At 41.2% G+C, this 72,089-nt stretch overlaps 1 protein-coding gene and 1 long non-coding RNA gene across 3 annotated transcripts in view; one reads left to right on the top strand and one right to left on the bottom strand.

Annotated features, from left to right (window-relative positions):
- Positions 1–5,111, bottom strand: part of LOC123754131 (chromatin target of PRMT1 protein) — a 23,210-nt gene extending 18,099 nt beyond the window's left edge. The window contains exons 1-2 of one of the 2 annotated variants that reach the window (XM_045736332.2): positions 4,982–5,111; positions 2,163–2,218 (exon numbers count right to left, since the gene is read on the bottom strand). In XM_045736332.2, the coding sequence (XP_045592288.2) occupies positions 2,163–2,218 (56 nt within the window). In that variant the 5' untranslated portion in view covers positions 4,982–5,111. Of the gene's footprint in view, positions 2,219–4,981 lie in introns of both variants that reach the window. The other variant, XM_069308783.1, reaches the window with a different exon arrangement.
- A 22,821-nt stretch (positions 5,112–27,932) lies between these two features.
- Positions 27,933–62,728, top strand: LOC138355056 (uncharacterized). Its single transcript, XR_011223806.1, has 5 exons — positions 27,933–28,063; positions 49,063–49,369; positions 58,736–58,879; positions 60,242–60,348; positions 60,711–62,728. It is a non-coding gene; the product is annotated as an uncharacterized lncRNA (long non-coding RNA).
- The last annotated feature ends 9,361 nt before the right edge of the window (positions 62,729–72,089 follow it).

Raw genomic sequence — 72,089 nt, 5'->3', positions numbered from 1 at the left:
GTCAGTCATACCTGGATGATTTGCCTAGCGTCTCATCCAAAATACAATATATTAAATGCTTACACGAGCCTTGCATCTAAATTTGTATATGAAAGTCTATGTCTATTTTAAGTTCAATAATCAGGAAATTCTCAAATGTTGCATTGTGGTTACTTTGCATTGATTCCGGGGATCACGGTCCTTGCAGCCCGGTCTCTTAACCTGGTTGACCAGATCAACCAGGCTGTTGCACACACAGCTGCTCACAGACTGATGTATGAATCACAGCCTGGTTGACCAGATCAACCAGGCTGTTGCACACACAGCTGCTCACAGACTGATGTATGAATCACAGCCTGGTTGACCAGATCAACCAGGCTGTTGCACACACAGCTGCTCACAGACTGATGTATGAATCACAGCCTGGTTGCAATTCACACACAGTTAATATGGAGAAGCAATTTTATAAACAAAATTAACACTTTTAATTATGTATTATGTAATACTTATGTAAGAACATCAAGACCCCAATGCAAACATATTTAACCCTTAAATGACTCGGCTAATTAAAAGTCCTACATTGTGTTATGAACAAAAGAGATCACAACACTAACAATAAAAATAAAATTTGGAAATTTGAGAACAGGAGACAATAGACAGAATACCTTAAAGTACCTGAAACTAAGTGACATGATGGAAGGCCCTCATGTTTTATAACTAAAATGAATCTAGTTTCAGTCTTTTGAAACTTCATCCAGAATTGTGCTTTTTATCAGTACATTCCAATCATACAAATCATTCATAAAAAATGTGAACCTTTACTATACCTAAATAAAAAAAGTATACATGTTTACCTTTCAAAACATCTGTAAAATAAAAAAAATTAAGTCTTTGAAAAACCCTCAAAATAAAATAATTTGTATGTCACATTTAATAATTTAAATTAGATGCAGTACTTGGAACATTGCTCCTTGGTAAATCTTGAAGGAATCCTGAAGTCTTCAATAATACTTCCTCTTCCATGGCATTTGCTGCTGCAGAATCTTGTTGTTACAAAGTCGTCTTATTAACTGTCCATGTTAATTCTGTTTATTTTAAGCTCCATTTTGTTTTTGTAGCCTTATTTAAACCTTCTATGTTAGGTTTGCTACCATATTCAGTTTTCTGAAGCTCTATTTAAGGCTCAAAAAAACCATCTGCAGTTTATGCCAAAAATTAAATATCTTGCAATTTTGAAAGGGCTCCCATCTGGATAAAATATATCTGGGTACTTAATGGTACCTGGTTAACTAGCAAACCCAATACACGATGCAGCTAGTATCCAACTCGACTGAATACAATCCACCGGCTCCCCAACAGAGCCCTGATGGTGGAGGGGTGTAAACTCTCCTCCCTGGATGCCTTGCGCCCCGACGCACACCCAGGAGAGAACGAGATAGTCTCTTCACTAACTCTTGAGAGCCCTGCACCAAAATCACTGCCAGTGTCTAGGGTGTTTATGCTAATAATATGAAATCCCATTTTGCCATGAGCAAAATCACATCTGGGATTCTTCAAATTAAATTTATTGAATTCCATTCAAATTAACTTTGAATAACTGAATTACTGTCACGTAATGTCACCTAGTAACTTTTTTGATAGCTCAGTCTTGAGTAAATAATCCATACCAATGTATAATGTGAACTGTAGTAGCACTTTCCCCATTACTGTGGCTATATGCAGTTTCAAAACTAGTATTGTCCATATACAAAAATAAGGCAAAGGGACCTTCAGCTTTCTTTTATAAGCATGACAAGGACCCACTGCACAAATCAAATTTCCTTTCAGCAATCTGCTATGCTGCACACTTTCTTTCATAAGTAGTGCAGTAAAACAGGCCTATTACAACTACATAAAACTACAATAATAACAGGCTTTTATAATTTTATAACAGGCCTATAGGAAATAAAGTATGAGTAATTAAAAAGAGTATAATAAAGCTTATTGACTGGGCCATTTGTGTACTCTGGTAAAATTCTCTTGCCATTAGCTTTCTTTTATAAGCTGATTGGCTAGTGAATTATGGGTTTGAGGAAAATTGGAGGAATGGGGTCCTGAAATTCACTTCTAAGTTGTACAGAACTGCCACTTGAGTTAAGGAGGGGCCAATAACCAAATGCTTTAGCCACGACTCATAGGCTCACCGGTCATTCAGGGACATCCTTGTTGTCGATTTCAGAATAATCTTGCCGACAGACATCTGAAAAAGAAAAGTCATTGTAATAATCGTTGCCCAAAAATACAGAAGCCAAGACCGTCAGTAGTTTCAAAGCGTTATATGACAAAGAGTACTGGGGAGACGGGGCACCACGAGCGTAGCTCTCATCCTGTAACTACGCTTAGGTAATTACTAAGACGAGGGTCAGAGAATTCAACATTCTATGGTAAAATTTACAAGCCCGCCTATCTAAAGACAAAAAAAAAAAATGAACTTTTAAGGAGTAAAAATGTTAAATTGCAATTACATAAACTCTAGTTAGAAAATTCAGTTAACTAAAACTAAGGCTAATGAAATGTTTCTCAAAATATGTTCAAAATCAAACACTTTTCAATCAAAACATTGTCATGATAAAGAAATTACAGGTCTATAGTTTTCATCTATTGAACAGCTGATAAATGAATAATCTATTGAATAACCTGATATGAAATGATGTACAAGTTATAAAAAATATAACATGTTGAATTTGTACATGAATAAAGGAATAGAGGATTAGACAGTACACTTTCTTTTTACGCCAGTACAAGACCAGGCAACTCCTGTTAACAGGAGTTAGGCTTCTCAAAAAGCCTTCCCTTTCCAGAGCTCAAAGGAAAGAAAAACATAGCTCATAGGAAAACCTAATTGTCCCTGGACAATTTAAATGTCCCAATTGAAATATCCCGTTGAACACGACCTGTCAACTAGTTAGCCAGGTACCCAATTAACACGATGGCACGGGCAAGACACAGTATGGCATTAATTTATTAGATTAATGTGCAGGAATGACGCATGGGTGCATCATAAATTAGAAAAGTTCAGCCTGCTTTCGGCTTGGCTGCAGGTGGGGAGCACCATGGTTTTGGACTTTATATGCATATACTATGCAATTATACTATATTATATACAATTAGGCAAGTGTTGACAGTTGCACCTTAGGGTCACTAATGCTCCAACTGTACACACAGGCCCTACAACAAAAGCTGCTTTTTTAAGGCAAAACTATACAGAAATACTGCCTAAAATGCTGTTTGTTAGTGTAGTATGGTATGCAAAAATTCCATTCTTATGTCATCTCACGAACCCATTGTACTTTCTTGTAAACAATAAAATGGCACCAAAATAATGGTTGCACAGCACCAGCCAGGTAGTGAAGCATGTATCAAAAGGCACTAAGACGAGGCCATGACAATGATGTGGCACCATCCCCATCACAATCGCAGATCCTGGGTTTGGCCAAGCGCTTTTAGTTTCGCCAATTGCCACCTAGCAGTTAATAGGAAGCTAGGGAACTTATGGGGGAGTTGGATCCTCCTTAGGATCAGCTAGATGTATGCAGCCTAATGTATAGCAGTTCCATGTGGCGTAGTGGTAAGACACTACGAGCTGGGGAGTCGGTCAGCCGAGCGGATAGGACCTGTGATCCTGTGGTCCCGGGTTCGATCCCGGGCGCCGGCGAGAAACAAAGGGCAGAGTTTCTTTCACCCTATGCCCCTGTTACCTAACAGTAAAATAGGTACCTGGGTGTTAGTCAGCTGTCACGGGCTGCTTCCTGGGGGTGGAGGCCTGGTCGAGGACCGGGCCGCGGGGACACTAAAGCCTCGAAATCATCTCAAGATAACTCAAGAATCAAGACAGTATAGCCTAGCATTTTGCGAGCGCTTTGTCCTGGCTTCGTACCCAGGCCGGGGAGGATTAAAATCCTTAACTGTAGCCTCAGTTCACACAACAGTAAAATGGGTACACGGTTGTTAAAACCATTTGGCGGGTCGTATTCCGGGGAAGGATTAAGGACAGAAACTCTACATTTGCTATAGTGGCTGTACAAAATTGTAGGAATTATTGTATAAATAAAAATAAATATATACAACGTTGTTGTTGTTTTAGATTCAGCTTCTTAGAACGAAATGTCCAAGTAGCACGGGCTATGGTGAGCCCGTAATTGAGTTCAGGATATATACATGACTATATATTCAATATATATACGTGGCTATATATTCAAGATATATACGTGGCCATATATTCAAGATATATACGTGGCCATATATTCAGGATATATACGTGGCTATATATTCAGGATATATACGTGGCCATATATTCAAGATATATACGTGGCTATATATTCAGGATATATACGTGGCTATATATTCAGGATATATACGTGGCCATATATTCAAGATATATACGTGGCTATATATTCAGGATATATACGTGGCTATATATTCAAGATATATACGTGGCCATATATTCAAGATATATACGTGGCCATATATTCAAGATATATACGTGGCCATATATTCAAGATATATACGTGGCCATATATTCAGGATATATACGTGGCTATATATTCAGGATATATACGTGGCCATATATTCAAGATATATACGTGGCTATATATTCAGGATATATACGTGGCTATATATACACCATCGACCAAAACATTTAATAAAATACACACACACACGTCCTGTCCCGGCTAACAGGAAGTATGAGATCCGAGCCTCGTGTAACTCATCCACCAGTGATGTAGCCAGCTGAAGACATCACCCCCAACACCCCCGCGGCCTCAGACATCAGATAATCCAGACATTTAAAGCTAAATCTTTCAAACATGCGGCCATCAATGGCGTCCCTCCTGCCTCACAGGGCCCAGCCCTCGCCCTCATAACAACCCTCATTTACCTGTCTTCCTGTCCCCCAGCCTCCCTCCCCTCACGCACACCAGCACCCACGGCCACCCCTTGGGCTCCCACACGCCGTCTTTACCTTGAGATGTGGCTTGTAAAGCGGAGAATTGGGTTTAAGGGTGAAATTTGTTATGGCGCCCCTTGTGCGTCTCCCGGGTCAGTGCTGCCAACCTCGCCGCCGCCACGCTCGGCACCCACGTGTACCAACCTCCTCTACCACAAATCTTATTTTATTATTTATTTATTTTATTTATATACAATAAGGTACATTGGGTTTGTGAGAATACATAGCATAGTATTTACAATCTTGTAAAGCCTCTAGTACGCGCAGCGTTTCGGGCAGAAATCTTTCTTTCAAATCTTTCTTTTCTCTAAATAATATAAATAATTGGTATATATTTATTTGTATGGTAGGTGGGTAATGTTAATGTATATCGTGGTATTGAATGCGTAAATAGGGAAATTATTATATTGTTTTTTAACAGAATCCCAAAGGTGCAAATTTCCGGAGCAAAGGTGACAAAAATTTGTCCTGGGCGTTACAAAAAAAATCCTAAATATTTATTCTTATTAACTGCTTTGCAGTTAATTAAAATATTATTAACATAGTAATCTTTAAGACAATTATTATTATTATAAAATCTAAAATAGTTTTTCGTTCAAATTTGTAGCAAATGTATTAGTTATTTATAATAATTATTGTTGCTCTACAGTTCTCAGAAGTTTCATATCAGGCATTTATGTTTATCTCTCAGAATGTTCGGTAATATGTTTATTGTTTGTGATGTGTGTCTATGTATGTATGTAGTCTATGTAGGTTAGTTTAACACTAGAGGCATAACGCCACTTCCGTGGTATATGTACCCTGGAGAGTATGCATTAACACGATGTACTGAATGGGGTGAGAATAGCTTGAGCTACCTCATCCCTTTGTGTGTATTTTACCTCAATAAACTTATTTCAATTCATATCAAGCAATAAGATGAACACTAATTACAACTTTAACCAGTAGCTTTACAAGAATGTAAATTCAACTAAAATTTCCATGTTCTCTGTTAACCCACTTCAATGTACCTTCTAGTATATAAATAAATAAATAAATAAATTGATACTTCTTCCTAGAAACCACTCTCCAAATGTACTCAATAGAAAGAAGACAAGAGAGATACCAAATAATATACACATGGAAGATACTGTTAAAGGGACAGGTCCCAAATCTACACAGTAAAATAACAACATACTGGAGTGAACGATATGGAAGAAAATGCAGAATAGAACCAGTGAAGAGCAGAGGTGCCATAGGCACAATCAGAGAACACTGTATAAACATCAGAGGTCCAGTGAAGAGCAGAGGTGCCATAGGCACAATCAGAGAACACTGTATAAACATCAGAGGTCCTCGGTTGTTCAACGTCCAGCGAGCATAAGAAATATTGCCGGAACAACCGTGGACATCTTCAAGAGGAAACTCGATAGTTTCCTCCAAGGAGTGCCGGACCAACCAGGCTGTGGTGGGTATGTGGGCCTGCGGGCCGCTCCAAGCAACAGCCTAGTGGACCAAACTCTCATAAAGTTCGAACCCTCAACAAGTATTGTTTGAAGTTCGAACCCTCAACACGGCCCTTGTGGATTTGCACTTGAGAATTGACTTGTGACGGACCGAAACGGACCGAAACGTCGTCGTCCCTTCACTTTCTAGTGTGTGGTCTGGCCAATATACCTCAGCCACGTTATTGTGACTCATCGCCTGCATATGTTGTCGTTTCAGATTTAGCTACACAGAACGAAGTGTCCATGTAGCACGGGCTATGGTGAGCCCGTAAACAATTCGCCTGCATAGAACAACCCACCATAAATACTCAAATTACGGGTAGCCTTGAACTCATCTTACCTGGATATCGTTGAAGTAAAGACCGCCGCAGTCAGTAAAGAAAGTCAAATGGAGCCTTCACTGCGGTAAACCTGTTCACACCTCTGTAAATCTGTTTTCTAAGGACAGGTTAGTTTAACACTAGAGGCATAACGCCACTTCCGTGGTATATGTACCCTGGAGAGTGAGGCGCAACGCTCCTTCATGCTCAAGTAAGATGATTAATGAAGATAAAGCCACCCAAGAGGCGGCACGGGCATGAGTAACCCGTAATTCAAGTAAGAAAATAAAGGGCATCTTATATCATGACTTTAGTGCATCATTGGCTAATGTGATACCAGTTTTTAAGAAAGGAGATAGATCACTTGCGTCTAACTATCGACCAATTAGCCTAACGTCTATTGTGGGAAAGTTACTCGAATCTATAATAGCAAATAAAATTCGTCTTCATCTTGAAAAACATAAATTAATAATTGAGTCTCAACATGGTTTTATAAATGGCCGTTCATGTTTAACAAATTTGTTATCTTTTTATTCTAGCATTGTTGAGGCAGTTGATAGTGGTAAGGATTGCGATGTTGTATACCTTGACTTTAGCAAAGCTTTTGATACAGTGCCACATGAAAGACTGATTAAAAAGATAGAGTCTCATGGTATTGGGGGTGCTATATTAAGCTGGATTAGGGCATGCATGGCTATACCAAAGGAAACAGAGAGTTAGTATAAATGGAGTCAAGTCAGAGTGGGGAAATGTTGTAAGTGGAGTACCTCAAGGCTCTGTCCTGGGACCTCTGTTGTTTATAATATATATAAATGATTTAGATTCAGGTTTGAGTAGCAACATTTGCAAATTTGCCGATGATACGAAAATCGGTAGGGAAATTAATTCGGAGGAGGACTCACTATCACTTCAAGTTGATCTAGATAGGGTTTTGAAATGGTCAAAGGATTGGCAGATGCAGTTTAATGCTGATAAATGTAAAGTTCTGAGGTTAGGTAATGATGATAGAGTTACAAGATACGAGCTAGATGGTGTTGTGATTGCGAAGTCGGATTGCGAAAGGGATCTGGGAGTTATGATTAGTAAGAATTTAAAACAAAAGGATCAATGCATAAATGTTCGTAATAAGGCAAATCGGACACTTGGATTTATTAATCGCAGCGTTAGTAACAAGACACCTGGTGTGGTTCTCAAGCTATATCTTGCTCTAGTTAGGCCCCATTTAGATTATGCAGTTCAGTTTTGGTCGCCATATTATAGAATGGATATAAATTCACTTGAACGTGTCCAGCGTAGGATGACTAAGTTAATTCCCCAAATTAGAAATCTTTCATATGAAGAAAGATTAACAAAGCTTAAGTTGCATTCACTGGAAAGGCGAAGAGTTAGGGGCGACATGATAGAGGTTTACAAGTGGGTGAATGGACATAACAAGGGGGATATTAATAGGGTATTAAAAGTATCAACACAGGACAGAACACGAAACAATGGGTATAAATTGGATAAGTTTAGATTTAGGAAAGACTTGGGTAAATACTGGTTCAGTAACAGGGTTGTTGATTTGTGGAACCAATTGCCGCATAACGTGGTGGAGGCGGGGTCCCTCGATTGTTTCAAGCGCGGATTGGACAAGTATATGAGTGGGATTGGGTGGTTATAGAATAGGAGCTGCCTCGAATGGGCCAATAGGCCTTCTGCAGTTACCTTTGTTCTTATGTTCTTATGAGATATATTCTATCTCATGATAGAATTCTGTGATTTATTCTATCACAGTAACAAGGATATCGCGAATAACCAACCTCAATTACGGGCATACTATAGCCCGTGCTAAATGGACATTTTATTCTGAGTAGCTATATCTACAACAACATGAGATAATACAGGCGAGGAGTCACAATAACGTGGCTGAAATATGTTGACCAAACCACACTAGAAAGTGAAGGGACGACGACGTTTCGGTCTGGCCTGGACCATCCTCACAATCGACTTTTGAATGGTCCAGGACGGGCCGAAACGTCGTCGTCCCTTCACTTTCTGGTGTGTGGTTATTATCTGGTGTGTGATAATAAAGTACATCCCCGAAAAGGATAGAGTGGCTGTTTCATAATAGAAGTAGGATCTCTTGATTGTTTCAAGCTTAGGTTAGACATATATGGAGGAGATTGAGCGGATGTAAATAGGAGCTGCTTCGTATGGGCCAGTAGGACTTCTGAGGTTATCTTCATAAGAACATAGGTAACTGCAGAAGGCCTATTGGCCCATACGAGGCAGCTTCTATCTATAACTACCCAATCCCACTCATATACTTGTCCAACCCGCGCTTGAAACAATCGAGGAACCCCACCTCCACCACGTTACGCGGTAATTGGTCCCACAAATCAACAACCCTGTTACCGAACCAGTATTTACCCAAGTCTTTCCTAAATCTAAACTTATCCAATTTATACCCATTGTTTCGTGTTCTGTCTTGTGTTGATACTTTTAATACCCTATTAATATCCCCTTTGTTGTGTCCATTCATCCACTTGTAAACCTCTATCATGTCACCCCTAACTCTTCGCCTTTCCAGTGAATGCAACTTAAGCTTTGTTAATCTTTCTTCATATGAAAGATTTCTAATTTGGGGAATTAACTTAGTCATCCTACGCTGGACACGTTCAAGTGAATTTATATCCATTCTATAATATGGCGACCAAAACTGAACTGCATAATCTAAATGGGGCCTAACTAGAGCAAGATATAGCTTAAGAACCACACAAGGTGTCTTGTTAGAACATAAATAAGAACATAAGAACAAGGCAACTGCAGAAGGCCTATTGGCCCATACGAGGCAGCTCCTAGTTATAACCACCCAATCCCACTCATATACATGTCCAACCCGCGCTTGAAACAATCGAGGGTTGAGATTGCGAAGGCGGATTGCGAAAGGGATCTGGATGTTATGATTAGTAAGAATTTAAAACCAAAGGATCAATGCCTGAATGTTCGTAATAAGGCAAAAAGGACACTGAGATTTATTAATCGAAGCGTAAGTAATGGGCCAATAGGCCTTCTGCAGCTACCTTTTTTCTTATGTTTTTCTTATGTTCAACCTTCCACGACTCTGGCACTCTGCCTGACTCTAATAATTTATTAAATATATTAGACAGTGGCTCGGAAAGCTCCTCTTTGCATTCTTTAAGCACCCTGGCAAACACTTCATCCGGCCCTGGGGATTTGTTTGGTTTGAGTTTTAATCTTTGTTTAATAACATCCTCCCTGGTAACTGCTAAACTAGTCAACCTGTCCTCTATAACTTATTTAAAATTATTCCAAGCAAAGCACAGGAACGTTGTATACCATACAAATTGAATAGATTGAATACTAATATTAGGGCATAGCAATACCAAAGGAAACAGAGAGTTAGTATAAATGGGGTCAAGTCAGAGTGGGAAAATGTTGTAAGTGGAGTGCCTCAAGGCTCTGTCCTGGGACCTCTGTTGTTTATAATATACATAAATGATTTAGATTCAGGTTTGAGTAGCAACATTTGCAAATTTAGACTTTACACAGAGACTTTACACTAGTCTCCGTGGTGTAGTGGTAAGACACTCGCCTGGCGTTCCGAGAGCGCTTTGTCATTGGTTCGTATCCTGGCCGGAGAGGACTTACTGGGCGCAAATCATTAACTGTAGCCTCTGTTTAATTCAACAGTAAAATGGGTTGTAAAAACCATTCTTCACGGGGTGTCGTATTCCAGGGAACATAGGATTAACGACTTGCCCGAAATGCTTCGCATACTAGTGGCTGTACAAAAATGTAACAACTGTGATAGACTCTCTGGTATGTAAATGTCTACATTTCAACTATATAGTTGCAAGTTTTGCAGCTTCGTCTGCAATGTCATTTCCTATTATTCCCACATGACTTGGCACCCAGTTGATAAGTACCCGTCGGTCTTGTCGTTTGAGTGTTTGCATTAATGATATAACATTTGTGATCAGATGGATGTTATCACATATGTGTTCTTATTGCAAGGTTTCAATGGCGGTTCTCGAATCTGTATGTATGATAACATGTTGTCGGTGTTCAGCAAGAGCATGTTCCAAAGCCTTTTGAATGGCTAGCATCTCTGTTTGTAAAGTCGAACACCCATTTGAGAGCCTCCAACTATTTACAGAGTTTCCTGCTTTAACTGCAGCTCTGGTTTCTTGTCCCTGCTGGTCTACTGATCCATCTGTGAAGTATGTGAAGCTGTCGGATGCCATGTTTGCTTCTATATGCATCTGTGCAATCAATCGACTTGAGAATGGTTCAGGACGGACCGAAACCATACAAATTGAACCAATTGCCGCGTAACATTGTGGAGGTGGGGTCCCTCGATTGTTTCAAGCACGGGTTGGACAAGTATATGAGTGGGATTGGGTGGTTATAGAATAGGAGCTGCCTCGTATGGGCCAATAGGCCTTCTGCAGTTACCTTTGTTCTTATGTTCTTATGTTCTTATGAAACGTCGTCGTCCCTTCAATTTCTAGTGTGTGGTCTGGTCAACATACTTCAGCCACGTTATTGTGACTCATCGCCTGCATCTGTGCAATGTTACGTAGCAGATGAGGATTAGTCTGGTTCTTTTTTCCTTCAAGACCCATAATCTTAAAGTCTGCTGGCGGAGATTCCTAAGGGGCTTGCATAACAAAGTCTGCATGTATTTCGTCAACACCCCTCTCAGTGACTGTGTTTGTTATATCGAATGTATAACGTATCGTTATGCATGCCAAACCCTGAGGCTTCTTGCTGATATACCTAATAATCCGCTGCTAGAACTGTATAGACAAAGTCTACTGAAATCACATGAAGTCTGGAGGTGCCTACTGAAGGAAGGGGGCGATCAGGGGAAAGCGCCAAGCCATTACGTCTATATAGCACTGGGAAGGGGTCAGGATAAGGGGGAGACATCTCCCGTCACGCAGGGTGCAGTCGCACCTCCACAGATCTCCAGTATCATCTATTAATACTGGTAATGGCTCTAAAGGGCCACCACTTACGGGCTATTTATGCCCGTGCCACCTTTTAGGTGGCTTAATCTTCATCAATCAATCAATCAGGATAAGGATTTAGGATGGGACGGGGGGAAGGAATGGTACCCAACCACTTAGACGGTCAGCGATTGAACGCCGACCTGCATGACGCCAGACCGTCTAGCCCAAGTCAGTTGTGATTGGACTGATTGATTGATGAAGATTAAGCCACCCAAAAGGTGGCACGGGCATGAATAGCCCGTAAGTGGTGGCCCTTTTGAGCCATTACCAGTATCAAGAGCTGATACTGGAGATCTGTGGAGGTGCGAATGCACCCTGCATGACGGGAGATGTCTCCTTTGTGAATGTGTTAAGATGAAGATGAAGCCACCCAAAAGGTGGCACGGGCATGAATAGCCCGTAAGTGGTGGCCCTTTTGAGCCATTACCAGTATCAAGAGCTGATACTGGAGATCTGTGGAGGTGCGACTGCACCCTGCGTGACGGGAGATGTTTCCCGTAGTATGTGTGATAGGACTGCACGGGAGACATCTCCCGTCACGCAGGGTGTAGTCGCACCTCCACAGATCTCCAGTATCAGCTCTTGATACTGGTAATGGCTCAAAAGGGCCACCACTTACAGGCTATTCATGCCCGTGCCACCTTTTGGGTGGCTTAATCTTCATCAATCAATCAATCGATCGGACTGGAATCGTGTGTGGTCGCAGGGTTGGCGCTCTTGGCGTCCGCTGCTTGGTGGGAGGTGGAGTATTGCCCCCACACTCTTCGTCTTTGCACGTGGTGATACAGGATATTGTGAATTTGTTATCGATTGTTGACAGTGCCTTTGAGTGTCGAGGAAATGGCTGAAGCGGTATGCCTAAGTGGCAGTGAGGAGGACAGACAAGATAATAACAGGCCGTTTGAAGTAGTAGTGAACAGAAATAAACGGTGAAATAATAACATACAGCGAGACAGTGAAAGTGACGATGAAATAAAGAGACCAAAGAATGAGACCCTACTCAGCAGGACGCAAGAAAAGCAATTTAACAGAAGGAAGAGGCTGTTGTTCCCTACAACATGCCAATTGAATTTCCACCAAAAGCTAGAGTGGACGGTACGTCTAGCTAAACAATGTTTGGAATACGAACCACTCTTCAAGGAGGGCCTTCACCGGCCCTACATAACAGTTGGGACAGAACAGGCCGTGGAACGCCTCACGACGGTTAAGAACATAAGAACAAAGGTAACTGCAGAAGGCCTATTGGCCCATACGAGGCAGCTCCTATTCTATAACCACCCAATCCCACTCATATACTTGTCCAACCCGTGCTTGAAACAATCGAGGGACCCCACCTCCACAATGTTACGCGGCAATTGGTTCCACAAATCAACAACCCTGTTACTGAACCAGTATTTACCCAAGTCTTTCCTAAATCTAAACTTATCCAATTTATATCCATTGTTTCGTGTTCTGTCCTGTGTTGATACTTTTAATACCCTATTAATATCCCCCCGGTTATGTCCATTCATCCACTTGTAAACCTCTATCATGTCACCCCTAACTCTTCGCCTTTCCAGTGAATGCAACTTAAGCTTTGTTAATCTTTCTTCATATGAAAGATTTCTAATTTGGGGAATTAACTTAGTCATCCTACGCTGGACACGTTGAAGTGAATTTATATCCATTCTATAATATGGCGACCAAAACTGAACTGCATAATCTAAATGGGGCCTAACTAGAGCAAGATATAGCTTGAGAACCACACCAGGTGTCTTGTTACTAACGCTGCGATTAATAAATCCAAGTGTCCGATTTGCCTTATTACGAACATTTATGCATTGATCCTTTTGTTTTAAATTCTTACTAATCATAACTCCCAGATCCCTTTCGCAATCCGACTTCGCAATCACAACACCATCTAGCTCGTATCTTGTAACTCTATCATCATTACCTAACCTCAGAACTTTACATTTATCAGCATTAAACTGCATCTGCCAATCCTTTGACCATTTCAAAACCCTATCTAGATCAACTTGAAGTGATAGTGAGTCCTCCTCCGAATTAATTTCCCTACCGATTTTCGTATCATCGGCAAATTTGCAAATGTTGCTACTCAAACCTGAATCTAAATCATTTATATATATTATAAACAACAGAGGTCCCAGGACAGAGCCTTGAGGCACTCCACTTACAACATTTTCCCACTCTGACTTGATTCCATTTATACTAACTCTCTGTTTCCTTTGGTATAGCCATGCCCTAATCCAGCTTAATATAGCACCCCCAATACCATGAGACTCTATTTTTTTAATCAGTCTTTCATGTGGCACTGTATCAAAAGCTTTGCTAAAGTCAAGGTATACAACATCGCAATCCTTACCACTATCAACTGCCTCAACAATGCTAGAATAAAAAGATAACAAATTTGTTAAACATGAACGGCCATTTATAAAACCATGTTGCGACTCAATTATTAATTTATGTTTTTCAAGATGAAGACGAATTTTATTTGCTATTATAGATTCGAGTAACTTTCCCACAATAGACGTTAGGCTAATTGGTCGATAGTTAGACGCAAGTGATCTATCTCCTTTCTTAAAAACTGGTATCACATTAGCAACTTTCCAAAACTCTGGCACTCTGCCTGACTCTATTGATTTATTAAATATGGTTGACAGTGGGTCACAAAGCTCCTCTTTGCATTCTTTAAGCACCCTAGCAAACACTTCATCCGGCCCTGGGGATTTGTTTGGTTTGAGTTTTACTATTTGTTTAAGAACATCCTCCCTGGTAACTGCTAAACTCGTCAACCTGTCCTCGTCCCCACCCACATAGACTTGTTCGGCTGAAGGCATATTGTTAAGTTCCTCTTTAGTAAATACAGATACAAAATATTTATTAAAAATACTACTCATCTCTTCATCACTATCTGTTATTTGACCTGTCTCAGTTTTTAATGGACCTATCCTTTCCCTAGTCTTAGTACGATATAACTGAAAAAACCCTTTAGGATTTGTCTTTGCTTGCCCTGCTATGCGAACTTCATAGTTTCTTTTTGCTTTCCTTATCTCTTTTTTAACATTTCTAACCAGTTGTACGAATTCCTGTTCTAAAGTGACCTCCCCATTTTTAATCCTTTTGTACCAAGCTCTCTTTTTACCTATAAGGTTCTTCAAATTCTTTGTTATCCACTTTGGGTCATTAGTATACGATCTATTCAATTTGTATGGTATACTACGTTCCTGTGCTTTGTTTAGAATATTCTTAAATAAGTTATATATTGAATCCACATCGAAATCCCCATTTAAGTCACCTATCGCTGGGTTCATGTCTCGCTCCAAGACCGGCCCACACCCCATACCCAAGCCTTTCCAATCAATTTGACCCAAAAAATTTCTTAGGCTATTAAAATCAGCTTTTCGAAAATCTGGCACTTTAACAGAATTTTCTCCTACTGGTCTATTCCATTCTATGCTAAATCTGATTTCTTTGTGATCACTGCTCCCTAGCTCACTCCCTATTTCGATGTCATTAATTTGCGTTTCCCTGTTAGTTAACACTAAATCTAAAATATTATTTTCCCGTGTTGGTTCCTTAATGTGTTGCAATCAAAGAAAGCAATCGTCAATTAATTCTAGAAAATCTTCTGCTTCACTATTCCCTGTTTTGTTCAACCAGTTTATTCCGCTAAAATTAAAGTCACCCATGACATAAATACTGTTAGATCTAGATGCTCTAGATATTTCATCCCATAGATGCTTTGCTTCCATTCTGTCTAAATTTGGTGGCCTATATATTACTCCTATTATAATATTATTAGCTTTTTCGTTTAATTCAATCCAAATAGTTTCTGTGTGTGGCTCTGTTTTGATTCCCTCTTTGAGACTACATTTCAAATTGTCCCTAACATATATGGCTACTCCACCTCCTCGTCTAATATATCTATCTGTGTGAAATAGTTTAAATCCATATATTTGATATTCAGCTAATAGTTCTCTATTTTCTACATTCATCCACGTTTCGGTAAGTGCAATAATATCTATTTTTTCTGTGCAGACAAGAGCATTTAATTCGTTAATTTTATTTCTTAGACTTCTACTGTTAGTGTAATATACCCTAAGTGAATTGTTATTTTGCGGACCTTCTCTTTCCCTGATCGTTTTGCCAATTCCTTTCTCCCACAAACACATACTTTTATTACCTCCTTCCTCCAAATCAATTCCCATACCTCTATCTACTAACAGTTTAAACCCAAACAAACACCTCTAACCACTTCTTCTAGCGAGTTCGCAACAGCAACAACCCCAGCTCTCGATAGATGCACCCCATCACGAGCATACATTTCATTTCTTCCATAGAAGTGTTCCCAGTTGTCTATGAAAGATATTGCATTTGATTTGCAATATCTTTCCAGCCGGCAATTGACACCAAGTGCCCTCGATATCCATTCATTTCCCACTCCCTTTCTTGGAAGAATGCCACATATGATCGGGATTCCTCCCTTGCTCCTAACTAACTCTATGGCTGTTTTATACCTCTGAATCAGTTCCTCACTCCTAACTCGACCAACATCATTTCCTCCCACGCTAATGCAAATAATGGGATTGTTCCCATTACCAGCCATAATATCATTCATGTTGTTTATAATATCACCAATGCCAGCTCCGGGATAGCAAACCCTTAACCTGTTCCCCCTATCTCTAGCACAAAACGTTCTATCCAAATACCTTATCTGGGAATCTCCCACAACTAATGTTTGCTTAGGTACTTCCTTTACTTTCTGAGGGGCCTGCGCTTCCTTTCTCTTCGTTGCTTTCCCTTTTGCGCGATCCACAGTCTCTCCACAGCACTCGTCCTCCAAAACGTCAAATGAATTTGAAGTTGCTATGGCGTTTGAAGGCGGCTTTATCAAAGTCTTCTTAAGGCCCCTGTCTTTCGCAACTCTCCAAGACGAGGTCCCTTTACTGCTGGTCTCCTCCTTCGTTACTTCTCGTTGTTTTTTAAGCTGACGCACCTCCTCCCGCAGAGAGTCCAACTCTGTCCTCAGGGCTCCCACTAGAGTCACCAGGTCCTTCACTACAACTTCCATATTGCTATGATAATATAACAACACTCAGGAGCTCCGGTTAACACAACCTCTCACTGTGACTTCACCTGACCGACTGTCCTTTTTGATTAGGAAAAAGAGATTAGGAAAGCAAAAAGAAACTATGAAGTTCGCATAGCAGGGCAAGCAAAGACAAATCCTAAAGGGTTTTTTCAGTTATATCCTACTAAGACTAGGGAAAGGATAGGTCCATTAAAAACTGAGACAGGTCAAATAACAGATAGTGATGAAGAGATGAGTAGTATTTTTAATAAATATTTTGTATCTGTATTTACTAAAGAGGAACTTAACAATATGCCTTCAGCCGAACAAGTCTATGTGGGTGGGGACGAGGACAGGTTGACTAGTTTAGCAGTTACCAGGGAGGATGTTCTTAAACAAATAGTAAAACTCAAACCAAACAAATCCCCAGGGCCGGATGAAGTGTTTGCCAGGGTGCTTAAAGAATGCAAAGAGGAGCTTTGTGACCCACTGTCAACCATATTTAATAAATCAATAGAGTCAGGCAGAGTGCCAGAGTTTTGGAAAGTTGCTAATGTGATACCAGTTTTTAAGAAAGGAGATAGATCACTTGCGTCGAACTATAGACCAATTAGCCTAACGTCTATTGTGGGAAAGTTACTCGAATCTATAATAGCAAATAAAATTCGTCTTCATCTTGAAAAACATAAATTAATAATTGAGTCGCAACATGGTTTTATAAATGGCCGTTCATGTTTAACAAATTTGTTATCTTTTTATTCTAGCATAGTTGAGGCAGTTGATAGTGGTAAGATTTGTGATGTTGTGTACCTTGACTTTAGCAAAGCTTTTGATACAGTGCCACATGAAAGACTGATTAAAAAGATAGAGTCTCATGGTATTGGGGGTGCTATATTAAGCTGGATTAGGGCATGGCTATACCAAAGGAAACAGAGAGTTAGTACAAATGGAGTCAAGTCAGAGTGGGAAAATGTTGTAAGTGGAGTACCTCAAGGCTCTGTCCTGGGACCTCTGTTGTTTATAATATATATAAATGATTTAGATTCAGGTTTGAGTAGCAACATTTGCAAATTTGCCGATGATACGAAAATCGGTAGGGAAATTAATTCGGAGGAGGACTCACTATCACTTCAAGTTGATCTAAATAGGGTTTTGAAATGGTCAAAGGATTGGCAGATGCAGTTTAATGCTGATAAATGTAAAGTTCTGAGGTTAGGTAATGATGATAGAGTTACAAGATACGAGCTAGATGATGTTGAGATTACGAAGTCGGATTGCGAAAGGGATCTGGGAGTTATGATTAGTAAGAATTTAAAACAAAAGGATCAATGCATAAATGTTCGTAATAAGGCAAATCGGACACTTGGATTTATTAATCGCAGCGTTAGTAACAAGACACCTGGTGTGGTTCTCAAGCTATATCTTGCTCTAGTTAGGCCCCATTTAGATTATGCAGTTCAGTTTTGGTCGCCATATTATAGAATGGATATAAATTCACTTGAACGTGTCCAGCGTAGGATGACTAAGTTAATTCCCCAAATTAGAAATCTTTAATATGAAGAAAGATTAACAAAGCTTAAGTTGCATTCACTGGAAAGGCGAAGAGTTAGGGGTGACATGATAGAGGTTTACAAGTGGATGAATGGACATAACAAAGGGGATATTAATAGGGTATTAAAAATATCAACACAAGACAGAACACGAAACAATGGGTATAAATTGGATAAGTTTAGATTTAGGAAAGACTTGGGTAAATACTGGTTCAGTAACAAGGTTGTTGATTTGTGGAACCAATTACCGCGTAACATTGTGGAGGTGGGGTCCCTCGATTGTTTCAAGCATGGGTTGGACAAGTATATGAGTGGGATTGGGGGGTTATAAATAGGAACTGCCTCGTATGGGCCAATAGGCCTTCTGCAGTTGCCTTTGTTCTTATGTTCTTAGTTGAATCTGCAGAGTATTGGGATAGAATTTCAGAGATAAATGTAGCCTCTGCCATTAGATTAATGAGAGGTGGGGGAGCTAATGAATTAATCCTCTCGGTTCAAAAGGTGGGAAGTAGTGAACAGTGTATGATGAAGAAGATAGTATATATGAATAAATTATGTTATAATGTTATAAAGTATGATGTTATTACAGAGTGTATTAATGTGCCCAAGAGAAAATTCACACCACCATGGGAGGATTGTAATATAGATGTAGTAATTACTCCCTTGCAAAAGAAAGTATGAAATAGGAGAGCTGAGGGCAACATATGATTGTATAATTAGAAAACTGCCTACAGAAAACACTCTACATGTATATTGTGATGGGTCAGTAGCTAGGGATGGGAAGGCAGGATGTGGAGTCTTGATCAGGGAGTACACTGACATCGGCACTGAAGATACTGTTATTGGACGCCGCTTAACTGACAATGTCTCTTCAACGCAGGCTGAACTCCAAGGAGTATTAGCAGGATTACAGGAAGTAGTCAAATGTGGTAAAAATGCTTGCTTCTTTATTGACAGCAGAGGAGCGTTAGAGTCTTTAAATAGCAGACGCCCAGTATACCAGAATGTTGTGATAGAGTGTAGAGAGAATGTTAAGAGACTAGAAAAAACTGGGTATAAAGTAAGATTCATGTGGATCCCTTCACATGTGGGAATACTGTTGAATGAGGTAGTTGATGACATAGCGAAGAGAGCCACTGAAAAAACTCTTGTTGATAGGGTATTAAAAGTATCAACACAGGACAGAACACGAAACAATGGATATAAATTGGATAAGTGTAGATTTAGGAAAGACTTGGGTAAATACTGGTTCAGTAACAGGGTTGTTGATTTGTGGAACCAATTGCCGCGTAACATTGTGGAGGTGGGGTCCCTCGATTGTTTCAAGCACGGGTTGGACAAGTATATGAGTGGGATTGGGTGGTTATAGAATAGGAGCTGCCTCGTATGGGCCAATAGGCCTTCTGCAGTTACCTTTGTTCTTATGTTCTTATGTTCTTATGTTCTTATGATGTTGTATGTCAGTTAACCTTGAAACAAATAAAAACAAGACTCAAGGTGATTCAGGAGGGTGAAGAAATGATAAAGAGAATGGCAATGGTGGACAGTAGTAACACACTTAAGAATTATTCAATAATAAATACAAATTCGTCCTTCACTTATGGTAAAGGAAAGTCTACTTGGAAGGATTCAATTTACATGAGATTAAGATTAGGATATAAATATATCTGGCAATACGGTGTTGATGTCAGTGAAAAAGATAAGGAGTGTAAATTATGCAGTATGCCGCACGCCCACACCTTAGAACATTATGTATTAGAGTGTCACCTTATTGATAACTATAGAAATAAGGAAATAAATAGTGTACCACATCAAATTGTTTGGATGTGTGATAATGGTATAATAGACAGTATACTTAGGAGCTACAAGAATTTTGCCCCGAGAGTGTAACAATTATATGCTGTACTTACTATATTAACCTGCAATGTTAAATGGGATTCTTGTAATGTTATTTGTCTATTTGTACTCACTGCATTTGTGCGCCCCTTGAGGGACTTGAAGTAGAGGGAGGTAGAAATAGCCTAAGCTACTCTATCCCTTTGAGATGTATTTATTGCTTATCTCAATAAACATACTTGAACTTGAACTTGATCCAGCCCAAGTGGTTGGTCAGGTACTTCTACAGCCAGTACAAGTTTTTACGTGACTCACAAGCACTGGGGGGGGGGCTACACCTGACGCTACAATTTCAGAAACACAAATATCACATTAACATGAATACATATCAATGATAAAATCCTCTCAGTCCACAACTGGTGATGGAAAGTGTCCAGCAGTTGGACACCTTCATAAATACTGTCAAACAGTATCCTCCAACACACATCAGCGCTCCTGTGCCAGGTAAGTTACGGGCTCACCACAGCCCGTGCTAATTGCCCCACTCCTGTGCCAGGTAAGTTACGGGCTCACCACAGCCCCTGCTAATTGCCCCACTCCTGTGCCAGGTAAGTTACGGGCTCACCACAGCCCGTGCTAATTGCCCCACTCCTGTGCCAGATAAGTTACGGGCTCACCACAGCCCGTGCTAATTGCCCCACTCCTGTGCCAGGTAAGTTACGGGCTCACCACAGCCCGTGCTAATTGCCCCACTCCTGTGCCAGATAAGTTACGGGCTCACCACAGCCCGTGCTAATTAAGAACATAAGAACATAAGAACAAAGGTAACTGCAGAAGGCCTATTGGCCCATACGAGGCAGCTCCTATTCTATAACCACCCAATCCCACTCATATACTTGTCCAACCCGTGCTTGAAACAATCGAGGGACCCCACCTCCACAATGTTACGCGGCAATTGGTTCCACAAATCAACAACCCTGTTACTGAACCAGTATTTACCCAAGTCTTTCCTAAATCTAAACTTATCCAATTTATATCCATTGTTTCGTGTTCTGTCCTGTGTTGATACTTTTAATACCCTATTAATATCCCCCCGGTTATGTCCATTCATCCACTTGTAAACCTCTATCATGTCACCCCTAACTCTTCGCCTTTCCAGTGAATGCAACTTAAGCTTTGTTAATCTTTCTTCATATGAAAGATTTCTAATTTGGGGAATTAACTTAGTCATCCTACGCTGGACACGTTCAAGTGAATTTATATCCATTCTATAATATGGCGACCAAAACTGAACTGCATAATCTAAATGGGGCCTAACTAGAGCAAGATATAGCTTGAGAACCACACCAGGTGTCTTGTTACTAACGCTGCGATTAATAAATCCAAGTGTCCGATTTGCCTTATTACGAACATTTATGCATTGATCCTTTTGTTTTAAATTCTTACTAATCATAACTCCCAGATCCCTTTCGCAATCCGACTTCGCAATCACAACACCATCTAGCTCGTATCTTGTAACTCTATCATCATTACCTAACCTCAGAACTTTACATTTATCAGCATTAAACTGCATCTGCCAATCCTTTGACCATTTCAAAACCCTATCTAGATCAACTTGAAGTGATAGTGAGTCCTCCTCCGAATTAATTTCCCTACCGATTTTCGTATCATCGGCAAATTTGCAAATGTTGCTACTCACACCTGAATCTAAATCATTTATATATATTATAAACAATAGAGGTCCCAGGACAGAGCCTTGAGGCACTCCACTTACAACATTTTCCCACTCTGACTTGATTCCATTTATACTAACTCTCTGTTTCCTTTGGTATAGCCATGCCCTAATCCAGCTTAATATAGCACCCCCAATACCATGAGACTCTATTTTTTTAATCAGTCTTTCATGTGGCACTGTATCCAAAGCTTTGCTAAAGTCAAGGTATACAACATCGCAATCCTTACCACTATCAACTGCCTCAACAATGCTAGAATAAAAAGATAACAAATTTGTTAAACATGAACGGCCATTTATAAAACCATGTTGCAACTCAATTATTAATTTATGTTTTTCAAGATGAAGACGAATTTTATTTGCTATTATAGATTCGAGTAACTTTCCCACAATAGACGTTAGGCTAATTGGTCGATAGTTAGACGCAAGTGATCTATCTCCTTTCTTAAAAACTGGTATCACATTAGCAACTTTCCAAAACTCTGGCACTCTGCCTGACTCTATTGATTTATTAAATATGGTTGACAGTGGGTCACAAAGCTCCTCTTTGCATTCTTTAAGCACCCTGGCAAACACTTCATCCGGCCCTGGGGATTTGTTTGGTTTGAGTTTTACTATTTGTTTAAGAACATCCTCCCTGGTAACTGCTAAACTCGTCAACCTGTCCTCGTCCCCACCCACATAGACTTGTTCGGCTGAAGGCATATTGTTAAGTTCCTCTTTAGTAAATACAGATACAAAATATTTATTAAAAATACTACTCATCTCTTCATCACTATCTGTTATTTGACCTGTCTCAGTTTTTAATGGACCTATCCTTTCCCTAGTCTTAGTACGGTATAACTGAAAAAACCCTTTAGGATTTGTCTTTGCTTGCCCTGCTATGCGAACTTCATAGTTTCTTTTTGCTTTCCTTATCTCTTTTTTAACATTTCTAACCAGTTGTACGAATTCCTGTTCTAAAGTGACCTCCCCATTTTTAATCCTTTTGTACCAAGCTCTCTTTTTACCTATAAGGTTCTTCAAATTCTTTGTTATCCACTTTGGGTCATTAGTATACGATCTATTCAATTTGTATGGTATACTACGTTCCTGTGCTTTGTTTAGAATATTCTTAAATAAGTTATATATTGAATCCACATCGAAATCCCCATTTAAGTCACCTATCGCTGGGTTCATGTCTCGCTCCAAGACCGGCCCACACCCCATACCCAAGCCTTTCCAATCAATTTGACCCAAAAAATTTCTTAGGCTATTAAAATCAGCTTTTCGAAAATCTGGCACTTTAACAGAATTTTCTCCTACTGGTCTATTCCATTCTATGCTAAATCTGATTTCTTTGTGATCACTGCTCCCTAGCTCACTCCCTATTTCGATGTCATTAATTTGCGTTTCCCTGTTAGTTAACACTAAATCTAAAATATTATTTTCCCGTGTTGGTTCCTTAATGTGTTGCGTAAGAAAGCAATCGTCAATTAATTCTAGAAAATCTTCTGCTTCACTATTCCCTGTTTTGTTCAACCAGTTTATTCCGCTAAAATTAAAGTCACCCATGACATAAATACTGTTAGATCTAGATGCTCAAGATATTTCATCCCATAGATGCTTTGCTTCCATTCTGTCTAAATTTGGTGGCCTATATATTACTCCTATTATAATATTATTAGCTTTTTCGTTTAATTCAATCCAAATAGTTTCTGTGTGTGGCTCTGTTTTGATTCCCTCTTTGAGACTACATTTCAAATTGTCCCTAACATATATGGCTACTCCACCTCCTCGTCTAATATATCTATCTGTGTGAAATAGTTTAAATCCATATATTTGATATTCAGCTAATAGTTCTCTATTTTCTACATTCATCCACGTTTCGGTAAGTGCAATAATATCTATTTTTTCTGTGCAGACAAGAGCATTTAATTCGTTAATTTTATTTCTTAGACTTCTACTGTTAGTGTAATATACCCTAAGTGAATTGTTATTTTGCGGACCTTCTCTTTCCCTGATCGTTTTGCCAATTCCTTTCTCCCACAAACACATACTTTTATTACCTCCTTCCTCCAAATCAATTCCCATACCTCTATCTACTAACAGTTTAAACCCAAACAAACACCTCTAACCACTTCTTCTAGCGAGTTCGCAACAGCAACAACCCCAGCTCTCGATAGATGCACCCCATCACGAGCATACATTTCATTTCTTCCATAGAAGTGTTCCCAGTTGTCTATGAAAGATATTGCATTTGATTTGCAATATCTTTCCAGCCGGCAATTGACACCAAGTGCCCTCGATATCCATTCATTTCCCACTCCCTTTCTTGGAAGAATGCCACATATGATCGGGATTCCTCCCTTGCTCCTAACTAACTCTATGGCTGTTTTATACCTCTGAATCAGTTCCTCACTCCTGACTCGACCAACATCATTTCCTCCCACGCTAATGCAAATAATGGGATTGTTCCCATTACCAGCCATAATATCATTCATGTTGTTTATAATATCACCAATGCCAGCTCCGGGATAGCAAACCCTTAACCTGTTCCCCCTATCTCTAGCACAAAACGTTCTATCCAAATACCTTATCTGGGAATCTCCCACAACTAATGTTTGCTTAGGTACTTCCTTTACTTTCTGAGGGGCCTGCGCTTCCTTTCTCTTCGTTGCTTTCCCTTTTGCGCGATCCACAGTCTCTCCACAGCACTCGTCCTCCAAAACGTCAAATGAATTTGAAGTTGCTATGGCGTTTGAAGGCGGCTTTATCAAAGTCTTCTTAAGGCCCCTGTCTTTCGCAACTCTCCAAGACGAGGTCCCTTTACTGCTGGTCTCCTCCTTCGTTACTTCTCGTTGTTTTTTAAGCTGACGCACCTCCTCCCGCAGAGAGTCCAACTCTGTCCTCAGGGCTCCCACTAGAGTCACCAGGTCCTTCACTACAACTTCCATATTGCTATGATAATATAACAACACTCAGGAGCTCCGGTTAACACAACCTCTCACTGTGACTTCACCTGACCGACTAACTGTGCCAGGTAAGTTACGGGCTCACCACAGCCCGTGCTACTTGGAACTTGTTTCGAGTAGCTGAATCTATAACAACAACAACAGTATCCTCCACCGCGATAGCGGCTACATAGTAAGGACTGATGATGTAAATACAAGCATAGCACTCACTATATATCCTTTCACGACCAAAAATCATTCGCTCAAAAAAAAAAAAATACCACTTATGGGCTATTCATGCCCGTGCCACCTCTTGGGTGGCTTCATCTTCATCAATCAGCAAAGCTTATTGGAACCACCGCCAGAATGTCAATCAACAGATGGCTTCACAGAAACCATCAATATAGAACAAGCACATGGACGGATAATCTGGTCAAGATTCTAGAGAAAGTTATTATTATTATTAACATCTTTATTGACAAAATTAATTACAATTTTGCCTAATCTGAGGATTTTGATAGTCTTATTAAAGTGAGGATAATGCTGGTATTCACTGTCACGCAGGACAGAGGGTCATACACAAGACAATAGGTCTAAACTGTAGGCTGAAGCACATATATATCATGGTTACAATCAATGTTTTAATGTATGGATATGTGAAAACAACTTTCTACTGTGCACTGCCACACAAGGGCAGGGATGGGTTCATAAGTGATACAGCTTAGAAGTAATATAAATAAAAATTGTTCTTCATTCTTTAAAATGGACAAGCAAATTTTGAATAAATTGTTAGGATGTCGTCCAGAACACCTGAGTCAATAAAATAGTTACACAGTTGGTGGTACAAGAGGCCAGGAGGTCTAAAGTCCTTTACGGTTTCACATTCATCAATATAGTGTTCTAGTGAATGCATTAAAGGTTTATCACAGAGTTTACAATCTGAGTATTCTGGTAGTGGCTCAGCCTCACTAACCTGCCAGATGTGTCTATAGCCAAGGCGAATTCGCGCAATGACTACATCACATTGCCTGGTCCGGTTACTGTGCTGACCATACAAATACCTATTATTACAAAACTTGTCATAACTTTTAATACTGCAGCTTTCAGGTCTCTGGGCATTTCTTAGTTCTTCTAAATCTGAATTAATTTCTTTAATTTGTATGTTTCTAATAACTGCATTAAATAGTCCAAAGTCATAATCAATGTTTTCTTTCCTGCAAGCCTCATTGGTCAATCGATCTACAAAGTCATGTTTTCCAACTCCAACATGGGATGGGATCCACACAAATTTTATACAAGAGTTATTATCGTTATTTTACAATTCCACTCAGTAAAACATCTAAACTATTGGGACCGACTAAAGAGCCTAAATCTGTACTCCCTTGAGCGCAGGCGGGAGAGATACATAATAATTTACACGTGGAAAATAGTAGAGGGGCTGGTCCCAAACCTGCACACAGAAATAACATCACATGAGACCAGAAGTCATGGCAGGATGTGCAGAATACCCCCGTTGAAAAGCAGAGGTGCAACAGGTAGTCTGAGAGAGAACTATCAACATCAGAGGCCCGAGACTGTTCAACACGCTTCCACTACACATAAGGGACATAACTGGCCGACCCCTCACAGTGTTCAAGAGAGAACTATCAACATCAGAGGCCCGAGACTGTTCAACACGCTTCCACTACACATAAGGGGCATAACTGGCCGACCCCTCACAGTGTTCAAGAGAGAACTATCAACATCAGAGGCCCGAGACTGTTCAACACGCTTCCACTACACATAAGGGACATAACTGGCCGACCCCTCACAGTGTTCAAGAGAGAACTATCAACATCAGAGGCCCGAGACTGTTCAACACGCTTCCACTACACATAAGGGACATAACTGGCCGACCCCTCACAGTGTTCAAGAGAGAACTATCAACATCAGAGGCCCGAGACTGTTCAACACGCTTCCACTACACATAAGGGACATAACTGGCCGACCCCTCACAGTGTTCAAGAGAGAACTGGATAAGCACCTCCAAAGGATACCTGATCAACCAGGCTGTGACTCATACATCAGGCTGCGAGCACCCGCGTCCAACAGCCTGGATGATCAGTCTAGCAACCAGGAGGCCTGGTCGACGACCGGGCCGCGGGGACGCTAAGCCCCGGAAGCACCTCAAGGTAACCTCAAGGTATCACTGGCAAAAGTTACATTCCTGGACTTGAAACGGACCATTAGAAACAAAGGGGAAGATAGACCATATCACCACTTTCGGCAGCCTCCTCCATGGGAAGACTCGAGTCTAAAGATAATCATTGAAGGATTACCAGTTAAAAAATCAGCATGTGACTCGCAGAGGCTCAAAGCAGTCATAGAACAACAAATGGAAACCCTCTCAAAACCGACCACTCATCTTAGCAGATGGATCAGGTGATCAAGAAAGAGGTTCTGCTGGAGCAGCAGCTTACACTAACAACCATGTAGCTTACTGGAGCATGAATAGTGGGTGCTCAACATTGCAAACACAATTATATGGTGATAACCCTCAAATTTTACTTTAATGTACTTACTAAAATGTCATTTTTTTTTTACAATGTACCTGTTAACATTTTTTTCACTTTTGCTAGAAATTACCTACTTAAAAATATCTGTTATATTAAGGTCGTGCCCGAAACGCTATATGCGTGCTAGTGGCTTTACAAGAATGTAAAAATATTAATGCTATGTACTCTCATAAACTCAATGTACCTTCTTGTATATAAATAAATAAATAAATAAATATGCCCTGAATGAGGCCTGGTTTTTAACAGATTTTACCTGAATACAAATTTGAATTTGAATTTGAATTTGGTATATAAAGTTTATCTTTCGTGGTTGTTAATATAAATTTTTCTCCTAGTTTCAATACCCGTTTTATTATTTGTTTTAATATATATATTTTATTTGTATTTGAGAGTATGTATTAGTAAATAAGTATGATTCTTTGTGTAAAAGTTATCCCGCGCGTTCTGGTGAGGGGAGCGTCCCATGAGGGAGCCTCAGTAAGGTCCAGGACGCCGTACACGCAGGACGTGTGTCGTGTGTGCTCCTGAGGTGCCCTCCACCTCACACACTGTATGAGGTTATTCACCTCTTGTTTATGTCAGGAACTGTGATCGGGTGAGTGAGAAATGATTCCTGGTTGGTACATTAACCCATTGCCTGTGTTTTCAATCACTGTAATGCACGCACTTTTGCTTGAGTCCCGTGAGTGGAAACATTTGGGCTCGGCTCCACGTGGTCACTGGTGTTTTGAAGTGTTTAGAAATGCAGATGGGTTTATTTTTTTAATGATTAGGGGTAAAGCGCCAAGCCATTGCGACTATATAGCACTGGGAAGGGATCAGGATAAGGATTTGCGATGATGGGAAGGAATGGTGCCCCAACCACGTGTTGGGACGGTCGGGGATCGAACGCGGGCCTGCATGATGCCAGACCTTCGCTCTACCGGCCACCCCCAATTGGCTGGGTTTAAAGTACATAGCTATAATGTAAGCAAGTGAGAACGGGTTTCGTGAGTTTGTATGTTGCTATTAACCCGGTCGGCCGAGTGGACAGCACGCTGGACTTGTGATCCTGTGGTCCTGGGTTCGATCCCAGGCGCCGGCGAGAAACAATGGGCAGAGTTTCTTTCACCCTATGCCCCTGTTACCTAGCAGTAAAATAGGTACCTGGGTGTTAGTCAGCTGTCACGGGCTGCTTCCTGGGGGTGGAGGTCTGGTCGAGGACCGGGCCGCGGGGACACTAAAGCCCCGAAATCATCTCAAGATAACCTCAAGGTATACAATATGCCGCTTTGAATTTTTTTTAAATTTTGCCCCGAGGGGCGAGTTTATTGGGCAGCGCCACTAATCTTGTGAGTGGACATAACGCCATAGCAGCATGTCTTGCTTGAATTTCACAATTCATCTTGGCACATAATTCTTGGATCACGATGAAAGCAGAGTCCTCTCCGTCAGTTTCTTTAGGGAAATTACATATGATTATAACAACATTAAGGAGCTTTTGTTGGTCAGATCTGGCTTGTGTGTGTGTGTGTTGATGGTGTTAAAATTTGTGCTCTATTGGTTAAATAATGTTCTGCCTTGTATGGGTCAATAGGCCTTCTGCAGTTACCTTTATGTTCTCTCGTCCATAAAAGTTGCTAACTTCAGTAAAGTCTCCATGTACTTGTGTAAGCACTCTACTGATCTTGAGTAAAGTCTCCATGTACTTGTGTAAGCACTCTACTGATCTTGAGTAAAGTCTCCATGTACTTGTGTAAGCACTCTACTGATCTTGAGTAAAGTCTCCATGTACTTGTGTAAGCACTCTACTGATCTTGAGTAAAGTCTCCATGTACTTGTGTAAGCACTCTACTGATCTTGAGTAAAGTCTCCATGTACTTGTGTAAGCACTCTACTGATCTTGAGTAAAGTCTCCATGTACTTGTGTAAGCACTCTACTGATCTTGAGTAAAGTCTCCATGTACTTGTGTAAGCACTCTACTGATCTTCAGTAAAGTCTCCATGTACTTGTGTAAGCACTCTACTGATCTTGAGTAAAGTCTCCATGTACTTGTGTAAGCACTCTACTGATCTTGAGTAAAGTCTCCATGTACTTGTGTAAGCACTCTACTGATCTTGAGTAAAGTCTCCATGTACTTGTGTAAGCACTCTACTGATCTTGAGTAAAGTCTCCATGTACTTGTGTAAGCACTCTACTGATCTTGAGTAAAGTCTCCATGTACTTGTGTAAGCACTCTACTGATCTTGAGTAAAGTCTCCATGTACTTGTGTAAGCACTCTACTGATCTTGAGTAAAGTCTCCATGTACTTGTGTAAGCACTCTACTGATCTTGAGTAAAGTCTCCATGTACTTGTGTAAGCACTCTACTGATCTTGAGTAAAGTCTCCATGTACTTGTGTAAGCACTCTACTGATCTTGAGTAAAGTCTCCATGTACTTGTGTAAGCACTCTACTGATCTTGAGTAAAGTCTCCATGTACTTGTGTAAGCACTCTACTGATCTTGAGTAAAGTCTCCATGTACTTGTGTAAGCACTCTACTGATCTTGAGTAAAGTCTCCATGTACTTGTGTAAGCACTCTACTGATCTTGAGTAAAGTCTCCATGTACTTGTGTAAGCACTCTACTGATCTTCAGTAAAGTCTCCATGTACTTGTGTAAGCACTCTACTGATCTTCAGTAAAGTCTCCATGTACTTGTGTAAGCACTCTACTGATCTTCAGTAAAGTCTCCATGTACTTGTGTAAGCACTCTACTGATCTTCAGTAAAGTCTCCATGTACTTGTGTAAGCACTCTACTGATCTTGAGTAAAGTCTCCATGTACTTGTGTAAGCACTCTACTGATCTTGAGTAAAGTCTCCATGTACTTGTGTAAGCACTCTACTGATCTTCAGTAAAGTCTCCATGTACTTGTGTAAGCACTCTACTGATCTTGAGTAAAGTCTCCATGTACTTGTGTAAGCACTCTACTGATCTTGAGTAAAGTCTCCATGTACTTGTGTAAGCACTCTACTGATCTTGAGTAAAGTCTCCATGTACTTGTGTAAGCACTCTACTGATCTTGAGTAAAGTCTCCATGTACTTGTGTAAGCACTCTACTGATCTTGAGTAAAGTCTCCATGTACTTGTGTAAGCACTCTACTGATCTTCAGTAAAGTCTCCATGTACTTGTGTAAGCACTCTACTGATCTTGAGTAAAGTCTCCATGTACTTGTGTAAGCACTCTACTGATCTTGAGTAAAGTCTCCATGTACTTGTGTAAGCACTCTACTGATCTTGAGTAAAGTCTCCATGTACTTGTGTAAGCACTCTACTGATCTTGAGTAAAGTCTCCATGTACTTGTGTAAGCACTCTACTGATCTTGAGTAAAGTCTCCATGTACTTGTGTAAGCACTCTACTGATCTTGAGTAAAGTCTCCATGTACTTGTGTAAGCACTCTACTGATCTTGAGTAAAGTCTCCATGTACTTGTGTAAGCACTCTACTGATCTTGGTAAAATCTTGTACTTTTATGTATTATTTTACTCTTATCTTTAAATTTAGTGGAAATTTGATTTATTACTCATTGGAATTAAGTTATTTTTCTTAAGTTCATATTATGTATAGGATCATAACTAAGCTAATTATAGTTAATTATCATATAAGATTACTGTACACTGTAATACTTTAAGAGTATTTAAGTCAGTATTAGTTTAGATTAACCTTGTAATTTTGTTGTCTTCGTTAATTCCATAATCTTATTGAATATTATTCTTAACAATCTTTATTGATTCTTTATTTTTTACTTGACCTTTGTATCCTTGTCTTTTTTTTTATTTATTGACAAGCTTAGGTATACACATTTTTATTTATTGACAAGCTTAGGTAAGCTTAGGGAGCTTACAAGCTTAGGGAGCCGGTCGGCTGAGCAGAAAGCACGCTGGACTTGTGATCCTGTGGTCCTGGGTTCGATCTCAGGCGCTGGCGAGAAACAATGGGCAGTTTTTCACCTTGTGCCCCTGTTACCTAGCAGTAAAATAGGTACCTGGGTGTTAGTCAGCTGTCACGGGCTGCTTCCTGGGGGTGGAGGCCTGGTCGAGGACCGGGCCGCGGGGACACTAAAAAGCCCCGAAATCATCTCAAGATAACCTCAAGATATACACAGCAATGTGCTGCTACCCTATTCCATATGAAAGATTACAAAGTGTAGATCAAAAACTAGCTAAAAGTTCATCTAATATTTCCTTCTTGTCTAATTAGTGATCTTTATTCTTACTTTTTTCTATTGTGTACTGTATTTGCTTTTTTTCTTTTTTTTTTTTGCTATAGTTATTTTATATTTACAGCATTCAGTATTTTACTGTTCTATACTTGCTTATCTTATTGTATCTTACTCCATTGCATCTACATGCAAGCTGATATTGATCCTGAACTTAATCTGCTATTACAACTCTACAATAACCAGCATATTGATCATCACTACTGCAGGTATTACACAGCAAACCTTGCAAGACACAAACTCCAAAATAACACTTGCCTGTCAATGTTCAGCCAATTTCAGATCACTTTGGGAAACATTTTGATGATATAAATGCACTTACAGCATTAGGTATTTATTATTTTTTATTTTATATATATATATTTATATACAGTATAAGAAGGTACATTGGGTTTGAGAGTACATATCATTGATGTTTTTACATTCTTGTAAAGCTTCTAGCACGCATATTGTTTTGGTCCTTAATCTAACAGATAATTTTAAGTAGGCAATTTCTAGCAGAATTGAAGAAATGTTAACAGGTACATCTTGGCACAGGTAAGAAAATTTGACGAAGATTAGTAGGTACATTAAAGTAATATTTGAGGGTTATCAGCAGGTACATTGTAGCATAATTTGAGGATTATTTCAAGATATAATGTAGTAAAATATGTATTCAATATAACAACAAAGATATAAGATGATAGCAATGCTTACAATGGCAAAGTTGTATGGTTTAGGTACATATATTGGAAGATTGGGCAGCACAAGATACAATGTGAGGTTTAAAGCACTAGGTAGGAAACTGGAGATAAAATTAGGTACTTTTTTATTTTATTTTTGAATAAGGCAAAAGATTGACAGCTTTTCAATTTGTTAGGGAGTTCCATGGACTGTCCCTTTATTGGCATTGTGTTTACACAGATTAAGTTTGACTCTGGGGATATCAGATATTTATTTCTAGTGTAGTGATTATGGGTACTATTACATCTGTCCAGGAAGAGTTTCAGATCAGGATTTGCATTTAAGAACAAGGTTTTGTAAATGTAATTGACACAAGAAAATTCGTAGAGTGAGATTGTTTAGCATGTTTAAGGATTTAAATACAGATAGACAACATTAACATCAGTAATAAAATTGCTGGAAAGTTTCTTTGCCTATTCCTAGACAAAACTCAACTTCAGCACCCACATTCAACACATAACTAAGAGTCTCTTAAACAGTTGGTATACTCTGCAAAATCAGATTGTTCCTAACTCTGCTCTCCTTTCTATTATGCACTAATCTATTCCTATCTTAATTATGGTATCTGTGCATGGGGTTCAACCACTGTACACCACCTAAAGTCCATCACCACCCAGCAAAAATCTGCTATTTGAATAACAAGCTCTGCTTTCAGACAACACTCAGCCCTCTTGTTTAAATCCCTTAACATGCTAAACATGAACTCAACACATTCTCTTGTGGCAACTACATTTACAAAACCCTGTTCTTAAATGCAAACCATGCTCTGAAACTCTCCCTGGACAGATGTAATAGGACCCATTATCACCACACAAGAAATAAATACTGTATCTCTGATATCCCCAGGGTCAAACTTAATCTGTGTAAACACTATGCAAATAAAGGGACCTTGGGCCAGATTCACAAAAGCACTTACACAAACACTTACGAACCTGTACATCTTTTCTCAATCTTTGGCGGCTTTGTTTCCAATTATTAAACAGTTAATGAGCTCTGAAGCACCAGGAGGCTGTTTATAACAATAACAGTTGAATGGGAAGTTTTCATGCTTGTGAACTGTTTAATTTAATAAATGTAATCAAAGCCGTCAAAGATTGAAGAAAGATGTACACGTTTGCAAGTGCTTGTGTAAGTGCTTTCGTGAATCTGGTCCCTAGTCCATGGAACTCGCTCCCTAATGAATTGAAAAGCTGTCAAACTTTTACCTCATTCAAAAGCAAAACCAAAAAGTACCTAATTTCAATTTCATAGTTTCCTACACTGCTTTAAATTTGCTCTGTATCTAGTGTTACCCAATTTCCCAATCTTTATGCACTTAATCCAAATATCTTTACCATTGTGATCATTGCTCTTTTATGTGCTAGCTATATGCTGTATTGTGCCTATTAATTTTTGTTAAAATGCCATTCAAGCTGTCATTACAATCATTCTGAGCAACCTATGTGCTTTAATATACCTACAAATTTCTCATCTTTTTTTTCTTGCAATGTACCTGCATCATTTTTATATATTTTACTAGTATTTACCTACTTAAAATTTTCTTAGATTAAGTACCTGCCCAAAACACTGCGCTTACTACTGTGGCTTTACAAGAATGTAATTACTATGCTATGTATCCTCAATCTGAATGTACCGTCTTGTAGTATGTATATAAATAAATAACAGGGCTGAATGTTGTCTGAAAGCAGTTTAGTGTTTTGATAGCAGATTTTTGCTGGGTGATGATGGGCTTGAGGTAATTTGCAGTGGTTGATCCCCATGCACAGATACCATATGTAAGAAAGGGATAGATTAGTGCATAGTATATTGATAGGAGAGTAGAATAGTTTGAAACATAATACCCAATTTTTAGAGTATACCAACTGTTTTTGTGATTTTTTTTTTTTTTTTTGTAGTGTTGTGGGTTGTGAAGTTGTCTCTTGTCTAGGTATAGGCCAAGGAACTTAACATCATTTTTATTGCTGATATTAACATTGTCTATCTGAAGCTGAATTGCATTTGCTGATTTGCTTCCAAATAGGATGTAGGTCCTTTCTATGTTTAGTTCTGAATCTAAATCATTTATATATATTATGAATAACAGAGGTCCCAAGACAGCCTTGAGGCACTCCACTTACATTTTCCCACTCTTACTTAACCCCATTTATACTAATTGTTTCCTTTGGTATAGCCATGCCCTAATCCAACTTAGTACCCCCAATACCGTGAGCCTCTTATCTTTTTAATCAGTCTTTCATGTGGCACTGTGTCAAAAGCTTTGCTAGTCAAGGTACACAATGTCATAAACCTTACCACTATCAACTGCCTCAACTATGCTGGGATAGTGATAGCAAATTTGGTAAATATGAACGGCCATTTGTAAAACCATTTTGTGAATCGTTTATTATTTTATGTTTTTCGAGATCGACAAATGGTATTTGCAATTATTCATTCAAGTAACTTTCCCGCAAGAGACGAGCTAATTGGCCAATAGTTTGACACAAGTGATCTATCTCCTTTCTTGAAAATTGGTACCACATTAGCAACCTTCCACGACTCTGGCACTGCCTGATTTTAATGATTTATTAAATATGGTAGACTGGCTCGCAAAGCTCCTCTTTGCTTTCCTTAAGCACCCTGGCAAACACTGTCTGGCCCTGGGGATTTGTTTGGCATAGTGCTCAGTTCTGAACAAGGCATAATGTTCAGTTATTCTTTAGTAAATAGATAAAATATTTATTAAATATTACACCTCTTCGTCATTATCAGTTATCTGACCTGTCTGTTTTTAATGGACTTATCCTTTTTTCTAATCTTTGATCTATATAACTGTAAAAACCCTTAGGATTTATCTGCTTGCCCTGCTATGCGAGGTTCATAGTTTCTTTTTTGCCCTCCTTATCTCTCTTTTTTTAACATTTCTAACCAGTTGGATGAATTCTTATTCTAAACAGACTTCCCCATTCCTAATCCTTTTGTACAAAGTTCTTTCTACCTATAAGGTTCTTCAGATCCTGTATCCATTTTGGGTCATTATTATTCAATCTATTCAATTTGTGAGATATACCAGTACTACGTCCCTGTCACTTAGAATATTTTTAAATAAGTTATTTTGAATTCACATTGAAATCCCCTTTTTACATTACTCATTGCTGGGTTCATGTCTTGCTCCAAGACCGGCCCACCCCCTCTGCCCAAGACTTTCCAATCTATTTCGCCCCCAAAAATTTCTTAGATCAATAGACTCGTCAATAGGAGCTGCCTCGCATGGGCCAATAGGCCCTCTGCAGTTCGTTTACCTTAGTCTTGATGTCAACTCTGTTCACTAATGTTCCGCTCGAAGACGTTCTCTTAGACAGAATGCATCGGAGGGCCTTCTTCCTCTCCTGCTTCCCACTGACGTTTTCCTCGAACTCATTAGACTCTGTGTTGACTCTTAACACTTTCGCGCTTTCGGCGCTCAAAAAAAAAACAATACCCCAGATGCTTTCGGCACTTCGCGCGCCTACGCGGTAAGACCGAAAAAGTGTACACTCTTTTGACTGTCCTGACAATAATTGAAGGCGCACGTATTTAAATTTGGTATCACTGTGTTCGCAATGGAATTGTCTATAAGAGCATACCTATAAAATGCCGCCCAAGCATAAGGAGTATCAACACCAAATAAAAAACTATGCAGATCACTCGCCGAGAGCGCCAAACAGCAACAAAATGTTTCCACTCTCTTAATGGTTGCGAAGCCTACAGTTGTCCTACATCGCTAATTTTGGTATCATTGGAATCACAATAAACTTCTCTATACGGACATATGCATATGAATGTTTAATATAGGTAATTGCCCACCCGCAAGAGTGTGTGAAGTGGAGAGTAGTTAGCCGCGAGCGCACTGGCGAAAACACGGGGGAAATCATGCTTGGAAAGTTTATACGTTTCCTGACCCTACTTTTCTATGTACGTATTTCTTTTTTATACCAATGTGTTCGCAATAAAATTTTCTATAAGATGAACTGTATAACATTTGTACAAAGCATGTGTAAGAGAAGCGCCAAATATAGAACCACGTCGCTCAGTATGCGTTCGTGGCAGAAACGAACGCATTGTTTTCGTTCGTTTGATGTTTGTCATGTTTATACTTGTTGAAACATTTTATAATTTGTATGACAGTGATCACAGTAAAATTCCCTACACAGACATATACATAACACATACAAATATTTCCCACGTGTTGGATATATCAACGGCTAAAGGGAACCCACTGCCACACGCTCGCCACACCCCCAAACATACTTTGTGTATTTTTTTTTTTAATCATAGAAGTTTATGTGATATAATATTCATTCTGGTACCAAAAAATTCGCAAATAAATTCTCTACAAAACAAAAGTATCCCCATCCATTTCAGTTAAAAAATGGAATTTATAGAAATATTTTTTCGATGGACGAGAAAAGTAGGCTGTTATGCGGAATCGTAAGAAAAACCGGCGACGAGTTATCTCTAATCTAAATCCCGAAAGTGTTAACTCTTTCTCTTTCAACGGTAAATATTACTTAAACTTTCGGTGTCGCTATGGGTTCCCCTCTTTCCCCTGTTCTTGCTAATTTCTACATGGAATACTTCGAAACTGTTCTTCTTTCTTCTATTGATACTCGTCCCTCTCTCTGGCTTCGCTATGTTGATGACATTTTTGCTTTAAGGCCTCATGCCCTTAGTCTTTTCCAGCCTTCCCTCTCCTCTCTTAACAATCTGGCTCCTATCCATTTCAAAGTGGAGTGGGAATCTAATTCTCTCCTTCCTTTTCTTGATGTTCACGTTCACAGCTCTGTGTCCGGGTTCTCTTTCTGTCTACTGCAAACCCATGCATAGTGGCATGTACATTCACTTTTTTTCCTACCATCCTCCTTCTGTTAAGTGTCCTCGTCTCTCTTCCTCCGCACTCTACGCCTCAGCGATCTTCAGTTTCTTGATTCTGAAATTGCCTTTATCTACAAATCATTCTCTCGCCTTGGTTACCCTTTGCATTTCATCAGCTGTGCCTACTCTCAGGCGAAACAAAATTTTTCATCCTAAACCTGCTTCCAACACTAGTAGCACTGTACTATGCCTTCCCTTCATATCTGAACTCAAAACTTTTACCAATACCTTTCGTCCTCTTGACATTAAACTCTCCTTTCGACAAACTAACACATCGTAGCAATCTAGTTCACACTGCTCCTCCTGCTTCTAATGCTGCTGGTGTCTACTCCATTTCCTGTTAGTCTTGTCCTCTCCAATACTGTCTCCACTCGATCATCCGGACTATATGGGAAGGACCCCCAGCCGGATTATCACATTTTTCGGATAATGGTACTTTTTCACCTACGAGTCCAAAAGTGACCATTTCCAACTATTTTTATACTACAAACAACATAATTTGAATTGCCTTGCCACATACAATTATTAAATATTCAACTAGAAACCTCAACTTACCTTGTTGGTGTTCGTCTTCTTGATTGATGCCACACATCTTGAAGTTAAAAATTCTTAAACAATTTACGTAACCTATACTAACACAACACTAAAATTAACACTTAAAATTACTGTACAGTTCATTAAGCTAAGTTAGTTTTGACTGCCAGCTGCTGAAGCCTCACTGGTTGAGGGCATTTGGGTTGCCTGTGAGGCCTCACTTGTTGAAAGCGCTTGGCTTGCCTGTGGCGCGTCACTTGTTGAAAGCGCTTGGCTTGCCTGTGGCGCGTCACTTGTTGAAAGCGCTTGGCTTGCCTGTAATGCCTCACTTGTTGAAGGAGCTTGGCTTGCCTGTGGCGCCTCACTTGTTGAAGGAGCTTGGCTTGCCTGTGGCGCCTCACTTGTTGAAGGCGCTTGGCTGCCTGTGACGCCTCACTGGTTGAACAACACGTAGCTTGTCTTTAATTGCTAGGACAATCTTCTTCCTCTTAACACTTCCAGAACGATAGATGCTGCTACCAGACATATTCTTGGCCAAAAATGTTCAAAATTACTATGAAAATTAAGAAAGTTATTTAAAAAAATATTTCGCTAATGGCGCAGCACTGTGTATAACACGAGGGACGGACGCACATGGGTTGACCAGTGTTGGACGGGTCCACTTGGGGTGGGGCAGCTATAGCACGTTAAGTAGGCCGCCAGGAGGAAAAAAATTCACAATATTTTTTAAGGAAACTTCAGCCTGTGCACAATGCTTTTAGGAAACTTATTTATTTGTTATTACATAATTACTAGTACTTATTTCATTTGTTTTTGGCTATGATTAATTGTTCTAAAATTAATGGTAATTCCTGTACCCAGGTGGTCCCTCCTGACGCACCCCTCCCACCCTCCCAACACCACTCACCCACCCCACCCCCCTCCTCCACCATGCGTCTAGAGCCACAGACGGGATTAATACGGTATGGCCGTATTTTCATCCGGCCAAACTAGCTTTTATCCGGTTCCTGTGGCCATTTTGGCCGGATATTGTGATAACTTTATCCGATAACGATTTTGGCCGTATAAGGGCGTTTTCCGGATGTTTGAATCCCGGATAATCGCGGGGTTACAGTACTTTGGCGAAACTGGCCGTACGCTGAATGACAAGACTTAGAGAACACAAGAGAAGTGTTAAGTCTGCAGACACTAACAATGCTCTCTTCTGCCATGTGAGGGATTCTAATCATCTCATTGATTGGTCTTCCTCCAAAATAATCTTTCCTGCCTCTACTCTATACAGACGCAGTCTTGTTGAATCGGCTCTAATACACAATGTACCCAACATGAACTTGAGTCCTGGCTTTGTTGCTGTGGACTCTTCCCTTTCACAATATATACTTAAATGCTCCAATCTTTCTAACAAATGTGACCTAACATAAGCTTGCCCTGCCATTTATCTTTCTTTCTCTTTCCTTTTCTCTTTTTCTGTTCACTGTCTTCTATGTTCCCTTGCTTTCCTCTTCTTATTCCTATTACTATCTCCTCATTTGGTGGTCAATAGGAGCTGCCTCGCATGGGACAATAGGCCCTCTGCAGTTCGTTTTCCTATTATTCCCTCTACTACACCTTTGCTCCTCACCCCTCTTGCCTATTTATTGCCTGTCTCTCATCACAATCGACTTGAGAATGGTCCAGGACGGACCGAAACGTCGTCGTCCCTTCACCTTCTAGTGTGTAGTCTGGTCAAAATCTGGCACTTTAACAAAATTTTCTCTTACAAATCTATTCCATTTGTATCTGATTTCTTTGTGATCACTGTTTCTTAGCTCACTCCTTATTTGGATTTCATTAATTTGTTTCCCTGTTAGTTAACACTTAAATCTAAAATATTGTTTTCCGTTGTTGGTACCTTAACGTATTGCTTAACCACTGCATTGTGCCAAACGACAAATGCTGTTTTGAGAGTTGTCCGTTTTTTTAATTAGGCTGTTTTAATGTTTTCGTTATTTGTGTTTTTAAATGGAAATAGTTGAGTTTGGAAACCTTTTGACATTAACTTTGCCTGAACATTTATAAAAACAAAAAAAAATGTTAATAATTGCACTATGAAGTTTTTTTTGCTAAAAACAGGTGCACAATGCAGGGGTTAAGAAAGCAATTGTCAATTAAAGAAAATCTTCAGCTTCATTATTCCCTGTTCTGTTAATCCAGTTTTTTTCCTCTAAAATTAGTCACCCATGACAAATACTGTTGGACCTAGATGCTCTAGATATTTCATCCCATATATGCCTGTATATAACTAAGATTTTTAGATTTTTCGTTTAATTCTAGCCAGATAGTTTGTGTCTGTGGCTCAGTTTTGATTCCTTTTTTGAGACTATATTTCAGGTTTTTTCCCCTAACATATATGGCTACTCCCCCTCCTCGTCTAATATATCTCTGTGAAATAGTTTAAATCCGTTTGATATTTGGCTAATTGTTCTCTATTTTCTACATTCCATCTATGTTTTGGTAAGTGCAATAATATCTATTTTTTCAGTGCAGACAAGAGCATTTAAATAGTTTTTGTTTTTAGACTCCTACTGTTCGTGTAATACTGTATACCTTAAGTGTAATGTTATTTTGTGGCCCTTCTCTTTCCCTGTTCATTTTGCCAATTTGCTTCCCCCACAAACACACTTTTATTACTTCCTTTCTCCATATCAAAACCCATACTACTATAATAACAGTTTAAACTCCAACCACAGGTTCCATCGAGTTGGCAACAGTAACAACCTCAGCCCTAGATAGATGCACCCCCATCCTGAGCATACATGTCATTTCTGCCATAGAAGGGTTCCCAGTTATATATGAATGATATTGCATTTGATTTGCAATATTTGTCCAGTTTGCAATTGACATCTCTCATCTTCTAAAATGCTCTCAAAAACCGTTCATTTCAAACTCCCTTTCTTGGAAAAATGCCACATATGATCGGGATTCCTCTGTTGCTCTTAACTAATTCTGTGGCTGTCTTAAACCTCTGTATCAGTGTCTCGCTCCTAACTCGTCCTACATCATTTCCACCAACACTGATACAAATGAGTTGTGTTCTTATTTCCAGCCGTAATATCATTCATGTTAACAATATCACCAATTCAAACTCCTGGATAGCAAACCCTTAACCTGTTTTCCCCATCTGTCCCAAAAAGTTCTATCGAAATACTGTACCTCGCCTGGGAATCTCCCACAACCAAAATTTGCTTAGGTACTTCCTTTACTTTCTGAGCACCTTAAACCCCTTAAACAATGCAAAACGGGCTGGGAAGTGGAAAATATTCAAATTATGTAAAAATTACTTAATGTTAAATAAGCCTCCAACTTATTGACTTAATCATGAAACTTTCATCAAAATATTTTCATAAATTGATTTTAGACAATTTTTTTTTAAAAGAGCATTTTGTTGATAGGGAGAACAGCTCCTGTTAACTGGAACTGATGGATAATGCAGTCATAGGCACCTGTCAGACACAAAGAATAATACAGTACTGTAGTACAGTAGTAAGAAGTGTCCAAAGTGGATATGCAGCTGGTGCCTTTATAGTATTGCTGAGTAATACATTATAACACAAATAATAATGACTAAATATGTTATTATGCTTTATTTTGTTAAATATCAAAATATTTTTGTTAGGGGAATTTTTTAAATTTTTTATCCTTTGTTTATTATCTGATTTTGTTGTAACGTTTACATTCTGGAGTGCAAACCTATTCCTAACTATGTGGAGATAGAATGAAATTGGTCAACAAATAAATCTGTCACAACTCGCAGAACTTTGGACTTTGAATTTGTTTGTGCTGAATTTTTCACAGATTTCAAACTATTTTGTCTCTAGGTTGTTTTGATGATTAGGGACCAGATTAGGGCTTTTCACTTATATAAAGTATACCCTAAATATATTCCCTAAATCATTATAATTATTATAATTACAGTATCCATATATTTAGTTTTTTTGGGGGACTATTTTGTATTTATTTCATTTCAACACATTGACCTTCAACTTTCACATATTAGAGTACGAATGCCAAACAATGTTTATGAAAACATACAAGTGAATGAGGGAGCCGGTCGGCCGAGCGGACAGCACGCTGGATTTGTGATCCTGTGGTCCTGGGTTCGATCCCAGGCGCCGGCGAGAAACAATGGGCAGAGTTTCTTTCACCCTATGCCCCTGTTACCTAGCAGTAAAATAGGTACCTGGGTGTTAGTCAGCTGTCACGGGCTGCTTCCTGGGGGTGGAGGCCTGGTCGAGGACCGGGCCGTGGGGACACTACAAAGCCCCGAAATCATCTCAAGATAACCTCAAGATAACCTTCATTGTCGATAACTTCAAATTCAATTAGCTCTATTAGTTTCTTTTATGAGTATGATAAAAAAAATTCAGTTTCTGACTGATTCTCACCATCTTTACATAGTGTGCACAGCTGTTTATTCTACAATCTCTATAAAATGGCTTTTTCATAAACCCTAAATGTTTGGAGTTATAAATTTTGTCTAAATTTGCTGCATATTTCAAATGTCGTATTGACAATTTTTTACAGTAAACTATACTGAAATCCTATATTCTAATTTGATGAAAATGAAGATCATATGCTATTCTGGGAGCATAATAACACCAAATGAACAATTGGTGATGTCTTGTTTTTTAATCTGATTTGAAAATCTGAAATTTTCAATTTTAAAAATGTTTTTGATTTTCTTGTTTTTCAAGTTACGTTGGTGATCATTTAGATAAAGTTGGAGCATTTGCTAGTTGATTATGCACAAAAAAATTGGAAAGTGTTTGTGCAAGTTTGAGAAACTGATGTTATGTCCAATCATGTATGTTTTGCACTATTTAAGGGACCTGCGCTCCCTTCATTGCCTTCCCTTTCGAGCGAACTGCAGGCTCCCCACAGCACTCGTCTTCCTACATGGTGAATGAGTTGAAGTCCTTAGGACATCTGTAGGTGCCCTTATTAGTCTTCTTAAGACCCCTTTGCTTCCTCTTGACATTGTTTCATATGTTTTAGCTCCTGCATCTGTTGTAGCTTGTCCCGCAGGGAATCCATCTTTGTCCTCGGCTCCACATAGATTCATCAGTTCCTTCACTACACCTTCTATTACTATGATACCACAATTGTAGCTCAGCTAACACACACCCTCTCACTGTGATTGACTGTGCTTCACTAAGACATTATTCCCTGGTCAAGAAGGCTGACTCTGGAAGACAGATCTTGATTTTCTTTGAACCTTTGTGTTGCTCAGTTCTAATTAGCATTTGTCATCCACAGGCGCATACCAAAAATTTTTTTTTCGTCTAAACCTGTTAATTTGTGTTCTCTGATCATGGGAAAATAATAATAAATCATAAGTGGCATATATTGCCCGCTATAGGGCGGGGAAGTCTGGCAAAAAGCAGGCGCTGACTCAGCGTGCGTCCCAGACGGTCTGTTGCTCGCCAGCTGTCAGGCAGGAGTGGCCACAGAGATAATTACCTAATTATTTCAATGTCTTTGATTTTTCGTAGTTTTTTTGCTGCAATATTATTCAATAGTGTGTAGTGTGATATATTTATATAATAAAATGAGTTATATATTGCTGTACTCAAAAATATGGTGTGCGTATTGTTGATTCAATTATGTTCATCAAACAGTGAACAAATACTTTGTCAGTTATTACACTATATACACAGGTTATATGTAAGTATCTGCATGTTTTGTTTACCATAATGAACCACTTAAGTTGGTATTAGGAGTATGCTTATTATGCTTTTATTATAATGCTTATATTATTATTTTTATTATTATAGTATTATGCTTTTATTCACTATATACAGAGGTTATATATAAGTATCTACATATTTTGTTCACAACTGTACAACTAAGTTGATGTAGTTAGTTCAGGCATTAAGAGACGTCACTACAGTCAGCTGGCGGCTGCTGCCCTCACACATTCTAGGTCAGACACACTAAAATTTCACCCCAACAATACTGTTTGATATATATAACATCTGTATATAGGGTAATAAGTATACACGTTTTGTTCACCATAACTGTTCAAGTCGAAAGAGCATAGTGGCCACCTCTACCAACATGACAAATCCTGCAGATGTTGCCACACCCCCATCACCAAAATGGCTTCTCCCCCACACTCCTTTTGCTGTTATTACACTGTATATACACTTTATATATAAGTATCTACATTCGTGTTCACCATAACGAACCACTAAGTTGGTATGCTGAGGGCAGTGGCAGCCAACCACTGGCTGCCACTGCCTCCCTCACCTCACTTGACTCGCCACCCTTCTCCCACCATACTGTTTTTTCTTTTATATACAAGTATCTGCAGGTTTTGTTTACCATAGCGAACAACTAGGCTGGTATAGTGAGTCCAGACAGTAAAAGGTGGTCACACAGTCAGCAGACAATGCTATCTTCCTCCCCACCAAGATTATTCCTCCCACTACAGCACTATTTGTCACAACAATCCTGCTATTATCAGAATCTTTGTAATTTTTATCACAGTCGGGGGTCTTCTGTAATATCATTGCTAAATAATAGCATGAACATTTATATTATGGAATTTTTAGGCGATGCTGTTGTCACAAGCTGAACAGCAGTGCTGTGAGCTCATGCTGTGTGCGTCAGGCTTGGTAGCTCACTCAATATCGAGGCCCCTAACACCTGGGAATTTGGCCCACGATTTTTTTTAAATGGTGTCTGTTTACAAGAGCCCTGATGGTGTGGTGAACCCTGTGTATCCGTGGGCTGTTTAAATCTTGCGTAGTACTCCAATACATCATATGATGGGATGTGCATTTTATACCAAGTCACTCAACCCATCATATGATGTGTTGTGCAACTTAAGGGTTAAGGGGGGCATATTTCCCAATTTTTAAATGTTTAATATCAACCAAACATTTTTTACTAGTTGTATATAAGAAGGGCTGCAATTGTTCTAAGTTTCAATATCGCACCCTAAATAGAAAGTTTTTTTTCAACGAATTTTACACTTTCAATTAACTCTACAACCACAATTTTCAAATGAAATCATTGTTGACACTCGTCTATTACATTAGCATATAATAAAAGATTTGTATAAAAAGGATTATCCAAAATATTTTTAGTTTTACTAATACAAGTTAACCCAAAATTATGCCAATATTTAATGTTTGCAAATATTTATAAAATCAATAAATGAACTTAGGAATAAGACGTTTATTAGTTTATTAGACATTAGCTCTACATAAAAAATGAGAAAATTTGAATTATTTTTTTTAACACAGAGATCACACTAACGTGATGCATCAAATGAACAAATCCACAAGGGCCGTGCGAGGATTCGAACCTGCATCCGGGAGCATCCCAGACACTGCCTTAATCGACTGAGCTACGACAGGGTTAAAAGGGTTGAAACCGAAGTTCTACTGAACTTACTGGATCCCGTAGCCTCTCCGAGGCACAAACCAGGCTTTTACACAACCCCCCCCTGCACCCGAGCTATGTCAATAGGCCGTTCTCCCTCTTCGGCCTTACATCATCACACACAGAGAACGGCCTATTGACATAGCTCGGGTGCAGGGGGGGGGGGTTGTGTAAAAGCCTGGTTTGTGCCTCGGAGAGGCTACGGGATCCAGTAAGTTCAGTAGAACTTCGGTTTCAACCCCTTTTAACCCTGTCGTAGCTCAGTCGATTAAGGCAGTGTCTGGGATGCTCCCGGACGCAGGTTCGAATCCTCGTCACGGCCCTTGTGGATTAGCTCATTTTTTTTTAATTTTTTTTTGGGCATAAAACTAAATATTAAAATACTTTATTATATGCTATTGTGATAACTTAGTCATAGACATGATTTCAGTTGACACTTTTGTTTGATAATTTTTGACCATTTTGAATTTTTTTTGACACTTCAATATTTTCTCTCCTTCCCTATTTATGCTATGATGCTGAGACTTGGGCCAGTTGAACCAAATTTTATATACAACTAGTCAAAAAAGTTTTATTGAAATCGAACCAGTATTGCATTTTTCCGTAATTTTCCGTAATAGGCCCCTTAAGCCTGGCTTTAGCATCAGCTTGCAGGCTCGTTATTAGGGTCTACTGCTCTTTGGTTTCCGTCATTTGGCCTTCAAGTATCTGGGCTAATAACCTGAACCCATTTAACACTTTCGCTCTCCGTTAATGATGCTGACGTAAGACATTTTTCTCTTGTGTCCGAGTCGGTGATGTGAGCGGCGTCCACATTTTAAAATATTTATTAAAAATGTAAATGTTATCCGATCAATCTGGGAGTAGTTTTAAAATGAGCGCCTTTAGATTGCGCACAATTAGATACCAAAATGAAAGATGTAACACAAAAATTGATGTCTGAACACTGGAAAGATAATAAATACTTTCCTTCCCAAATTTAAAATATTTATTTTGTATGTATTTGTCCCAAAATTCTATTTATTGTGCTACTACTATGGGACTAGTTTTAAGATGCGGTCCTTTAGATTGCGAACAATTTGATACCAAAATGTAAGATGGAACACACAAATTTGTCAGAACATTGGAAAGATATAAATAATTTTGTGACGAGTGTCCAAAATTAAAATTTGTTAAAATTCCAGTTATTGCTCTATTATTATGGGACTAGTTTTAAAATACACGCCTTTATATTGTGAACAATTTGGTACCAAAATGAAAGACGTAACGCGAAAATTAACGTGATCAAACTGAACGAGTATACACATTAGGTTGCGGTGTGCCAATTGGTGCTCGTTCACGGCTAAATTTAGGCTTTGCTACAGGGAGTCACGCCGGGCTTTTGGACATTATATGCATATACACCTACAGGGAATTTATTTGCAAACACAGTGTTACCAAAACGAACGACGTAGCACAAGAATTAAGGTGAGAAAACTGAAGAGTACAGTACTGTATACACATTTCGGTGTCGCCGCATGCTCGTCTGCATCGCCGGGAGCATGACCTAAAAGTTTTTTGTGCGCTCGCTCGGGGCGCGAAAGTGTTAAGGTGTTCCAAGTGTTGACTAAATTGTGGCATGGCAGGTGTCGAACACGCTGAAGAAGTCGTGACACCCCAGCTGGAATGGTGCGTTGAAAACTGCACTATTCCTGTTAGCCTGGCTAGCTGGGTTATTCCTGACATGTGTGCTGTCTTTCTTAGTTGCCTTATCGGATTTCATTTTGGTATGCTTGGTGGTAGAATAAATGGGAAAACTCATAAAGGTGGAAACACTGCAATGTCGGGCAGCACACTTCCTCCAGGGAGCAACACATTAGTGAAGTTGAAATGGGATATTATGGGTTGGTCATTGACCAGGGATACCACCAGAAAGGTAGGCAAAACAATGCAAACCCCAACTGGTGAAAGTTGCAACCTACTACTAAACACAGCCAAAGAGCTCCCTCCAAAATAAAGCAACGAAACAAGCAAATCGTCATCCAACTAGTGTGCCTGCCCGTTATCTTTTGTTGGCTTTGGCCTCGTGCTCTTCTCCGGCACAGGGGTTTCTGCTCTTTTGGTCCAGGTGAGTGTTTTGTTAATTTGCAGCCTTGTCCTCCTCTTCTGGAAATAAATGAGATGGCTGGCTTCCGAAGGGTTTCGTTGGTTGTGGATGCATGGTTTGTTAGGCCGGGAATGCATCTTATGTCCGGTGGCTGCTTTACATCGCTACCTGCGGGCTACTGTTTCGGTGTCCATGGACACGTTCCGAGTGGATCAGGTTTTCCTGGTTCCGTTCCAGGGCTCGTGTTTCTCAGGTTTTCTGCAGTGGAATAAAGCCTAGCCAGCTTGCAGTCTATCCTTGTGCCCATAATTTGCACAAGTATGCTGCTCTGGCTGCTGTTTTGGTAATGTGTGTTGGGACGCCATTCGGGCGTGGGGGTTTTGGAGATCGAACAGGGTCTTGGCCGCCAGGTATCTTGTGAATGTTCCGGGCCCTCTCCAGCCTTTTGTTGCTTTGGGACATCTGTCTTGGCTAAGTGTCTCGTCTTCATCTTGAGGCCTGTGTTGCATCCGCCTCAAGGGTAAGTCCCTCTTTTACTTATCTGTGGGTAGTTAGCTTCAGGGGAGCTGACAGGGATCCCCACAGAAAACCAGCATTGAATGTGCACCATTTTCTTGGCGAGCCTCTGAGGCTCCCTGACACCCTGCATCTCTCAGGTTGGCGATTTTCATCATTCTACAAACTGGGGTGGTGATCATCTTGCTCGCCTGAGCAGGCTCCCCCCTTCCCCCTGTCGGGGGTTGTCAAGCGGGTGTGCTAGTTGGATGAAGATTTGCTTGTTTCATAGTTTTATTTTTGGGGAGTTCTTTGGCTCTGTTTGGACATAGGTTGCAATTTTTACCAGTTTTAGTTTGGGGTTTATATTGTTTCACCCATCTTTCTGTGTGCCATCCCCGGTCGATGGCAGACATGACTCCCTGCGCCCCTCTGAGGGGACCAGGTTCTGGCTCATGGTCTCCAGTAGGCACATGACCCGTGACTGATGACACCAAACTAACATGGCACAAGTCAGTGTGGATAGCTTCAGGAATCCTCCGGGGCTCGCCCAGAAAATGGCGTTTCATTACATTCAACACTGGTTATTTATTATTATTCAATGTGATTTTTGTGCAGTGTATTTCATACATTATACATATTAATTTACTTTGCTTTATGCATACATTTAAACTGCAATTTCACTATTGTGTTTATGGTATCTGGTAAGACTAATATCTACCTGGAGCATACCTGGAGAGGGTTTTGGGAGGTCTTCTCACTGAGCCCGGTCTGGGGCCTGGCTCGACTTGTGATTATTTGTGACTTGTGATAACTCCAAGCAACAGGCTGTTGCTTGGAGCGGCCCACAGGCCCACATATCCACTACAGTGTGGTTGGTCCGGCACTTCTTGAAAAAACCTGTCCAAGTGCCCCTTGAATACATCCACCTTTGTTCTGGCAATATTTCTAATGCTTGCTTGTAGGGTCATATACATCTTGTATTCATCCCTATCATTTTCCTGGCCTCCGCTATATTCGCTTGGTTATGTTCACTAAATGTCAGGTCGTCGGACATAATTTTCAGATCTTTTACATGTTACTTCCTTCTATGAATAGGTTTGTGTCCTGCACCCCTGTGTTTTATTTAAACTCCTTGTTTCCACAATACCTCAGTATGTACCTGGAACTTATCACTGTTAAACCTGTTATTTTCAGGTGTGCAGAATACTTCCGTTGAACAGCAGAGGTGCAACAGGTACTCTTGAGAGAGCTCTATCAACATCTCGGGCCTGAGGCTGTTCACGCTTCCACTACACATAAGGGGCATACCTGGCCGACTTTTCATTGTTCAAGAGAACTGGATAAGCATCTCCAAAGGATACCTGATCAACCAGGCTGATTCATACGTCAGGCTGCGAGCAGCCGCGTCAGCCTGGTTGACCAGTCCAGCAACGAGGAAGCCTGGTCGACGACCGGGCTGCGGGGACGCTAAACCCCGGAAACACTTCAAGATAACTTCGAGGTAAGGGTGTTGAGAAGCCGTGGACCTCTTGATATTAAGACTGTGCTTTCCGATTGTGTCTGGCGCACCTATTCCTCGCTGGTTCTATTCTGCATTGCCTTACATACCTTTTGCTCCAATATGTTGTTATAATACTGTGCAAATTTGGGACCTGGCCTTCCAGTACTGTATCTTCCATGTACTGTATATTATTTGATACCTTTCTTGATACCTTGCTCCGACCGGAGCTGGTCGGCCGAGCGGACAGCACGCTGGACTTGTGATCCTGTGGTCCTGGGTTCGATCCCAGGCGGCGGCGAGAAACAATTGGCAGTTTCTTTCACCCTATGTCCGTTACCTAGCAGTAAAATAGGTACGTGGGTGTTAGTCAGCTGTCACGGGCTGCTTCCTGGGGGTGGAGGCCTGGTCGAGGACCGGGCTGCAGGGACACGGGGACATTAAGTCCCGGAAACACCTCAAGGTAACCAAGATGCTCTGAAAGGGAAAGTGAGTACCGAGCAATAGTCAAGATGGGGACAGCACCAGTGATTTAAATAGTATTAGCATTGCTGTGGGGTCCCCTGGATTTGAATGTTCTCATAATTCATTGATTGTTGCCCATCATCAAGTTTATTGTGCACCCCATACTCATCCTGTGAGTGGCTACCTTGAGGTGCTTCCGGGGCTTAGTGTCCCCGCGGCCCGGTCGTCGACCAGGCCTCCTGGTTGCTGGACTGATCAACCAGGCTGTTAGACGCGGCTGCTCGCAGCCTGACGTATGAGTCACAGCCTGGTTGATCAGGTATCCTTTGGAGGTGCTTATCCAGTTCTCTCTTGAACACTGTGAGGGGTTTGCCAGTTATGCCCCTTATGTGTAGTGGAAGCGTGTTGAACAGTCTCGGGCCTCTGATGTTGATAGTTCTCTCTCAGAGTACCTGTTGCACCTCTGCTTTTCAACGGGGGTATTCTGCACATCCTGCCATGTCTTCTGGTCTCGTGTGGTGTTATTTCTGTGTGCAGGTTTGGGACCAGCCCCTCAATTATTTTCCACGTGTAAATTATTATGTATCTCTCCCGCCTGCGCTCAAGGGAGTACAGATTTAGGCTCTTTAGTCGGTCCCAGTAATTTAGATGTTTTACTGAGTGGATTCTAGCAGTAAAGGATCTCTGCACGCTCTCTAGGTCAGCAATTTCTCCAGCTTTGAAAGGGGCTGTCATTGTGCAGCAGTACTCCACTCTAGATAGCACAAGCGTTTTGAAAAGTATCATCATCGGTATAGCATCTCTAGTGTGAAAAGTTCTTGTTATCCAACCTGTCATTTTTCTTGCAGTTGTGACGGCTACTTTATTGTGTTCTTTAAAGGTAAGGTCTTCCGACATGAGTACACCCAGGTCCTTTACATTGCCTTTTCGTTCTATGTTATGATTTGCCTGCGTTTTGTACGTGGTTTCTGTTTTTATATTTTCAATTTTTCCGTAGCGCATGAGCTGAAACTTATCCTCGTTGAATACCATATTATTTTCTGTAGCCCATAGAAAGACCTGATCTACATCTGATTGGAGGTTTGCCGTGTCCTATGTTGCCAACTCTCATGAAAATCCTAGTGTCATCTGCAAAGGATGATACAGTGCTATAGGTTGTGTTCTGGTCTATGTCCGATATGAGGATGAGAAAAAGTACTGGAGCAAGCACAGTACCCTGGGGGACTGAGCTCTTCACGGTTGATGGGCTGGATTTTATTTTGTTGACTATTACACATTGGGTTCTGTCAGTCAGGAAATTGTAGATCCATCTGCCTATTTTCCCGGTAATTCCTTTTGAACGCATTTTATGTGCAATAACACCATGGTCACATTTATCAAAAGCTTTTGCGAAATCTGTGTAAATTACATCAGCGTTTTGTTTGTCTTCCATAGCATCTAATGCCATATCATAGTGGTCCAGCAACTGCGACAGGCAAGAGCGCCCTGTTCTGAAACCATGTTGTCCGGGGTTATGGAGATGCTGTGATTCCATGTATTTTGTGATCTTACTTCTTAGCACTCTCAAAAATTTTTATGATGTGCGATGTTAGTGCTATCGGTCTGTAATTTTTTGCCTCTGCCTTATTTCCTCCTTTATGGAGTGGTGCTATCTCTGCTGTTTTTAGTATGTCAGGGATAACGCCAGTATCTAGACTTTGTCTCCACAGAATGTGAAGGGCCTGCGATAGTGGTTTTTTACAGTTCTTGATGAATATGGAGTTCCAAGAATCCGGGCCTGGTGCAGAGTGCATAGGCATACTGTTTATGGCTTCTTCAAAATCTAGTGGTGGTGGTGGTAGTGCAAAAGCATTACAGAGGGCACAAAAGGTCTTTATCAGCCCTCATCTTAGATTATTACATAAACAATTTCATATATCCTTCACTCTTTATAGTTATATGTCAGCCAGTTAGAGAATGTTCTATTTCAAGAGCTATATATTTACAGTAAGTCATTATACACTAATGGTAGGTCTTATTGCTAATACATAATTGTTTGATCTCAGGTATTTTATCCTTGGTAATAAGATAGGTTGCCATATCATATAGCATGAGCTTAGATTTATCTCTAAATGGCTCAATTTTACTAAAATCCAAGATATATTGTGTCCCTGACTTTGTCCACACACTTTACTTCATCTAGATCCCTATACATGCCGAACTGCCAGAGATACTTGTGGCCAAGTCTTATTTAAGCTGTGACAACGAATAATTCATAAAGGATGAATTCATAATTCAAAAGACAAAGGGATAATTCATCCCTATCATTTTCCTGGCCTCCACTATATTTGCTCAGTTATGTTCATTAAATGTCTGGTCGTCAGACATCATTTCCAGATCTTTTACATGTTGCTTTCCTTTTATGAGTAGGTCTGTAATTACCCAAGTGTAGTAACAGGCTGAGCTACACCCGTGGTGTCCCGTCTCCCCAGCACTCTTGTCTTAAAACACTTTGAAATTACTGATAGTTTTGGCCTCCCACTTTCTCACCTAACTGATTCCAACCGTCTACCACAATGTTTACAAAAGTGAATTTTCTTGTCTCCGGCAGCTTTGTTTCGTGAGTTTAAATCTATGGCCTCTTGTTCTTGAAGTTCCGGGTCTCGGGAATTCTTCCCTATCAATTTTATAGATTCCTGTTACCATTTTGTATGTAGTGATCACATTGCCTCTTTCTTCTGTCTTCTAGGTTTTTCATATTTAATGCCTCGAACCTCTCCTTGTAACTCGTCATTCAGTTCTGGGAGCAACTTAGTGGCATGTCGTTGCACCTTTTCCAGTTTGTTGATGTGCTCCTTAAGATATGGGCACCATACAACCGCTACATATTCCAGCTTTGGTCTAACAAAAGTCGTGAACAATTTCCTTATTATTTCGCCAGCCATGCATTTAAAAGCAATTCTGAAGTTAGAAAGTATAGCATAGGCTCCTCGCACAATGTTCTTAACGTGATCCTCGGGTGATAGTTTTCTATCTAGAACTACCTGTAATTACCTAAGTGTGTAATTACCTAAGTGTAGTTACAGGATGAGAGCTACGCTCGTGGTGTCCAGTCTTCCCAGCAGCAGTCATATAACGCTTTGAAACTACTGACGGTCTTGGCATCCATCACCTTCTGACCTAACTTGTTCTAACCGTCTACCTCTGTTTGTGAAAGTGAAATTTCTTATTTCTTTGGCATCTGTGTTTTAAATCTATGACCTCTTGTTCTTGAAGTTCCAGGTCTCGGGAAAGCTTCCCTATCGATTTTATCAATTCCTGTTACTATTTTGTACGTAGTGATCTTATCACCTCTTTTTCTTGTCTTTTAGTTTTGGCATATTTAATGCCTCTAACCTCTCCTCGTAGCTCTTGCCCTTCAGTTCTGGGAACCACTTGGTAGCATGTCTTTGCACCTTTTCCAGTTTGTTGATGTGCTTCTTAAGATATGGGCACCACACAACCGCTGCATATGCTAGCTTTGGCCTAACAAAAGTCGTGAACAATAGCTACCTTCCCTCCATCTTTACTCATTTTATCCATGCCCCGTAACCCTGACTTCGCTGACCCTTACCCTGATGCTGCGCATTAACGTGCTGTGTTCCCTTTTCGCTTTTGTTTCTTCATTGTTCTCTGTTGCTGTCCTTCCTCTTCTGGTCGATGTCTATTCTTCAATGGAATGTTCGTGGTTATTTTGCCAATTTCTTCCAACTCCAGCTTCTGATTTCGCAGTTTTCGCCCCTTTGTGTCTGTCTCCAGGAGCTGATACTGTGCTCGTCCTGGTTGCTTTCGTGGCTATTCCCCCCCCCCCCAGCTGTTGCTGGGGCTCCTAACTCTACTGCTCTCGTGATTCACACTGATGTTCCCTTTGTCCCCTTACTTTTTCCTTCGCCTCTCCATTGTTGTGCTGCTGGTATCTGTGAGGAAATGGTACACTGTTTGTTCCATTTATCTCCCCCGAGTGTCCTGGTTTCTCTTCCCGATCTGAAACACCACCTGGACTCCTTGCCGGAGCCTGTGCTCCTGCTAGGTGATTTAAATTGTCGTCATTCCCTTTGGGGTGATGTTCTGACGAACACCCGAGGTCGCCGCCTTGAGCTGTTCATCCCTGTCTCTTCTGAATTCTGGTGAGCCCACTCACTTGGGCTCTCGGACTCGCACCCTTTCCTGTCTTTATCTTTCTCTTTGCTCGTTTTCTCTTTACTTAGATTTCACGTGGCAGGTTCTTGATGACTTCCATGGCAGTGACCATTTCCCCATCCTTGTTACCTTTTTCTCTTTTTACCCTCCCCTCTCCTTCCCTAGGTGGCAGTTTGCTAAGGCAGGACTGGAACCTATTTACCCTCTGTGCTGCTCTCTGACCTCTCCCTTGCTCTCCTCCTTTTTCACGACATCGTCTTCGACGCTTCCCTCCGCTCTATTCCTCGCTCTTCCTCTCAGGGCCCACGGAAGTGCACTCCTTGGTGGAATAGAGACTGTGCTTGGTGTCCACTGTAAGCGTGCAGCTTGGAAGTGACACCGTCGCCAGCAGACGGCCGATTCATTTCTTTTATTTCGGAAGGCTAGTGCGGTGGCCCATAGGGTTATCCGTACGGCTGAATGTGAATGTTGGGCATTGTATGTCTCCACCATTATGTTCGAAACTCCTCTGCCGCTGATCTGGAAGCGTATCCGCAAGATAGCGGGTAAGTTCGTTTCCGATTGCTCCCCGGTCATTCACCTCCGTGGTATTCCTGTGGCGGACCCGTTGCAGGTCGCTACTGAACTGGGTTCCCACTTTTCTTCTGTTAGCTCTGGTCTTCATCTTCCCCAATCTTTCCTTCTTCGTAAACCTGTCCTTGAGTATCGTCCTTTAGATTTCTGAACTCGTCTTCGGCTTCCCTATAACGATCCCTTCTCTCTCTCTGAACTTCGGTCTACCCTGGCCCTCTGCGGTTCTAAGGCGGCGGGTTCCGATGGCATTCATTAGGAGATGCTTCTCCATCTCCCTCCATGCACGTCTTGGTATTTACCGAGTCTGTATAATTGGATCTGGGGTCCCCGAGGACTGGGTCGATGCCGTTGTCCTCCCTGTTTGCAAACCAGGGTCTCTGGGAACATCCCCTAAGGACTACCACTCTATTGCCCTCACAAGTTGTCTGCAAACTCTTTGAACGTATGGTTAACTTCGTCTGATGTGGTTCTTTTACTATATACTGTAGTTACCATTGAGGACTCGTGTTGGCATATGAAAAGCAGTGAGGAGGGGAAGGGGGCAGTGATGACACTTCTGGGGTACTGAGTTTTGCAGGCATACCATTAGGACCTGGTTGTGCCTCATTGCTGGCTTGTCTTACTAAGAATCTGTCTAAGGATTCCAAAGTCTTTTCCCTACATTTTAACACTGTCTCACTACAGACATCACATTGTCATTAAAAAGGTTAATGCAACTGTCTGTTACAGCTTTATTTGGGTGAGTTTTTTCAGCAAAATTTTGCAGTTCTTCCTCTGCTACACACATTTTCTTAATGATGAAGGGACATCCTCTACTCAACTATTTTCTTAGGTCGAACTTTACCAATGGCATGCTATGTAATAAGAACTTTAATGTTCAGAAACCAAAAAAGCAGGAAAACAATGAAATTCTTCACAAAAATATCAGTTGCCACTAGGCGGAATACACTAGTATTCTTGACTAGTACAATCAACTTGAGAATGGTCCAGGACTGACCGAAACGTCGTCGTCCCTTCACCTTCTAGTGTGTGGTCTGGTCAAAATACTAGTAAACTAAGGGTGCCTTACCCCACCCCCAGCAGAATCCCTGTGCTTGTCGACCCATACAGTGTTTCCACTGTATTTGATATACAAGTATATATAATTGGTAGTTATTTTCTATACAATTCTAAGGCATTTGCTATTCATTACAGAACAAATTACCATGCAGAGGTAAAGGTTAGATACTTGTGACATGAGACACTTCGTGTTTATATGTAATTTCTCTTCTCTTCATAATCAATGCTACACTATTTACACTTAAAATGTAAATACTGTACATATATTTACACTGGTTTATGAACTTTGCATTTGATTACAGTGGTCCCTCAGCTTACGAATGCCTCTCTTTATGAACTTTTCGGGTTATGAGCTGGATTTGTTTGGAAAATTTTAATCGGGTTACAAACTTTACCTCGGGGAAACGAGCTTGTTGATATGTGTGTGGCCAACCTAGGGTGCCTCAGTTTACCAGTGGCTCCCGCCTAGTGACTGAATTCTTTGCAAGGATTTACAGTTTTTTGGGATTTTTGGCTTTTTGAACATAAAATTTGTTAAATATCTCGCCATGGGGTCCCAAGAAAGCTAGTGGTAAGGTTCAAGGCAAGAAGACACATGTGGGAATGACCATAGAGGAAACAGAGACCATTTGTAAACATAAAAATGGTACACGTGTTGTTGAACTAGGCAGTACAGCAAATCTTCATGGAGGAAGAGGAGGCAGTAAAGGATGTCCCTTCCACTTTAAGAAAATGTGTCCAGTATGGGAAGAACTGCAAAGTTTTGCTGAAAAGAATCACCCAGATATAGCTTTAGCAGGCTGTTGCATTGATCTTATTAATGACTGTGATGTCTCACCTCAGACAAGCGTTACAAAGGGAAAAACAATCAATGGAACAATTTCTAATGAGAAAATCAAGCAGTGAGCCAGAAGCAAGTCTTAGTGGTATGCAGGCAAAACATGCCAGAGAATGTACCCCAGAGAAATTGTCACTGCCTGATGTTATAATGGAAGAGGACTCCCCTTCCAAACAGTAACACCTCTCCTCCTCCCTCCCCTCCTTACTGTCTTCCATATGCCATCAGGAGTCATCTATAAAGTTAAGTAATAACTTGTACATACTTTTGTAATAAAGATTTGGGTCTATAATGTATATATAGTCTTGTGGTCTATAATGTATATACAGTATAGTCTTGTGGGTTGTTGGTGGTGTTGTCGTCGTCGATCCTTCTCTACGGACAACCCAACCCACAACTCGGTAGAGTGCTTATACCTCACTAGGAGATCACCCTTGGCGCTTCTGGCTCTTGGAGAGGGGCTCAACGTCACACGTTTAGGGGATGCGGCTCCAACACTTGGCCTCGTTGTCACGTGCACACACCCACTCGAGCCGCTGTGACTCCCCACTCTCTCCTTAGGTAATATGATCTCAATCCCCTACGACTTACTAGTATTACCTTCTACCCTGTCCACAGCAGTGGTTCTTGGTTCTTTCTCTCTCTCTCTCCTTCTTTACTACCTCCTGGGAAGCCTCACTAGGACAAGGGCCAAACACCAGCAAATTGGGATGCATTTACTGGACAAAGCACATACACGATACATACACACATATAATAATAATGAATCCTATACTCTATAATATTACAATCAGGTTGCACTCCAACATCATCAGAACTCTATCATCAGCTTATCAAGTGGTATCCTATCTCCTGGTTCACCACCTGATACTATCAACCTCCTTAAATTGATCAAGTCTACATACACTGTTGCACCATCAGCAAGAGAATATATATATGTATCTATAAATGTGTACAGAGAATATCAGCATGTGAATGCAATAACATATATCATTATAAACGTTCCTTGATACACAACAATGATCAATCGATCACTATCAGTCCTAGAACACATACATCTGTAGGTAATCCAGCCTATGCCTGCAACTCTAAACTTCAGTATAAAACACTCCTTGACATAAGAATGCAAACAGTCACTCGCCTCTCACTGCGTCTTGCACGCTAATGACAACCAAACACTTATCAACTCCCTACAAGTAATCCACCAGAACTTCCCTTCCACCTCTGGAAGTTCACTACCCTGGTATCTTCAGGTTCTTCCGGGCTTCACTACCAGGATCCTCTGCAGCTCCTCCAGGCTGCTATCATGAAGTTTCTTTGCGCAACTACGGTGCTTCACCCTTCTGCTAGGTTCCTCCACAGCTCTCCTGGCTGCTACACCATGAAGTTTCCTCGAGCAACTATGGTGCTTCACCACCTCTACAGAAGCACGTGACACTCTTCACTGCTTCTCCTCACAGCTCGAGGTCCTCTGCTCCACGACCTTGGAGTCTCATCAATTACTTCATCTATGCTGGCTTCGAAGTTCTCAGCAACTTCTTCCCCAAAGACAAACCACAGATTGTCTAGTCGAGGGCGCTCCTCCCTCTGACGGAGCTTGGTCAGGGCGCTGCCACGGCCCACGATAATGCCTCTGGGCGATTTAATAAACACTTCTCATCGCCTGGAACTTGAGACCACACGTCCCCAGCTCGATTCCACAGCTGGTACGTCTGCACACTTCTCTTCTCTTCGAGATATATCACTAGGGGTTCCCTTCTGACGGGAGCTCAACGGAGCGCGGCTTTCCCCTGCGATGTCTGGCACTCAAGTGAGGTCAAAGCCCCTCCAGAAGCGAGCCTCACGCCTCCAGCAAAATATCCACATCTCCTAGCCAGTCATTTATCTGTTTTCTTCTTCATTCCCCATAATCTCAAATTGTTATATATATCCAAGCAACTATTTTATATATGGGTTATCACCTCAATATTTGCTAGACCTTCTAATCAGGTCAGGCTTGATGAATAACTCTCAAGGAGGGAGACTCATTTCTCCTGTAGGCCGAGATCATAACAAATGGCATATTATAATGGCATTATACACTATTTGATAATGGCATTTTCCTTTATTTCTTACTGGGAAATTCGCTTCGGTTTACGAGCCGTCTCTGGGAATGGATTAAATTCGTAAACTGAAGTACCCCATATTAGCAAAACGTGTATAACGGTAACCTGTTATTGTCTGGAATTGAATTGTATTTGATTTATTTGTTTTAAATGTTTCTATTAATTTCAGAGAGACACTGGCTCACAGACTTCAGAGAATCCTGGCTTTGAATTAAAAAAGAAAATGCTTCCATAGATCTTTTAGTCTGCAAAATAATTAAAAAGAAAATTTGCAGGCTAGTGGAAGGATTGCAAGCTCTCATTTTGAACAATTTAGTAAGTATAGAGTTATGAAGTTTTAATTATTAGATAAAATTACATCATACTAGGTATGCACATTTTACATGTTATACAAAGGTAAATGATTTTTCAAAATGTTGTTTTATATTTGTCAGTGACAGAAAGTGAACTACATAATGAAGGATCTGTCAAAACTGACATCAGGGGATGTCTTCGATGAAGTTACAATAATGAAAAAACGTATGGCAAAAACACAAGAAGAGTTCTCAATCCTGGAAGAAAATTTTTCCTTCACCACTTAACACTGTCCAGGATTTGGAAAGTCTTTCAGGCCAGCTGATAGTTAATATATAAAGATATGATAAGACTTGCTTATAAATATTTAATCTCTTACCTAATTTTTTTAGGGCACAGGATTGATTGTTTTAAGTTCCAGTACACTTAAAATGTTATTGCAATTATTTGATATTTGGAGTGGTTTGTGGGAAATATTTTACTAGTATTTAATTATTACATTAGGAAATTATAAATGTTTATGTATGTAATTTGTGTATATATTTGTGTATTTGTATGTACAGTATTTATGAACTGGTGTAGTTGTGCTTGCGGGGGTTGAGCTCTTTGGTACTGTATCAACTGGTGTACAGATTCCTGAGCCTACTGGGCTCTATCATATCTACATTATAAACTGTTTATTGAGTCTGCTTCCACCACATCACTGCCTAATGCATTCCATCTGTTAACTACTGACACTGAAAAAGTTCTTCCTAACATCCCTGTGGCTCACTTGGGGGGACTGATTCCACTTGTCCCTCTTGTTCGCGTACTCCTCCTGTGTTAAACAATTTATCTACCTTGTCGATTCCTCTTAGAATTTTGTAGGTGGTGCTCATGTCTCAACGAGCTCTCCTGTCTTCCAGCGACGTGAGGTGCATTTCGCATTGCCTTAGTTCTTGGTTCTCTCGTAACTCTTAGTTCTGGGACTGGCTTAGTGGCATACCTCTGAACTTTAACTTTTTCCAGCTTAGTCCTGTGCTTGACAAGGTACGGGCTCCATGCTGGGGCCGCATACTCCAGGATTGGTCTTACATATGTGGTATGGAAGGTTCTGAATGATTCCTTACACAGGTTCCTGAAAGCAGTTCTGATGTTAGCCAGCCTTGCATACTCCACAGATGTTCTATTCATGTGGGCTTCAGGAGACAGGTTTGGCGTGATATTAACTAGTAGATCTTTCTCTGTGCGTTTCATGAAGGACTTCATCTGTCATTCGGTATCCTGTGTCTGGCCTCCTGTTTCCACGGCATGTATTCCACCGTGTGTATTTATGTATGTATGTATTTATGTAATTTATTTATTGATTTAATGTAAAATTCTTGGTGGCTTGTCAATTTCCAGAAGCCTGTGTCAACATACAATCTGCAGCAGCTGCAAGAGATGTTGAGACAAGCACTGCTGGTATGTTGAAGCAAGCAATGAGCAAGATTGGTGGAAACACATACAAGGTTAAGATTGCATATTTGTTGTAGTAACATTCAATCTATTCCTGTATTCGTTGGGAGCATTTATGTAAGGTCTAAGTTAAAGTAAATTTGCTTTGCCTCTGCTAAATATGTAGATCTTCAGTTTTCTTTAAAATTATTGAGATCTTAAATTAGTGGTGGGTACTAGCTCTTAATATTGTATAATATATTGTATAATTGCTGTGTATAATACAGGAGTTGTAGTGTTATAAAGACTTGATTTTTGCTATTTTCTGTAATATACAATTGATTTTTACTTAATAAAAGTATTTAAATATAGTGGGATAAAATAATTGATGTATTATGGAAATGAAATAATAACACAATACTGTATTTCATAATAGGGTGGTGAAGCAAAAAAAGAAATGTTCATCGAACTCCCGACTTCGACAGCGTCTTTACTGAATGCCACTCTTCATCAACATGGGCAACGGATATAGAAGACGATGCTGGCATATATAACATTACCAATCTGCAGATTGGTAATTGGCAGAATTCTTCTATGAGGAAGAATGTGAGAAGTTTACAAGAAACACTGACGGATGTGAGAGGTGCAGACGCAAAATGCTGCGGAAGAGGAGCTGGATATTGAGCAAGTAGTACAAGTAGTCTTAACAACAACAAAAGTTTTGTTATTACTGATTTACGTAGTGTCAAATTATGTTAGATTTGTAGTGTGTGTGTGTGTGTGTATTATAATTATGTATTCATTAATGTACTTAAAATAAGTCCTCATTTATTATCTGGACTCGCATAACTGGGTCATAACACCTTGGCCCCAATAATGTGACCTCACGCGAAGATTGCCTCAATAAGTCCCACACAGCTCTAGGGATAAACTTCACAGCAATTTTGTCACAAATTCAGCATCACTGCTTCAAGACTTGCCACTCTGCACTTGAGTAGTTAAACATGACACCTGTCATAAAGTTTCCAAAATTTACTTCCTTCCAGCACTCGTAGATTTGAAGTGTTGCCTCTCACCGGTTGTCTCTGTAAGATAACTTGAGGCTCTAAATGATCTTTTCCACACACTGTGTTTTAGTCCTTATGCTGCACAATACTTACATAGGCGGTGGGAGTAACTGTCACGGAATGTCACATTGGCAATTGAGGGTCCTGCACACGATTTAAATATCCTGCTGCTACACGGGGTTCACATCAGCTTCCTCAGGGCTCTAGTAAACAGATGCCATTTAAAAAAAAAATCCCGGGCAACATTCTCGGGTGTGAGGGGCCTCGGTACTGAGCCATCAAGGCTGGCACACGCAGCATGAGCTAACAGCACTGCTGTTCAGCCTGTGACCACAGCATCACATATAAATGTAACTTATGATTTAGCGATGATAGTATTACAGAAGACCCATTACCGTGGTAGAAATGACCAGGATTCTGATAATAGCAGAATTGTTGTTATAATTAGCACTGTAGTATGGTGAGAGGAGTAATCTTGGTGAGGGAGGGAGGGAGGTAGCATTGACTGTTGACTGTTGCCACCTGTTATTGTCTTGACTAACCATATGGTGAACATAAATGTAGATACTTGTATATAATGTGCGTAGTCAATGCAAAAGGAGTGTTGGGAGGAGCCATTTTCGTGAGGGCGGTGGTGTCGTCTGTTGGCTGCTGTGTCACTTGTCAAGCAGTTTTTTGTGGCCACTGTTTGGACACCATACCAGCTTAGTTGTACAGGTATGGTGAATAAAACATATAGCTACTTACATACAATGTGTGTATATAGTGTAAAAATATCACTAACAGAATAGTGGGAGGAGGAATGTTGGCAAGTGAGGGAGGGAGCATCAGCCGACTGTGTGATGACCTCAATTGTCGTCTTGACTCACCACACCAGCTTAGTTGTACAGTTGGTTCACACATTTTATATAAATATATCACATTCCACACTATTGAATAATATTTCTGAAAAAAATAATTAGGTAATAATGTGTGGCAACACCCGCCTGTCAGCGCGGGTGGAGCAGACCGCCACAGGATGCCTGGTCTATCTCCGTCTCAATTTTTCCAGACTTTCCTGCTCTATTGCAGCCAAAATATGTTGCCTACGATTTAATTATTTTTCTTGTGATCAGGAAACAAATGAACACTTATAAGCCAATTTTTTTAATTTGATTTATTACGCCTGGCGGTGTTGATGGCTATTAATAACACAGCAGCAGAAGGGTTATGATGCTCAGCTGATGATGACGTATCTGTGACTGTGCCAGCGACATAATTGACGCATAATTTCTTTTAGATGTTACCACTTTGCTGTGCCCAGCGGGCTCCCCCAGCATACCACAAGGTTGGCCGGGCATTACCTGTGAGTGCACAACACTCCAATGTTTGTATTCCTTACAGTTTTCTGCCCTCAATTTTCATGCATTTCATTCATTTTAGTATCAAATTGTTCAATAGAATGCTCTAGAGGAATATATGCATATAAGGTTAAATAGAAGAACAGCATTCCCAATACTATAAGATTAGTATAGATAGTCAGTGGGATGTATTATTGATTTAGTCCAATTTTCAAGGTGTCAAGATAATGATATCAGTGCAAAGTGACACTAACATATGAAGTACTCGTGCTGTGAACCAGGACAGACATATGCAAATTTTATGTAAAGGACATATGCATACATAGATATGCTGGTAATAAGAAAGGATTAGAATGCAGTTACCACCATTCCAATTTTTTTTTAACTTTCGCCATTCGGTGGCACACGAGTGCGTCACTAAGTTTTGTTCGGGTTCCGCAAGGGTGACTCAGGCGGGCGTCACGAGAATAAATATTTGTATAAATTCCAATTTCAATCTGATCTACTTGGGGATAGTTTAGAAATGTTTGCCATGAAATTTACGTTTTCTTTAATAGCCGAAGAGCTTATTTGGGAGAACGGCATGGCAGTGAATCATCGTGGTAAAACAATTGTATTATTGACACGACGAGTATGATCGACGTAGTTTTTATATATGTTGCCGGTCGAATGCATCCTTATGCGACGTTTTATACTTTTAGAACATTCTATTGCGAACACATTGGTACAAAAATGAAATACGTACATCGAAAAATGTCAGAACAGTGAATTGAATATACACTTTTCAATGCGGGTTTTGCCAATATGTCGCCGCGGGTAACACTTCGGCCACTTCCCACACTCTTGTGGGTGGGCTGCGACATTGATTCTATATTTATATGCATATGTCTGTGTAGAGAATTTTATTGCGATTACAGTGATACCAAAATTAACCCTGTATGACAAGTGTGGAGTTGGCAACCCTGAAGATAGTAGAAACATTTCGTTGCTGTATGGCGCTCACGGCTAGTCATCGACGTATTTTTTTATTTGGTGCTGACTAACTTATATTTTGGTGACATTTTATACTTGTGTTCTAGGAGAACATTCTATTGCGAGCACATCGGTACAAAAATGAAATACGTACATCGAAAATTATCATCAGGACAGTCGCAAGAGTATACACTTTTAAATGTTGCCGCTCGAAAGTTTTTTTTTCAAACGCCGTTTCGCGAAAGTGTTAAATATGTTTGGGATAGGACTGTGTCGATTTGGATCAACATGTAGGTTTTTCCATCCTGACACGTGCCAAACCTCACTCGAGGACAGAAAATGCTATGACCTGAGCTGCCCATACTCTCATGTGAAAGGCACGGAATGCTACACAAAGAGTGGCAAGAAAGATATTGAATTTGGAGGAAGCTCGATAAATATTTTATACCAAACCGAAAGAGATTTCAAAAGGAGGAACATAGAGAATGTATGGAACTGGATGCCAGACCCCCTTGCATACCAGAATCGCCGATACAACTACACACCAAAAAGGAACTACAACTACGACAGGCAACTGCCATACAACAATTAGTACTGGTCAGAACAAATTTGATGTCCAAACATAACAAACTATGTCCACGCATAACGGACCCGCCAAATGTCTCCCTCCCTTAAGTTTCCTCCAAGTTCATTATCTGGCTTGCCACTCTGTGTAGCGTTCTGTGCTTCTATACCTTCTGTTACTATACCCTTACTCAGGGAAGGGTTTTTGACACTTTAAAAACAGAAAAGAATTTTTCCAGAGATTTTATTTCCTGTGCACTGGGGGGTGTCATATCTGGAGGTCGCGTAGTTAAGTGGCTAATACTAGCGATACATGGCAAGAATAATCTGATGTCTGTCGTGGCGCTTGACAAAGCTAGGCCAACCGGAATCACCGCTTCCGATCCGCACCGCTTGCGGTACTGCGGCACCAAGAGCGGTGCTGGGCCCCGCGGCACCAAGAGCGGTGCTGGGCCCCGCGGCACCAAGAGCGGTGCTGGGCCCCGCGGCACCAAGAGCGGTGCTGGGCCCCGCGGCACCAAGAGCGGTGCTGGGCCCCGCGGCACCAAGAGCGGTGCTGGGCCCCGCGGCACCAAGAGCGGTGCTGGGCCCCGCGGCACCAAGAGCGGTGCTGGGCCCCGCGGCACCAAGAGCGGTGCTGGGCCCCGCGGCACCAAGAGCGGAGCTGGGCCCCGCGGCACCAAGAGCGGTGCTGGGCCCCGCGGCACCAAGAGCGGTGCTGGGCCCCGCGGCACCAAGAGCGGTGCTGGGCCCCGCGGCACCAAGAGCGGTGCTGGGCCCCGCGGCACCAAGAGCGGTGCTGGGCCCCGCGGCACCAAGAGCGGTGCTGGGCCCCGCGGCACCAAGAGCGGTGCTGGGCCCCGCGGCACCAAGAGCGGTGCTGGGCCCCGCGGCACCAAGAGCGGTGCTGGGCCCCGCGGCACCAAGAGCGGTGCTGGGCCCCGCGGCACCAAGAGCGGTGCTGGGCCCCGCGGCACCAAGAGCGGTGCTGGGCCCCGCGGCACCAAGAGCGGTGCTGGGCCCCGCGGCACCAAGAGCGGTGCTGGGCCCCGCGGCACCAAGAGCGGTGCTGGGCCCCGCGGCACCAAGAGCGGTGCTGGGCCCCGCGGCACCAAGAGCGGTGCTGGGCCCCGCGGCACCAAGAGCGGTGCTGGGCCCCGCGGCACCAAGAGCGGTGCTGGGCCCCGCGGCACCAAGAGCGGTGCTGGGCCCCGCGGCACCAAGAGCGGTGCTGGGCCCCGCGGCACCAAGAGCGGTGCTGGGCCCCGCGGCACCAAGAGCGGTGCTGGGCCCCGCGGCACCAAGAGCGGTGCTGGGCCCCGCGGCACCAAGAGCGGTGCTGGGCCCCGCGGCACCAAGAGCGGTGCTGGGCCCCGCGGCACCAAGAGCGGTGCTGGGCCCCGCGGCACCAAGAGCGGTGCTGGGCCCCGCGGCACCAAGAGCGGTGCTGGGCCCCGCGGCACCAAGAGCGGTGCTGGGCCCCGCGGCACCAAGAGCGGTGCTGGGCCCCGCGGCACCAAGAGCGGTGCTGGGCCCCGCGGCACCAAGAGCGGTGCTGGGCCCCGCGGCACCAAGAGCGGTGCTGGGCCCCGCGGCACCAAGAGCGGTGCTGGGCCCCGCGGCACCAAGAGCGGTGCTGGGCCCCGCGGCACCAAGAGCGGTGCTGGGCCCCGCGGCACCAAGAGCGGTGCTGGGCCCCGCGGCACCAAGAGCGGTGCTGGGCCCCGCGGCACCAAGAGCGGTGCTGGGCCCCGCGGCACCAAGAGCGGTGCTGGGCCCCGCGGCACCAAGAGCGGTGCTGGGCCCCGCGGCACCAAGAGCGGTGCTGGGCCCCGCGGCACCAAGAGCGGTGCTGGGCCCCGCGGCACCAAGAGCGGTGCTGGGCCCCGCGGCACCAAGAGCGTGAACGTCTGGAGTTGCAGGTCCAAGATCTTGAGTGGCAGGTGCCGCAGAAGGCGTGGCAGGTGCCGCCGGAGGTGTGGCTGCCTGGGAGTGTGAGGGAGTGAGGCGAGGTAGTGTGTGTTGTGGGGCGGGAGGCTGCGACATACTCCTTGCAGTGAGCACTCCTCTATCTTCACTCGAGAACCCTGATTTGCCTCAGTGCGGCTTTACGCTCCTTCTTTACTTGGCTAGCGCGTAGAGCTCTTGCCTTTAGAGCTTTCTTCTTGTCCGATACTCTAACCATTGTGCAGTAGATTCAACAAACTACGATCTACAGGACGATCTGTGAGAGCGCGTCAGGGATACGACCGCCTACACAGACACAGAGGGTGTGACCGAGTCAGGTAATCGGCTTATCCTCCCTCCCTCTCACACAAGACTGTTGCCAATGAGTGAATTTATAATTTGTATATGCATAACAAGATATTTTCCACTCTATTACGAAATACTAGACGCTTACAACGTATGACGCATCACCCTACAGCGCACCCGAGCCGCGAGGACCAGATTTGGGACAATTGCGGCTGGAAAATTTACTCTAATTACGTTATTTATTTTCATAACATTAAACGGTTTGCACCACGGTGTTGCCAGAACGTTGTAGTATTTTTAGAAAATTTTCAGAAAAATTCGTGTTTGGGCGAATTTTTTCATCTAATGTCCCCTTAAACAATGTACTTATTTAAATTTGGTAATATTATATAATTTCCTTCTCCGTGTAATGCTCTCCCCAGATCTAGCATTTGGAGTGTTGAAACATTGCAAACTTTGTCAATTAATTCTGGCAGTTTTGGGGGTTTCCAATCAATAATCAGTTTAAAAGGATGTAGTTTAGTGACTCACAATTGTTATTAGTCCGTAACTTATCCATTTTGGCTTTTGCGTGAGGTACACACACACAATTCCATAGAGAAGATTTCAAACGGCTATCAAAATAATCTTTGAACTTTGGGTATTTGTAAAAGTAACATATGAGATTGTTGATTTCCCTTTCAAACTAATCCTCACAAACACTTTTTACTAGTCCAGTTTTACAAAACATTTTCTTTTGGATACAAATCCTCTCCGTGTTTGTACAACCAATATTATCAGTTAGTGTCGAACATTTTCCTTCAGGTGGTTACTACACAATAACAATGTTGTCTTCGGAAAACAACACATAAGTGCCTTTCTTAAAGCGATTTCCTGATCACTACCAATCATTACGTTATTAATACAGTCTGCTAGCTCCACACAAGTAGAACTAGCAGCATTACAACTAGCTACCAGTACATTAAAAAACAATGGAGGAGGAATAATATTTTGGGATTCAAAGTCTGCTCTTCAAGCAATCGAAAACTTCTCCTGGAAGATCGATAGTAAGAACCTCATACTACCAATTATAAATGACCTAATCGCTGTGCACAGAGCAAAGGGTCTCGAATCTCCTTTGTACAGATACCATCACACATGATGCAGCATAATCTCCCACACTACATCACTGAATGCCCAGTTATTAGACCTTTCAGACCAGTTGGCATGAGGTACCTGGAGCTTTGTAATTACAGGCATACCTCAGAATAAGAGTTTAATCCGTTCCTGGAGACGCCTCGCCTTCCGAAAACTCGCATTCCGAAGTTAATTTCCCCATAAGAAATAAAGGGAAATGAATTAATCCGTTCCTGACTACCCCAAAAACCCCGCATCAAACAAAATTTTTATACCTAATTTACCTAATTCATCTAAATAAACCTACAAAACTGTGTTCCAGTTATTACTTACCTTGCTGTCGAGTGCTGTAGGCGTATGGAAGATGGTGAGGAGGGGGGAGGAGGAGAGGAGTTACTGTTTGGAAGGGGAGTCCCCTTCCATAATCACATCACATAACCCCATGCCTTGTAACACTATGGATACCACTTCTCTTTCTAAATTTTTCAAACCAGCCCCTGCTTGCCTTAAACTCTTTCTTATCTGCATCACTCGTTGCAGGGGTATTCTTTAGAAGGTCTTCGTGCAACACCCTGGCTTTCTCACAAATAATGGCCTCCGAAACACTATCACCCCTCAACTCCTTGTCGTGTATCCAAATTAATAACAACTTTTCCACTTCTTCAAGTATTTGTGGTCTTTGTGCCGTTAATGTTCTTACTCCTTTTGCCACTTTAGCACCCATAATCTTATTTTTCTTCTTAAGTATAGTGCATATTGTTGATGTGGCTTTGTTGTACTGCCTACAAAGTTCAACAACACGTGTACCGTTCTCATGCTTCCGAATGATCTCTTGTTTCTCCTCTATTGTCATCCTCACATGAGCTTTCTGGCCTTTATCCTTACCACTGGCTTTCTTGGGACCCATGGTGAGATATATAATAACAAATTGTATAGACAAATCACCAAAAATCCAACAAAACACTGAAAATCCGCGAGAAGAATTGATGTGGGGGTAGTCACTGAGCGCGAGACAATAATAAACTGAGGGGCGGAGGGGCGACGAACGCGCTAGGTCGGCTGTACGCGTATCAACAAACTCGCGTCCAAACTCGCCTCCCGAAGTAACCCTCGCCTTCTGAGACAAATTTTTGGAGTAAATACACCTCGCCTTCCGAAAATCTCGCATACAGGGACAATCGCATTCCGAGGTACCACTGTACTTTATTCACTCTCGTGTATTTGAAGATTTGCTCATAGTGCACCCAAAATTTGCCAGTGCAGGCTACTAAACATATGGCCCTGTATGACTAACCATCCTGTGAGATGGGGACTTATCACTGCTACTATACTATCTATATACACTGCTACTACTATCATTATAGTATCACTGCTACCTTATTCACTGTGTTGATATCCTCATAATGCACCCAGAATCTGCCAGTGCAGACTACTGATCACATGCCTCTGTATGACTAACCACATCCTGTGTGATGGGGATTTTTTAGCATCACGTAGCTAGCTTTTTGACACACTGTACGCCCCTTTATATAGTCCAGGGTAGCTAAATGTACCTAATGTATTAATAATAATAAAATAGAGCTTGCCTCTTAGGTGGGAGAAAAATGATAAGTAAGTCTCGTATTCACCATCCCAGTGTAAATACATGGGCCCGAGGAATATAGGGTTGCTTGATGTTTCTTTGTTATTACAGTAGTATTCTTGTTCACAATTGTTGTTAAATAACAAGGGCCAAGATTGAAAGTCCTGTCAACACCGATGATATTAGGGCTTTCCTTTCCTTCAGCACACAAATGTTTGAAATCTTTAAATTGTTCCTTGGAATACATTATCACACAGGGGACTTTTTATGGGAACAGGGACTTATGAATCATCTCCTGTACTGGAGTGCAAAAAGATACGTAGATTCAGAGACAATTCTTTAACAAACGTTCAAGAAATTTGTAAATGATTTGTTCAAAACGGACTCTGCAAGAAATGCCACAGTTTCAGATGATTGCTAAATTGAGTGGACTTTTTGACCCCTTAACTGCGTTGCCTCCAAATATGACACCCCTGCAGTGCGCAGGAAATAAATTCTCAGGAAAAAATTCTTTTTTCTTTTTAACACTTTTGCGCACCTGGCAGTAGGCTGACCTTGACCCCCAAGTGAGCCGTTCATGTGGGCCTACTGCGCGTCGGCACTAAAATGTTTATAATCTTTTCGGGCTGCTGAGCTTAATTTTCGATGTATGTATTTAAATTTGGTATCAATGTGTTCAAGAGAATGCTCTAGAGGAATATATACATAAATTGTCACCAAATCCAACATGAGAACCACACCAAATAAGAAACTGTGGCGTTCGTTAGCCGTGAGCGTCAAACCGGGCATCAATGTTGACGATGTTTTTATGTTTGCCAACCCCATAATTGTTATTCGTGGTTTATTTTGGTATCATTCTGACCGCAATAAAATTCCCTACACGGACATATGAATGTAAACAATAAATAATGGTGTCGCCCCACCCGCAGGAATGTGGGAAGTTGGCTTAGGGTTACCCGCTCCAGTGCACCCAGCTGCACATGCGCTCAACCACAACTGAAAAGTTTATACTCTAATCATGTTTGTGACCCTCATTTTCGATGTACGTTTTATTTTGGTATCACTGTGTAGCTAATGAAATGTTCTATAAGAACATAGGCATAACATTTCACCAAAGCTAACATTACACCACCACCAACCAAAGAACTGCGTCCTTTGTTTCACGCTCACGCTAAACTTAGCTAAACTCTCCCCATATGTTTCTACTGTGTTTATCAAGTCAAAACTTGTTGCATATGGTTTTGTTTGGTATCACTGTGAATGCAATAAAATTGCCTACACAGACATATCCATAAAAGTGGGTTACACGGGTGCGCCTCACCCCCAAACACCCCCAATCACGTTGATGCCTCACCCGCCATTTCCACCCCGCTACACCCAATACACCCGCCAAACAAATATTTTTCCAATGGAAGTTTTTGTGCTACATTGTTCATTTTGGTATCAAAATACTCGCAATAAGATGCACTATGTAGACACACCAATCTGAGCACTAAGAACTGGAATATATATAGAGCTACCCACAGCAAAGTATGAAGAAGTAATAACTTCACAATGATGAATACAAAGTGTGTGTACTTACCCACGATGTGATGATGGAAGGTCAATAAGATGAGCATTTGGTTATCCACTCCACCTGCTTCAGGAAAATGTCCCTGAAGTTGCTCAACAGATGTTACGTTAGGTGGAGTGGATGGTTGCAGAGGCGCTATTTTTACGCCCCCCAAAATACCCTCGTGCGGTGGTATTTTGTGTAGCATGGTGTGGCACATAGAGCAACTCCACATGTCTTGCACTGATACATAGTCTTTCCTTATCCCTGACTTGATGCAAACATGACACCGTTTACGTTTTGCAATTCTCACTATAGCATGGGTCAACTTCTTGTTCAGCTTATCCTCTGGATCAACAATACGTGGGTTTTTTCACAGGTGGAGGACTAGGTTCAGGTGCAGGCGTTTCCGTTTCAGGTTGTGTCAGATGAGGATGAGTCGTGTGCTTGGCGTGCAGGAGGAAATAAAGGACGCCTCACTCCAGATGGTCCCGGTGTTGCCAAATCATCAGAAGGACCTTGGTAATCCTCAGCATGTGGGAGAGGGCTTTCAGTGGCAGGACACTCATCCAGGTCCCACCTCAACAGGGCCCATATTGCTACCTCGTGAAACTGGAGTAGGGTCAATTTCTTGGCATCATTTGTGTACATCTTGTACAACACAGGCATTGTGTATAGCCATCTGAAGGAAATAAAAGTGATCTTCTTCGTCCACTTATGTGATTTCCTGGTGAACCTGTAATATTTGACCATTTGGTCGAAGTGATCAACACCTTTCATGTTGGTGTTGTAGTCGCAAATGGCAGTGGGTTTGTTCAGTTACAATCTTTAGTGATGCTGAACTGTCACATTTCCTCACTCTTCCTTCTTTGTACTTCTTGTGTGTCAGCATTATGGCAGTTTGTGATCAATGACACCACTCTCTTGTCTTTCCATAGGATAATAAGTGTTGTCCTTGCGCCTGAAAATTGTTTGATCAACAGGGAATTTACCTTTTGCAAGTTGTTGCAGAACTTTTGGGGTGCCACGCTGCAATCTGAGTGTTCCACAAGTGTATACACCATGTTCCCTTAGCAATTCTGTGAGATGGACAGAGTTATAGTAATTGTCCATATAAAGATAACCCTTGTTCAATAAGGGTCGCATAAGGCCCATCACTGTCTCCACTGTTGTCTTACCAACTCCAGCATACACCTCAATATCAATAATACAGCCAGTCCCTGCCTCAGCAAGCATGTACAACTTTATCCCATACTTATCAGGTTTATTTGGGTTGTAAACCTTGAAGGATAAACGACCACGCCAGGACATTGTACCTTCATCCAAACAGTGTGATTTATTGGGAACATAGTACGTGCCAAATTTGTTG

This window comes from Procambarus clarkii, chromosome 6 (genome assembly GCF_040958095.1).
Source record: "Procambarus clarkii isolate CNS0578487 chromosome 6, FALCON_Pclarkii_2.0, whole genome shotgun sequence".
NCBI lineage: Eukaryota > Metazoa > Arthropoda > Malacostraca > Decapoda > Cambaridae > Procambarus > Procambarus clarkii.
The sequence above is the reverse complement of the archived record's forward strand: the minus strand, read 5'-3'. Positions and strand labels throughout refer to the sequence as shown.